The following is a 61,661-nucleotide window of genomic DNA, read 5'->3' as shown; positions in this document are numbered from 1 at the left end:
AGTCTGTAAATCCAATAAACTTCATTTCACTTCTCAGATATCACTGTGTGTGTCTCCTATATGATATATTTAACTGACATTTTTTATCGTAACAACCAACGATTTCTACAGGAAAATCATGACAATTAACAAGGTTGCCCAAACTTTCGCATCCCACTGTATATGTTACATGGGAGAAGAAGAGAAAGGGAGGACACGACGCAGACCTTTATATATGTTACATGAGAGAAGAAGAGAGAACAGTTTTTACCAAGGAAAATGAAGGAGAAGGACCTCAGTTAGGAAAGAAGACTAATGAATCTTTTGACGCATGTGTCTTTACAGAGGAAGAGGTTCTGAGTCAGCTGTCTAAAATCAATACAAATAAGTCACAGGGGCCTGATGGGATACACCCAAAGCTATTAACAGAGCTCAGCGGTGAACTAGCAAAACCATTAACAGATTTATTTAACCAATCACTGGCAACAGGAGTCGTCCCAGGAGATTGGAAATTAGCAAATGTTGTGCCCATTCACAAGAAAGGTAGTAGGGAGGAATCGGGCAACTATAGGCCAGTAAGCCTGACATCAATAGTGGGGAAATTAATGGAAACCATACTTAAGGAGAGGATTGTGGAACATCTAAAATCCCATGGATTGAAATATGAAAAACAGCCTGGGTTTACTTCAGGGAGATCATGTCAAACTAATCTTATAGATTTTTTTGATTGGGTGACTAAAATAATAGATGGCGGAGGTGCAGTAGACATCGCTTATCTGGATTTTAGTAAGGCTTTTGATACTGTCCCACATAGAAGGCTTATCAATAAATTGCAGTCTTTGGGCTTGGACTCCCATATTGTTGAATGGATTAGGCAGTGGCTGAGGGACAGACAGCAGAGGGTTGTAGTCCATGGAGTATATTCAGACCAAGGTCTTGTTACCAGTGGGGCACCTCAGGGATCTGTTCTGGGACCCATATTGTTTAATATCTTCATAAGTGATATTGCAGAAGGCCTCGCTGGTAAGGTTTGTCTTTTTGCTGATGACACAAAGATATGTAACAGGGTTGATGTTCCTGGAGGGATACACCAAATGGAAAAGGATTTAGGAAAACTAGAAGAATGGTCAGAACTCTGGCAACTAAAATGTAATGTGGATAAGTGCAAGATAATGCACCTGGGACGTAAAAACCCAAGAGCAGAATATACAATCAGTGATCCAGTCCTAACCTCAGGGATTTAGGGGTCATTATTTCAGAAGACTTAAAGGTAGGCAGACCATGTCATAGAGCAGCAGGAGATGCTAGCAGAATGCTGGGTGTATAGGGAGAGGCATTACCAGTAGACAGAGGGGGGCGCTCATGCTGCTCTACAGAGCACTAGTGAGACCTCATCTGGAGTATTGTGCGCAGTACTGGAGGCCATATCTCCAGAAGGATACTGATACTGTGGAGAGAGTTCAGAGAAGAGCTACTAAACTAGTACATGGATTGCAGGATAAAACTTACCAGGAAAGATTAAAGGACCTTAACATGTAGAGCTCGGAAGAAAGACGAGACAGAGGGGAGATGATAGAAACTGCTAAATACATAAAGGGAATCAACAAGGGAAAAGAGGAGAGAAGATTTACAAGAAGAAAAACTGCTACAAGAGGACATAGTGTTTTACTGAGAGAGTAGTGGATGCATGGAATAGCCTTCCTGCAGAAGTGGTAGCTGCAAATACAGTGAAGGAGGTTAAGCATGCATGGGATAGGCATAAGGCCATCCTCCATATAAGATAGGGCCGGGGGCTATCCATAGTACTCAGTATATTGGGCAGACTGGATGGGCCAAATGGTTCTTATCTGCCAACACATTCTAGGTTTCTATGTAAAGGGAGGACATGACAGAGACCTTTATATATGTTAGAAATAAAGTGGGAAATGTATCATTTTCTCCCCACTAGAAAACGGCCTCCACAGAGTCGTGAGGTTGGGCGCATGCTGTACTGGTGCAAAAAGTTTTGTGTGCTTTATACACTCGCTACTTTTAAAGTGTTGTGTTTGGGGCAGGCTTAGATGGGCCATCACATTTAGTACTACTGCAGGAAACGACTCCCTTGCTGGTGTACATTTCTGCTCAGAACATTGATTCTGGTGATTGTAATATCCGTGTGTAAAATGCTGGTCTTGATAAATCTCTCCCAAGGTTTTCTGCTTCCTCCATTTGTTGATATGGCCTTTGGATCTGTTTCATCAGTGTCTTTTGAGTTGTTCTCCAGAACTGCCCCCTGTATTCGAGTAGCCTGAATCTATACATTAGGGGCCACAGTCTTCCTCTTTTTGCTGAGAGAAGAATACTACTGTTCAGTTCCCATAATGTCTCTCCATCCACAGGCTTACACAATAGTGAAGAAGACCCTGTTGGTGACTCCCATCATCCATCTTCATGAGTCAGGGTGGAGCAGGACCCCTCACCCCATCACAGAGGCTCCCCTTCACCCAGTTATACACAAGGAGAAGATCCTAGAGCTCACCCATAAGATGTTGGAGCTGCTGACTGGAGAGGTGACACTGCTGGGAATGCTGGGAAATACTCCAGCACTGGAGGGGTCTGGGTGATGACGGTGTCATTGTGTTGTCAGGTTCCTGTAAGGTGTCAGGATGTCGCTGTCTATTTCTCCTCGGATGAGTGGGAGTATTTAGGGGAACATGAGGACCTGTACAAGGACGCCATGATTGAAGATCCCCAGCCTCTGACGTCACAAGGTAAGAAGAGACACCTGGTCAGTAAATGGCCACAGGCTGGTACTGGTGGACATGTTGAAGACTTAATACCTTTGTGTGGAGCAGATCATGTTTGCTGTTTATGTAAGTCTTCTCCATAGTGCTCCATTTATTTGACAGATTCCACTTTGGCATCCCTATGGCTGGGAGCGGCACCTTATACATTGTCTTCTACAGTCTGACTATTCGGTGGCATATGGCAGAGCCTTCTATCAGAGGTCTATGTTGGGAAACCCACGTGATATATACCTCCAATGGAAGGCTCATACACGATATACTATAGTGAGAGTGACCTTCCAGTAGTCCTTCTGCCTTTCACATCTGGGATCCTCTACTTGTCACTCCACAAGCAGAGAAGATACAATATGCTGGACTGGAGAAGGTCTGATCACCGGCCACTTCTAGCTCTTAGACATCATCCTCCAGGTGTTCATGTCTGTCAGAGCAGATCCGTTGCATCTAACAACGAGCATGCCTCACAGAGTCTTCTAGCTGCGGGGTTTCACATTAGTAATATGTCATGGGCTTCGATTTCCTCTTGATGCTGCAGAATCAGGTTGTGATAAGGGTGGGAACTGGGGCAGAAGCTCTTGGCTGATGCCTCTTGTGTGGACCAGCTTTGGATGTTATGCTCCCAACTGTTCCTCAGCAGGTGTGAAGAGGTTGTTGTGTGGTGCACCCCCCCAGATATAGTCCATAGAGCAGGAGAAAGACTCACAACCTCACAATGTTCCTTTACGTGAAATGAAGGCTGCAGTTAGGGGCTTTTCAGCCCTTGCCTTATGTGATTGTGCCTAGTAGGCTTCATTATCTAGGATTGTGGATATTCAGGCATGCCTAGATAGTTGGGGCAGAGGAAGAAGCGCACAATATGGTAGTACATTCTGCACAATGTGTTACATATACAGAGTGAAAAGTGGAGCCTCACCTGGGGGGGGGGGTTGTGCTAAAGACGGGCACAACCCTATTAAAGGCTTATCCATGCAAGATGTGTCGTCGTTGGGTGTGCTGCCGCAGGTGGTAGTTCCTTCAAATGAAGATGCCAAATCTCGCAAGGAGATGTTCAGGTTGGAGTCAAAATGCCTGCTTCGGTGCACAAGAACCCGGCATAGACTGGAAGTTTCAAAATTCTTCTTTGTTTTAATAAATTGTGCATGGAGAAGTAAGAACAACACGTTTCGGGGAAGTCCTCTTCATCAGGTTAGAAATATCTAGGTCCTCATCCAAGCTTCAAGACTGTGCATCAGTCTTCTACATCTAGACGCCACCCGTATGCATAAAGCGTCCAGCCCTTCAGTATACACACGTCAGGAATGGTCCTACCTAATGAATTCCGGGTGTTTATAAGGCTGCAGAAATGGACTTCAGCTATAGCAGTCACCTTTCCTCGATACTCGGATTCCTGCAGGACGTACTAGATGACGGGAACTGAATGATGATGGTGGATAAGAGAGACTGCAATCTGACAATGGAGCAAATGGGCGGTAGAGATGGTGCACAGGCTGGAATGGACCGAACAGGCAATTAGCAGAATGCACAGGAAGCCACAAACATCAATGCTGGCAGAAGAACTACAGATTCCAGGCTACAATGACAAACAACACAAATGGACAACAGGCTACCACCATGCAAGTAAGCTGGAATCAAATACACAAAGCTCACATTATACCCAACAGCATTAAGGATGCAGAAAACATCTAAATGAAGGCTTACCAATGAAAACGAAGGGGGTTGTCGGGGGTTTTTATATTAATGACCTATCCTCCGACTTCCAGCACCCCAGCTGATCAGTAGTTTGAAGGGGCCACGGAGCCGTACTGAGCACAGCCGCTGTGCAATGGATGCCACTGTGCTCGGTGAGCTTGAGGAGGCAGTGGCACGCCCCAAAGCGCTGCATCCTCCTCAAACTTAGTGAGGTGACGGACTTCCACCGATCAGATATAGATTACCTGTCCTATTACCAAAATCTAACCAGGATGAGCAAGGATATCATCTGACCCAGATTTTGGGGTAAGGTAACTGCCCCAACAATATTAGTAAACAGGAGAGGACGAGACAATAGGGAACCTCCTGCTGCACATAACACTCAGCCAATTATACAGACACATTCCGACACTTCCTATAAGACACATCATTGTCATAATGCACAAGGATGAGGAGCAACGTACCTTCTAACGAGCAGGCAGGGTAGTCCTGGCTGTCGGGCTCCAACAGTGTGAGGGAAGCCGGGAACTACGTCTGATAGGTAGGGTTACATGGAGGATGTAGCTTCTGGCCGTGCAAATGAATCGGGCGTCCTAAGGGTGTGACGGGCATCCCTGATCAGCCACCGATATCTGGGCTGTAAACGCATGCTCCACACTTTACTGTTCTGCACCTGGCAGGGCTGGCATTGAAGTGTCTTCATCTGAATCCATTATCTCTCTCTTTCCTTCTCTCCATGAGGCTTCGGTTGTCATCGGGTTTTCGCCTCAGGTTACACTGTGGTCACATAACCCGCACAACCACAGCAGCTCTTGGAGTCAGAGGAGATGTGAAGGTCTAGATGCGTCTTATCAGCTAAAGGAAACCTGGGGTTTATACACGTGGAGATTGGTAGTAATAGTTTATGCTTCACCTGGCTGATTATAAGATGACGATCTTCACTGCATGTTCCCACACTTCTAATTCAGAATTCGCTCACAAGGTATTTGGATCGAGGTTTTCTACACCAGAGAACCCATCTAAATCCATCAATGTGTGAGCCTCTTCCACCTGCTGACAATGGATTCCTCTGCGGAAGGAGTGAAAGCCGAGTCTCTGATTGGGAGAGCCACTCCTGAGGCTTCCATGTGGGTGACGGAAGGAGCTTGAGGTTTAGCTGGTGAAGAGCAGAAGATTCAGGATTGTAGAAAAAGTAAAAAAGGAATTGTCAGTGGTGCTGCAAGAAGATGAAGGAGCCCTTGTATGAAGGAGAAGTTGGCTTTATTGATGATAAACGACACGTTCGGAGTCGGACCAACCCCTTCCTCAGATGAGTACAACAGTTAATGGGGTTTTCCGGGTTGTTAATTATAATGACCTATCCTCTAGATCAGGAATCCTCAAACTGCGGCCCTCCAGCTGTTGTAAAACTACAACTCCCACAATGCCTTGCTGTAGGCTGATACCTGTAGGCTGTTCGGGCATGCTGGGAGTTGTAGTTTTGCAACAGCTGGAGGGCCACAGTTTGAGGATGCCTGCTCTAGATAGGTCATCAGTATCTGATCAGTGGAGTCCGGGTCCCCTGCTGATTATCTGTTTGAGAAGGCAGAGGTGCTTGCAGTAGCTTTCTCGCAGCTTTCCCTAGGCCAACTGACCTCACGTTTATCGGTCACGTTGTCTAGGAGCAGCTCAGCTGCATAGAGATGAATGGGGCTGAGCGCGATACCAAGCACGGCCACTATACAATGTATGGCGCTGGTGAGCAGGGAGAAGGCCATGGTGCTCACAGGAGCCCTGGTGCCTTCTCAAACAGCTGACCGGTCCTGGGTGTCAGACCCCCACCCATCAGGTACTGAGGACCTGTCCTGAGCGCGATACCAAGCACGGCCACTATACAATGTATGGCGCTGGTGAGCAGGGAGAAGGCCATGTGCTCACAGGAGCCCTCTCAAACAGCTGACCGGTCCTGGGTGTCAGACCCCCACCCATCAGGTACTGAGGACCTGTCCTGAGGAGAAGTTATCTGTAGTAAAATGTCAGAACACAAATGCAAACATACAGGTTACAATCTATATATCTATACACACAGACAAAAGTTAAATGTTAGTTTGACCAAAAAAAATAAATAAATAACAGTTTAATCAGAAAGATGACTCGTACTGTACAACGAGAATCAAACCGTAATTAGACGTATGACCCTACTGTAGATGAGAAGCTGCACCAGAATACCTACCAGAGATAGAAGCCAGGACAGTACAAAGGACTGAAAAGCAATAGAAGAGTGAGATGAATGGTTAAGAGGAACAATATCCCAAATGTTAGGAGGTTATAAAAGCACTTGAGTCACCTCATTAAGGTACGGGCCTCGAATCTGTGCTATCTACCTATGGGTGTCAGGGAAACCCTCTTCTGGAACTTGGGAGAGACTTGACAGGACCTCCAAGTCTGTCAGCGAGGTTCAGATGGAGTCCTTAACGATGCATCGGAGAGAAAGAAAGACACAGATACAATGTCTCCAGGTGTCTTTTATATGTCCATACAGAGGTTCTCCTGCCTCCAGTACTATACCAGTATGAACTGGTCTTCTCCAGTATGAACCATCCTATGGACACAGATACAATGTCTCCAGGTGTCTTTTATATGTCCATACAGGGGTTCTCCTGCCTCCAGTACTATCCCAGTATGAACTGGTCTTCTCCAGTATGAACCATCCTATGGACACAGATACAATGTCTCCAGGTGTCTTTTATATGTCCATACGGAGGGGCTCCTGCCTCCAGTACTATACCAGTATGAACTGGTCTTGTCCAGTATGGACCATCCTATGGACACAGATACAATGTCTCCAGGTGTCTTTTATATGTCCATGCAGAGGTTCTCCTGCCTCCAGTACTATCCCAGTATGAACTGGTCTTGTCCAGTATGAACCATCCTATGGACACAGATACAATGTTTCCAGGTGTCTTTTATATGTCCATGGTGTGTGACAGAATCTCCACCAGATATACGCCATAAAAGTGGCTTATATCTGTTTGTACATGACCCTCATTTTACATATATGTACATATGGAGGTTCTCCTGCCCCAGTACTATACCAGTATAAACTGGTTTTGTCCAGTATGGGCATATGGGAAATGCAGAACTTATCTTTATCATAGTCAATAGGCATGACCCAAGGCCCTGACAGTTCCCATCATGTTGGAGAACATGGTGTTTTGAAAGTCCTTGTTTCAGGTACTTCTTCTTGATATTGTAGCTATGCCGATTTAACTTTTCATGTAGGGCTTGTGTGGTGCGTCCTATGTATTGTAGGCCGCAGGCAGACTCTACAAGATAGATCAGGTTAAATTGTCTATCTGCTTAGAGGGAACCTTTTTCTTTGAATCTTTTTTTCAATATCTGGGCCGGTCTACAAAAAGCGGAATCCTCTGTGCAGTGCTTATCCTCTGGAGTTGACTATAGGGGATATTCAATGACCTCGTCTTGTAGCGGTGGCTATCAACAGCTCAGAAGTATGATGAGGTGATGAACTGATCCCCTTTGTGGGTAACTCTCACCTTGTAAGGTCCCTTAATGTCCCACCCATCACTCTTCATTTCATCGGGAAAGGCTTCATACGCTTTTTTTAACCTTGTGGGCGATGCCCGTCTTCCTCTTTTGCCACCAAAACAAGCTTTTTAACAACCACTTTTGCGTCTCTTAACTGTTAATGTACTTACCTGAGGAAGGGGTCGGCCCGATCCCGAAACGTGTTGTTATTCTTCATACAAGGGTCCTTCATACTCCTTCTTGCAGCATCGCTGACCACTCCTTTTTTACTACTTGATTACCTCAACCCCGAGTGCCGGCAGGAGGGCGTTCAGCGGCAAGTATTTGACAGGATACGAGCGATCGCACCAGCACAACACCAGCAGGGGAGAGGCTTTCTTTCTCCCTGTTACCCCTGCCCCCCGATACCCCAGTCCTACTCACCCCGCTCTCCACCATTTTGTCTAGGAGGACACGGCATTGTTATTTAGGCCCCGATCACTAAACCTAGAAGTGAAGGGTCTGAGAGAAGTGTCTGAGCTATAGATCTACGGGAGGCCATGTATTCAGTCACCGTGTGCTTGTGTCTCCATAGATGGACCCAGGAGGAGAAGTCCCCTCGAGAGATGTCCCCGTCCTCTGTATTTCCAGGACTGTCCAGAGGAGAAGCCCCCAGAGAACCATCAGGTAGAAGGAGCTGAGCCCTGTAGACCTCTATATAGAGGGGTCATAGATGGTGGGGGTCTCTTACTTGGACCTGTTTCCCACCTGTCTGCTGTATTGTCCTGAATTGTTACAGATGACAAATCAGGAGGAAGATGTGACTGATATTAAAGTGGAGGATGAAGAAGAGCGGATGATGGGCGATCCCCCGTGTAAGAGTGAGGTGGAGGAGGACCTTCCAGTCCATGTCACCACAGGTATGGGATATTGGATTCCTACGTTTCTTCAGGTGAGGCTCCACCTTAGAGCTGCAGTAAAAGAGCACTCCGGGCAGTGACCCCTGTGTTATGTGCAGGAGCGGAGGGAGATGTCTTTCCAGGGTCCAGTCAGCACAAGGCTGATTACCAGCTGCAGTAATGGCCGGGATCAGTGCTGAGAGTGGTCTGTCTTTATGATGTGCTCTTCAGGGGGACCCACTGACTCTTCCCCGACAGCAGATTCTGGCTGAATTAAACCTAAAACAAACACAACTTTTTAACCTCATTCAGACAAGTTGGGTCTTTAGAGGTGGCGCCTGCTCAGGAGCAGAGTGAGCACCGTAACCACCTGATGTCTTACACAGCAGACATTTGGTGGCCCAGTACACAATCGGCAATAATGCAGATCATGGACATTTAACCCCTCAGATGCCGTGTGCAGCAAGCCTCTGGGAGCCAGTGTAGAGGACGGGAGTGGTAGTGGCCCTGATGTAGTGTCATTGTCCTACTTACCTCCCTGGGGTCCCTGTAGCACTTGTAACGTAGGCTTTAGTGCAATTCTTCACTGGCATCAGCACGGATACGGAGGTTGGTTGGTGGCGGTCCAGCCCTTGGGTGATACTGGTGGCTGGTTAGTAAAGGGTGGCCTTGCCGTATTCTCACGTCACAGCAGGGTCTCCTCTTTGCTGCAGGGCTTTTTATTTTTTAGAGAAAGCCTCCATACCTTGGTTACACTTGGAAAATAGAACACGGGATCCAGCTCCATCCTGCAGCAGAGGAGGAATCCTTCCAGTACAGGACGGTCTCGTCTACGCGTTTCAGACCTTATACATTCAGGACTCATGACAAAGGAGACCCTCAACTGACTGCACTTTACAGGCTCAAACACCTGAGTCAGGGCTTCCCGTCATCAGAAACATGTTCAACACGTAAAAAAGCTACTACAGCGATAGACGAATCAGAAAGCGGAGAAAAGCGTGTATACATAGATATAAGAAAGCGGAGATAAGCGTGTATACATAGATCTAAGAAAGCGGAGATAAGCGTGTATACATAGATATAAGAAAGCAGAGATAAGCGTGTATACATAGATATAAGAAAGCGGAGATAAGCGTGTATACATAGATATAAGAGAGCAGAGATAAGCGTGTATACATAGATATAAGAGAGCAGAGATAAGCGTGTATACGTAGATATAAGAAAGCAGAGATAAGCGTGTATACGTAGATATAAGAAAGCAGAGATAAGCGTGTATACGTAGATATAAGAAAGCAGAGATAAGCGTGTATACGTAGATATAAGAAAGCAGAGATAAGCGTGTATACATAGATATAAGAAAGCAGAGATAAGCGTGTATACATAGATATAAGAAAGCAGAGATAAGCGTGTATACATAGATATAAAGCAGAGATAAGCGTGTATACATAGATATAAAGCAGAGATAAGCGTGTATACATAGATATAAAGCAGAGATAAGCATGTATACATAGATATAAGAAAGCGGAGATAAGCGTGTATACATAGATATAAAGCAGAGATAAGCGTGTATACGTAGATATAAAGCGGAGATAAGCGTGTATAGATAGATATAAAGCAGAGATAAGCGTGTATACATAGATATAAGAAAGCAGAGATAAGCGTGTATACATAGATATAAGAAAGTGGAGATAAGCGTGTATAGATAGATATAAGAAAGCCAACGCTGATCTATAACAGAGTTACACCATATACAGAGGAGACCCCGGTCCTAATATTCGGCCTCTTGTGAAGACCCCTCGGACGGCGAGTATTGAGCTGAACATCCAGGAGCTTCTCTAGTACGCGATTCCTCCTTACAGGAGCTGTGACCGTCTTGATTCCCTGCCCCCGAGGTTCTGATGTGTCTCCGCCATGTAGGACCGCAGTGTGCGCCAGCAGCAGACGTAGTGCGGCACATCAGAACTCTGCTCGCCGATCCTGGTAGTGCATCCACCATGCTGTAACTCTCCGCCTCACACGTGATTACACCGCACATTTGGGATTACAGTTTAAATAGGCTTTGACTATAGATTCTCTCTGGTTAGCGGTGGATTCATAGCTCTGCTTGCTTTGGTGTGGTCACAGCATTTACCGCGTGCACAGCGATGGCTGCCTTTAACAATCCACGTGGGATAATGCGCTGGGACTTAGACGGCCGCCCGAGGAGGGTGCTCTCGTCCGGGCAGTGAGGCCGGTGCCTCGTCCGGGCAGTGAGGCCGGTGCAGTTCTGCCTCGCACGGATCATTTCACCTTTAGGAATATTCCTAATAACGTGGCGGATGAGGAGGCAGAGTCGTGTGTGCGGCTAATTCTTCTCTGAAAGTGGATGTAAACATTCTGGACATCCCCCCCCCCCCCTACAGGCACAAATCCAAAAAGGTAACCATGATAGCATCATAGTGAACACTAGAAGAAGTAGAGCTCAAACATGACGGAAGATAATGGCCAGACAGCGGTATGGCCGCCACATCACCAGACCTCACAGACAGCAGTATGGCCGCCACATCACCAGACCGCACAGACAGCGGTATGGCCGCCACATCACCAGACCTCACAGACAGCGGTATGGCCGCCACATCACCAGACCGCACAGACAGCGGTATGGCCGCCACATCACCAGACCTCACAGACAGCGGTATGGCCGCCACATCACCAGACCTCACAGACAGCGGTATGGCCGCCACATCACCAGACCGCACAGACAGCAGTATGGCCGCCACATCACCAGACCTCACAGACAGCAGTATGGCCGCCACATCACCAGACCGCACAGACAGCGGTATGGCCGCCACATCACCAGACCGCACAGACAGCGGTATGGCCGCCACATCACCAGACCGCACAGACAGCAGTATGGCCGCCACATCACCAGACCTCACAGACAGCGGTATGGCCGCCACATCACCAGACCTCACAGACAGCGGTATGGCCGCCACATCACCAGACCGCACAGACAGCGGTATGGTCGCCACATCACCAGACCTCACAGACAGCGGTATGGTCGCCACATCACCAGACCGCACAGACAGCGGTATGGCCGCCACATCACCAGACCGCACAGACAGCGGTATGGCCGCCACATCACCAGACCGCACAGACAGCAGTATGGCCGCCACATCACCAGACCGCACAGACAGCAGTATGGCCGCCACATCACCAGACCTCACAGACAGCGGTATGGCCGCCACATCACCAGACAGCACAGACAGCGGTATGGCCGCCACATCACCAGACCGCACAGACAGCGGTATGGCCGCCACATCACCAGACCTCACAGACAGCGGTATGGCCGCCACATCACCAGACAGCACAGACAGCAGTATGGCCGCCACATCACCAGACCTCACAGACAGCAGTATGGCCGCCACATCACCAGACCGCACAGACAGCAGTATGGCCGCCACATCACCAGACCGCACAGACAGCGGTATGGCCGCCACATCACCAGACCGCACAGACAGCGGTATGGCCGCCACATCACCAGACCGCACAGACAGCGGTATGGCCGCCACATCACCAGACCTCACAGACAGCGGTATGGCCGCCACATCACCAGACCTCACAGACAGCGGTATGGCCGCCACATCACCAGACCGCACAGACAGCGGTATGGCCGCCACATCACCAGACCTCACAGACAGCGGTATGGCCGCCACATCACCAGACCTCACAGACAGCGGTATGGCCGCCACATCACCAGACCTCACAGACAGCGGTATGGCCGCCACATCACCAGACCTCACAGACAGCGGTATGGCCGCCACATCACCAGACCCCACAGACAGCAGTATGGCCGCCACATCACCAGACCGCACAGACAGCAGTATGGCCGCCACATCACCAGACCTCACAGACAGCGGTATGGCCGCCACATCACCAGACAGCACAGACAGCAGTATGGCCGCCACATCACCAGACCTCACAGACAGCAGTATGGCCGCCACATCACCAGACCTCACAGACAGCAGTATGGCCGCCACATCACCAGACAGCACAGACAGCGGTATGGCCGCCACATCACCAGACCTCACAGACAGCGGTATGGCCGCCACATCACCAGACCTCACAGACAGCAGTATGGCCGCCACATCACCAGACCTCACAGACAGCAGTATGGCCGCCACATCACCAGACCTCACAGACAGCGGTATGGCCGCCACATCACCAGACCTCACAGACAGCAGTATGGCCGCCACATCACCAGACCTCACAGACAGCGGTATGGCCGCTACATCACCAGACCGCACAGACAGCGGTATGGCCGCCACATCACCAGACCGCACAGACAGCAGTATGGCCGCCACATCACCAGACCTCACAGACAGCGGTATGGCCGCCACATCACCAGACCGCACAGACAGCGGTATGGCCGCCACATCACCAGACCTCACAGACAGCAGTATGGCCGCCACATCACCAGACCTCACAGACAGCAGTATGGCCGCCACATCACCAGACCTCACAGACAGCGGTATGGCCGCCACATCACCAGACCTCACAGACAGCGGTATGGCCGCCACATCACCAGACCTCACAGACAGCAGTATGGCCGCCACATCACCAGACCGCACAGACAGCAGTATGGCCGCCACATCACCAGACCTCACAGACAGCGGTATGGCCGCCACATCACCAGACCTCACAGACAGCAGTATGGCCGCCACATCACCAGACCGCACAGACAGCAGTATGGCCGCCACATCACCAGACAGCACAGACAGCAGTATGGCCGCCACATCACCAGACCTCACAGACAGCAGTATGGCCGCCACATCACCAGACAGCAGTATGGCCGCCACATCACCAGACCGCACAGACAGCGGTATGGCCGCCACATCACCAGACCTCACAGACAGCAGTATGGCCGCCACATCACCAGACCGCACAGACAGCGGTATGGCCGCCACATCACCAGACCTCACAGACAGCGGTATGGCCGCCACATCACCAGACCTCACAGACAGCGGTATGGCCGCCACATCACCAGACCGCACAGACAGCGGTATGGCCGCCACATCACCAGACCTCACAGACAGCGGTATGGCCGCCACATCACCAGACCGCACAGACAGCGGTATGGTCGCCACATCACCAGACCGCACAGACAGCGGTATGGTCGCCACATCACCAGACCGCACAGACAGCGGTATGGCCGCCACATCACCAGACCGCACAGACAGCGGTATGGCCGCCACATCACCAGACCTCACAGACAGCGGTATGGCCGCCACATCACCAGACCGCACAGACAGCGGTATGGCCGCCACATCACCAGACCTCACAGACAGCGGTATGGCCGCCACATCACCAGACCGCACAGACAGCGGTATGGTCGCCACATCACCAGACCGCACAGACAGCGGTATGGCCGCCACATCACCAGACAGCACAGACAGCGGTATGGCCGCCACATCACCAGACCTCACAGACAGCGGTATGGCCGCCACATCACCAGACCTCACAGACAGCGGTATGGCCGCCACATCACCAGACAGCACAGACAGCGGTATGGCCGCCACATCACCAGACCTCACAGACAGCAGTATGGCCGCCACATCACCAGACAGCACAGACAGCAGTATGGCCGCCACATCACCAGACCTCACAGACAGCGGTATGGCCGCCACATCACCAGACAGCACAGACAGCAGTATGGCCGCCACATCACCAGACCTCACAGACAGCAGTATGGCCACCACATCACCAGACCGCACAGACAGCAGTATGGCCGCCACATCACCAGACCTCACAGACAGCGGTATGGCCGCCACATCACCAGACCTCACAGACAGCGGTATGGCCGCCACATCACCAGACAGCACAGACAGCGGTATGGCCGCCACATCACCAGACCTCACAGACAGCAGTATGGCCGCCACATCACCAGACAGCACAGACAGCAGTATGGCCGCCACATCACCAGACCTCACAGACAGCGGTATGGCCGCCACATCACCAGACCTCACAGACAGCGGTATGGCCGCCACATCACCAGACCTCACAGACAGCGGTATGGCCGCCACATCACCAGACAGCACAGACAGCAGTATGGCCGCCACATCACCAGACCGCACAGACAGCAGTATGGCCGCCACATCACCAGACCTCACAGACAGCGGTATGGCCGCCACATCACCAGACCGCACAGACAGCGGTATGGTCGCCACATCACCAGACCGCACAGACAGCGGTATGGCCGCCACATCACCAGACCGCACAGACAGCAGTATGGCCGCCACATCACCAGACCTCACAGACAGCGGTATGGCCGCCACATCACCAGACCTCACAGACAGCGGTATGGCCGCCACATCACCAGACAGCACAGACAGCAGTATGGCCGCCACATCACCAGACCGCACAGACAGCAGTATGGCCGCCACATCACCAGACCTCACAGACAGCGGTATGGCCGCCACATCACCAGACCGCACAGACAGCGGTATGGTCGCCACATCACCAGACCGCACAGACAGCGGTATGGCCGCCACATCACCAGACCGCACAGACAGCAGTATGGCCGCCACATCACCAGACAGCACAGACAGCAGTATGGCCGCCACATCACCAGACCTCACAGACAGCGGTATGGCCGCCACATCACCAGACCTCACAGACAGCGGTATGGCCGCCACATCACCAGACAGCACAGACAGCGGTATGGCCGCCACATCACCAGACCTCACAGACAGCAGTATGGCCGCCACATCACCAGACCTCACAGACAGCAGTATGGCCGCCACATCACCAGACAGCACAGACAGCGGTATGGCCGCCACATCACCAGACCTCACAGACAGCAGTATGGCCGCCACATCACCAGACAGCACAGACAGCGGTATGGCCGCCACATCACCAGACCTCACAGACAGCGGTATGGCCGCCACATCACCAGACCTCACAGACAGCAGTATGGCCGCCACATCACCAGACCTCACAGACAGCAGTATGGCCGCCACATCACCAGACCGCACAGACAGCAGTATGGCCGCCACATCACCAGACCTCACAGACAGCGGTATGGCCGCCACATCACCAGACAGCACAGACAGCGGTATGGCCGCCACATCACCAGACCTCACAGACAGCGGTATGGCCGCCACATCACCAGACCTCACAGACAGCAGTATGGCCGCCACATCACCAGACAGCACAGACAGCAGTATGGCCGCCACATCACCAGACCGCACAGACAGCGGTATGGCCGCCACATCACCAGACCCCACAGACAGCAGGTCATCGATGTAGCGCCATACCACTGAATGCGATCATGTATCGATGAGGAGAAAGTGTTCTCCCACCAAGCCATAAAGATATTGGCTATGGAGGGACAGAACCCGCCCCATCGACACCCGCCACCTGTAGATAACAATCATGGTCAAACATGAAGAAGTTCTGCCTGAGGAGGAAATCGACCACCAGACCAATGTGATGGGAGAACACCTACATGGCGGAGACACATCAGAACCTCGGGGGCAGGGAATCGAGACGGTCACGGCTCCTATAAGGAGGAATCACGGACTAGAGAAGCGTCTGGATGTTCAGCTCGATACTCGCCGTCCGAGGGGTCTTCACAAGAGGCCGGGTCTTATTCTGCAAATAGACCGGGGTCTCCTCTGTTTATGGTGTAACTCTGTTATAGATCAGCGTCCGCTATATCTATGTATACACGCTTATCTCCGCTTTCTTATATCTATGTATACACGCTTATCTCTGCTTTCTTATATCTACGTATACACGCTTTTCTCCGCTTTCTTATATCTACGTATACATGCTTATCTCCGCTTTCTGATTCGTCTATCGCTGTAGTAGCTTTTTTACGTGTTGAACATGTGTTTCTGATGACGGGAAGCCCTGACTCAGGTGTTTGAGCCTGTAAAGTGCAGTCAGTTGACTGTTATGAGTAAGGACCTGAATGTATAAGGTCTGAAACGCGTAGATTGCGCTGGATCCCGTGTTCTATTTTTCAGGTCTACCAGTCGGCCGCGTCCAGGAGCTGTTCCGTGCTCATGGCAGAGGAGCAGGTGAGAGCTGCCTATTCTCTTTCTATGTGAATACCTTGGTTACACTCTATCTGACCACGGTTTTCAGATGGACCCAGAGAAGTGGTCTGAAGTTCTGGGCTGACCTCATCCTACAGCTCTAAGAGTCATCCAGCAGTTCTTAGGTTTTTCCAAATTATTGGCAATTTATTCAATCACTTACCTCCCCCAGCAGAAGGTGTGAATGCTAAGGAATGGACACCCGAGGGCAAGTCTGCATCTTAGTATTTTCAAGCAGGCCTTCTGTTATGGTTTGCCCCTACACACGGTGTCTGACTGGGGAGTGCAGAACACTTCTATAACCGTTTCTCCTTATTTGCCACCTTGAAAAAATGGCGGTCTAGACTACTGAGAGTCCTAAACACTTATTTAAGCCACGTTCTTATCAGTAAGATACGGACTGAGCGATAATGAGTGTTTATAACATCAGAGAGATAAGGAGCCGTGGGCTCCATGACTGGCGGAGCAGAGATAAAGAGCCGTGGGCTCCCTGACTGGCGGAGCAGAGATAAGGAGCCGTGGGCTCCATGACTGGCGGAGCAGAGATAAAGAGCCGTGGGCTCCCTGACTGGCGGAGCAGAGATAAAGAGCCGTGGGCTCCCTGACTGGCGGAGCAGAGATAAAGAGCCGTGGGCTCCCTGACTGGCGGAGCAGAGATAAGGAGCCGTGGGCTCCCTGACTGGCGGAGCAGAGATAAGGAGCCGTGGGCTCCCTGACTGGCGGAGCAGAGATAAGGAGCCGTGGGCTCCCTGACTGGCGGAGTAGAGATAAGGAGCCGCGGGCTCCCTGACTGGCGGAGCAGAGATAAGGAGCCGTGGGCTCCCTGACTGGCGGAGCAGAGATAAGGAGCCGTGGGCTCCCTGACTGGCGGAGCAGAGATAAGGAGCCGTGGGCTCCCTGACTGGCGGAGCAGAGATAAGGAGCCGTGGGCTCCCTGACTGGCGGAGCAGAGATAAGGAGCCGTGGGCTCCCTGACTGGCGGAGTAGAGATAAGGAGCCGTGGGCTCCCTGACTGGCGGAGTAGAGATAAGGAGCCGTGGGCTCCCTGACTGGCGGAGCAGAGATAAGGAGCCGTGGGCTCCCTGACTGGCGGAGCAGAGATAAGGAGCCGTGGGCTCCCTGACTGGCGGAGCAGAGATAAGGAGCCGTGGGCTCCCTGACTGGCGGAGCAGAGATAAGGAGCCGTGGGCTCCCTGACTGGCGGAGTAGAGATAAGGAGCCGTGGGCTCCCTGACTGGCGGAGCAGAGATAAGGAGCCGTGGGCTTCCTGACTGGCGGAGCAGATATAAGGAGCCGCGGGCTCCCTGACTGGCGGAGCAGAGATAAGGAGCCGTGGGCTCCATGACTGGCGAAGCAGAGATAAGGAGCCGTGGGCTCCCTGACTGGCGAAGCAGAGATAAGGAGCCGTGGGCTCCCTGACTGGCGAAGCAGAGATAAGGAGCCGTGGGCTCCCTGACTGGCGGAGCAGAGATAAGGAGCCGTGGGCTCCCTGACTGGCGGAGCAGAGATAAGGAGCCGTGGGCTCCCTGACTGGCGGAGCAGAGATAAGGAGCCGTGGGCTCCCTGACTGGCGGAGCAGAGATAAGGAGCCGCGGGCTCCCTGACTGGCGGAGCAGAGATAAGGAGCCGTGGGCTCCCTGACTGGCGGAGCAGAGAGAAAATTCAGATTCTGCTACTGGAGCCTCTCAGCCCTGTGCAGAGATAATGGCTCCATGCTTTTAATAAAGACCAATTGAAAAAATTATTTTAACTCAAAATGAGTACAATGCAATGATAAAAAATAAAAATAAAATTGCCCCCAAAGGTGTACATAGCCTTTAATAATACTGGGGGCCACTAAATGGACATATTTGGGGTCACCAAGGGGACATTGTTTATACTCGGGGGCACTATGAGGGTCATTTGATGTCCAGGGGGCGTTATGGGGGGTGTTATGTATAATGTGAGGGCACTAAAGTAGTTGGGATTTAAAAAAAACTATCAAATTCACCCATTTTAATGACCATTACAAATTGATGCAAAACGACCATTAAAAACCAACAGATGGCCAGAAAATGGATGAAAATGTCCATAAATAACTGACCGTGTGTCTGTGACCGGCAAGACCCCTTTTCTTGTGTATGGTCACCAGTAGGGGGTGCCGCTTCTGCTTCCTGTCTCCTCAGGAGTGCTGTCAATGATTATTTCCAGATCTGGCGAGAAACTAAAACTGGACCGCTGCGGGCTCCTGCTCGCATAGTTACATAGTTAATATGGTTGAAAAAAGACATAAGTCCATCAAGTTCCACCAAGGCATGGGGGGTGGGGACGCGAATCCCTGAAGGAAGTGAGACTCAGATTTACACACGTTTTCAGAAGCATTAATGTTTACTTTTAAGAATTCATCTAAAAACCTGCCCCCTGTTCCTTCTGTGACCACGTCCTGAGGTGTCTACTCCACAGATTCACAGCTCTTACAGTAAAGAACCCTTGTATAAACCGTCCCCTGTTCCTGGAGTGCCCACGTCCGGAGGTGTCTATTCCACAGATTCACAGCTCTTACACTAAAGAAGCTTTGTATAAACCGTCCCCTGTTCCTGGAGTGCCCACGTCCTGAGGTCTCTATTCCACAGCTTCACAGCTCTTACAGTAAAGAACCCTTGTATAAACCGTCCCCTGTTCCTGCTGTGACCACGTCCTGAGGTGTCTATCCTACAGATTCACAGCTCTTACAGTAAAGAAGCCTTGTATAAACCTGTCCCCTGTTCCTGCTGTGACCACGTCCTGAGGTGTCTACTCCACAGATACTCAGCTCTTACAGTAAAGAATCCTTGTATAAACCGTCCCCTGTTCCAGGAGTGCCCACGTCCGGAGGTGTCTATTCCACAGAGTCACAGCTCTTACAGTAAAGAAGCCTTGTATAAACCCGTCCCCTGTTTTTGGAGTGCCCACGTCCTGAGGTGTCTATTCCACAGATTCACAGCTCTTACACTAAAGAAGCCTTGTATAAACCGTCCCCTGTTCCTGGAGTGCCCACGTCCTGAGGTGTCTACTCCACAGATTCACAGCTCTTACAGTAAAGAAGCCTTGTATAAACCCGTCCCCTGTTCCTGATGTGACCACGTCCTGAGGTCTGTATTCCACAGATTCACAGCTCTTACAGTAAAGAACCCTTGTATAAACCTGTCCCCTCTTCCTGCTGTGACCACGTCCTGAGGAGTCTATTCCACAGATTCACAGCTCTTACAGTAAAGAATCCTTGTATAAACCCGTCCCCTGTTCCTGCTGTGACCACGTCCTGAGGTGTCTACTCCACAGATTCACAGCTCTTACAGTAAAGAAGCCTTGTATAAACCCGTCCCCTGTTCCTTCTGTGACCACGTCCTGAGGTGTCTACTCCACAGAATCACAGCTCTTACAGTAAAGAACCCTTGTATAAACCGTCCCCTGTTCCTGGAGTGCCCACGTCCGGAGGTGTCTATTCCACAGATTCACAGCTCTTACAGTAAAGAAGCCTTGTATAAACCTGTCCCCTGTTCCTGCTGTGACCACGTCCTGAGGTCTCTATTCCACAGATTCACAGCTCTTACAGTAAAGAAGCCTTGTATAAACCCGTCCCCTGTTCCTGCTGTGACCACGTCCTGAGGTGTCTATTCCACAGATTCACAGCTCTTACAGTAAAGAATCCTTGTATAAACCCGTCCCCTGTTCCTGGAGTGTCCACGTCCTGAGGTGTCTACTCCACAGATTCACAGCTCTTACAGTAAAGAACCCTTGTATAAACCGTCCCCTGTTCCTGGAGTGCCCACGTCCGGAGGTGTCTATTCCACAGATTCACAGCTCTTACACTAAAGAAGCCTTGTATAAACCTGTCCTCTGCTCCTTCTGTGACCACGTCCTGAGGTGTCTACTCCACAGATTCACAGCTCTTACAGTAAAGAACCTTTGTATAAACCGTCCCCTGTTCCTGGAGTGCCCACGTCCGGAGGTGTCTATTCCACAGATTCACAGTTCTTACAGTAAAGAAGCCTTGTATAAACCCGTCCCCTGTTACTGGAGTGCCCACGTCCTGAGGTGTCTATTCCACAGATTCACAGCTCTTACAGTAAAGAACCCTTGTATAAACCGTCCCCTGTTCCTGGAGTGCCCACGTCCTGAGGTGTCTACTCCACAGTTTCACAGTTCTTACAGTAAAGAACCCTTGTATAAACCTGTCCCCTGTTCCTGCTGTGACCACGTCCTGAGGAGTCTATTCCACAGATTCACAGCTCTTACAGTAAAGAAGCCTTGTATAAACCTGTCCCCTGTTCCTGCTGTGACCACGTCCTGAGGTCTCTATTCCACAGATTCACAGCTCTTACAGTAAAGAAGCCTTGTATAAACCCGTCCCCTGTTCCTTCTGTGACCACGTCCTGAGGTGTCTATTCCACAGATTCACAGCTCTTACACTAAAGAAACCTTGTATAAACCTGTCCTCTGTTCCTGGAGTGCCCACGTCCGGAGGTGTCTATTCCACAGATTCACAGTTCTTACAGTAAAGAAGCCTTGTATAAACCCGTCCCCTGTTCCTGGAGTGCCCACGTCCGGAGGTGTCTATTCCACAGAGTCACAGCTCTTACAGTAAAGAAGCCTTGTATAAACCAGTCCCCTGTTCCTGGAGTGCCCACGTCCTGAGGTGTCTATTCCACAGATTCACAGCTCTTACACTAAAGAAGCCTTGCATAAACCGTCCCCTGTTCCTGGAGTGCCCACGTCCTGAGGTGTCTACTCCACAGATTCACAGCTCTTACAGTAAAGAAGCCTTGTATAAACCTGTCCCCTGTTCCTGCTGTGACCACGTCCTGAGGTCTCTATTCCACAGATTCACAGCTCTTACAGTAAAGAAGCCTTGTATAAACCCGTCCCCTGTTCCTGCTGTGACCACGTCCTGAGGTGTCTGCTCCACAGATTCACAGCTCTTACAGTAAAGAAGCCTTGTATAAACCCGTTCCCTGTTCCTGGAGTGTCCACGTCCTGAGGTGTCTACTCCACAGATTCACAGCTCTTACAGTAAAGAAGCCTTGTATAAACCCGTCCCCTGTTCCTGCTGTGACCACGTCCTGAGGTGTCTGCTCCACAGATTCACAGCTCTTACAGTAAAGAAGCCTTGTATAAACCCGTCCCCTGTTCCTGCTGTGACCACGTCCTGAGGTCTCTATTCCACAGATTCACAGCTCTTACAGTAAAGAACCCTTGTATAAACCCGTCCCCTGTTCCTGCTGTGACCACGTCCTGAGGTGTCTACTCCACAGATTCACAGCCCTTACAGTAAAGAACCCTTGTATAAACCCGTCCCCTGTTCCTGCTGTGACCACGTCCTGAGGTCTCTATTCCACAGATTCACAGCTCTTACAGTAAAGAACCCTTGTATAAACCCGTCCCCTGTTCCTGCTGTGACCACGTCCTGAGGTGTCTACTCCACAGATTCACAGCCCTTACAGTAAAGAACCCTTGTATAAACCCGTCCCCTGTTCCTGCTGTGACCACGTCCTGAGGTGTCTATTCCACAGATTCACAGCCCTTACAGTAAAGAATCCTTGTATAAACCCGTCCCCTGTTCCTGCTGTGACCACGTCCTGAGGTGTCTACTCCACAGAGTCACAGCTCTTACAGTAAAGAACCCTTGTATAAACCCGTCCCCTGTTCCTGCTGTGACCACGTCCTGAGGTGTCTACTCCACAGATTCACAGCCCTTACAGTAAAGAACCCTTGTATAAACCCGTCCCCTGTTCCTGCTGTGACCACGTCCTGAGGTGTCTATTCCACAGATTCACAGCCCTTACAGTAAAGAATCCTTGTATAAACCCGTCCCCTGTTCCTGATGTGACCACGTCCTGAGGTGTCTGCTCCACATATTCACAGCTCTTACAGTAAAGAAGCCTTGTATAAACCTGTCCCCTGTTCCTGCTGTGACCACGTCCCGAGGTTTCTATTCCACAGATTCACAGCTCTTACAGTAAAGAAGCCTTGTATAAACCCGTCCCCTGTTCCTGCTGTGACCACGTCCTGAGGTCTCTATTCCACAGATTCACAGCTCTTACAGTAAAGAACCCTTGTATAAACCCGTCCCCTGTTCCTGCTGTGACCATGTCCTGAGGTGTCTACTCCACAGATTCACAGCCCTTACAGTAAAGAACCCTTGTATAAACCCGTCCCCTGTTCCTGCTGTGACCACGTCCTGAGGTGTCTATTCCACAGATTCACAGCCCTTACAGTAAAGAATCCTTGTATAAACCCGTCCCCTGTTCCTGCTGTGACCACGTCCAGAGGTGTCTACTCAACAGATTCACAGCTCTTACAGTAAAGAAGCTTTGAAACTTCCAGAGACTAAACTTTTTTCTTCTCCAGTCGGAGGCAGCGCCCCCTTCTCTTTTGAAGGTATTTTACGTGGAACAGTTTTTCACCGTATTTTTTGCATGGCTCATTTATATATTTGTACAGGTAATCATGTCCCCCCTTAGACGTCTCTTCTCAAGACTGAATACATTTTATTCTTTAATCTTCCCCCATAACTCGGACCCTCCAGGCCCCTCATCAGTTTAGTCGCTCTCCTCTGTACTCTCTCCAGCTCCAGGGCGTCCTTTCTATGGACTGGTGCCCAGAACTGAACTGCATATTCCAGATGAGGCCGCACCAGCGCTTTGTATAGTGGTAATATTACATCCCTGCCCCGCGAGTCCATGCATCGTTTAATGCATGACAATATCCTGGTGGCCTTAGAAGCAGCTGATTGACATTGTGCTGTAATTTAATCTACCATCTACAAGGAGACCCAAATCCTTCTCTATAAGTGACTCTTCAGTGTTACTCCTCCTAGGACATATGATGTATGTAGATTATTAGTACTTGATCCATCTCTACAAGTGACTCTCCAGTGTTACTCCTCCTAGGACATATGATGTATGTAGATTATTAGTACCCAATCCTTCTCTACAAGTGACTCTCCAGTGTTACTACTCCTAGGACATATGATGTATGTAGATTATTAGTACCCGATACTTCTCTACAAGTGACTCTTCAGTGTTACTACTCCTAGGACATATGATGTATGTAGATTATTAGTACCCGATACTTCTCTACAAGTGACTCTTCAGTGTTACTCCTCCTAGGACATATGATGTATCTAGATTATTAGTACTTGATCCATCTCTACAAGTGACTCTCCGGTGTTACTCCTCCTAGGACGTATGATGTATGTAGATTATTAGTACCTGATCCTTCTCTACAAGTGACTCTCCAGTGTTACTCGTCCTAGGACATATGATGTTTGTAGATTATTAGTACCTGATCCTTCTCTACAAGTGACTCTCCAGTGTTACTCCTCCTAGGACATATGATGTGTGTAGATTATTAGTACCTGATCCTTCTCTACAAGTGACTCTCCAGTGTTACTCCTCCTAGGACATATGATGTATGTAGATTATTAGTACCCGATCCTCCTCTACAAGTGACTCTCCAGTGTTACTCGTCCTAGGACATATGATGTATGTAGATTATTCGTACCTGATCCTTCTCTACAAGTGACTCTCCAGTGTTACTCGTCCTAGGACATATGATGTTTGTAGATTATTAGTACCTGATCCTTCTCTACAAGTGACTCTCCAGTGTTACTCTTCCTAGGACATATGATGTATGTACATTATTAGTATCCCTTCCTTCCCTACAAGTGACTCTCCAGTGTTACTCCTCCTAGGACATTTGATGTATGTAGATTATTAGTACCTGATCCTTCTCTACAAGTGACTCTCCAGTGTTACTCCTCCTAGGACATATGATGTATGTAGATTATTAGTACCCGATCCTCCTCTACAAGTGACTCTCCAGTGTTACTCGTCCTAGGACATATGATGTGTGTAGATTATTAGTACCTGATCCTTCTCTACAAGTGACTCTCCAGTGTTACTCGTCCTAGGACATATGATGTATGTAGATTATTAGTACCTGATCCTTCTCTACAAGTGACTCTCCAGTGTTACTCCCCCTAGGACATATGATGTATGTAGATTATTAGTACCTGATTCTTCTCTACAAGTGACTCTCCAGTGTTACTCGTCCTAGGACATATGATGTTTGTAGATTATTAGTACCTGATCCTTCTCTACAAGTGACTCTCCAGTGTTACTCCTCCTAGGACATATGATGTATGTAGATTATTAGTACCCGATCCTCCTCTACAAGTGACTCTCCAGTGTTACTCGTCCTAGGACATATGATGTATGTAGATTATTAGTACCTGATCCTTCTCTACAAGTGACTCTCCAGTGTTACTCCTCCTAGGACATATGATGTATGTAGATTATTAGTACCTGATCCTTATCTACAAGTGACTCTCCAGTGTTACTCCTCCTAGGACATATGATGTATGTAGATTATTAGTACCTGATCTTCCTCTACAAGTGACTCTCCAGTGTTACTCCTTCTAGGACATATGATGTTTGTAGATTATTAGTACCTGATCCTTCTCGATGCCCTTCTGTAGGATGATAGCTGTAGGCTGTCAGGGAATGATGGGAGTTGTGGTTTTGCAACAGCTGGAGGGTGGCAGGTTAAGCATGCCTGGGACATATAAAGCACAGAGATTCTTACTACCAAGATGCAGAACTTTACATTTGTCCACATTGAACCTCATTTGCCAAGTTGATGCCCAATCACTCAGAGCGTCCCAGTCAGCTTGTAGTGTATGGACATCTTCCATAGACCGTACAGTACTACACAGCTCAGTGTCATCTGCAGAAATAGAGATGGTACTACTACTCCCATCCTCAATATCATTAATAAATAATAGAGGACCCAGCACTGCACCTTGGGGTCACCACTTATAACCTGGGACCATTCTGAATAGGAATCATTGAGCACAACTCTCTGGACACGGTCCTTCAGCCAGTTCTCAATCCAATTACAGACTATACTTTCCAATCCTAAAGACCTTATTTACTTATTACACGTCTATGAGGGACAGGATCAAAAGCCTCTGAAAAATCCAGAAACGCTACATCCACAGCCGCCCCTCTGTCCAGGCTTCTACTCACCTCACTACATCCACAGCCGCCCCTCTGTCCAGGCTTCTACTCACCTCACTACATCCACAGCCGCCCCTCTGTCCAGGCTTCTACTTACCTCACTACATCTACAGCCGCCCAGCTGTCCAGGCTTCTACTCACCTCACTATATCCACAGCCGCCCCTCTGTCCAGGCTACTACTTACCTCACTACATCCACAGCCGCCCCTCTGTCCAGGCTACTACTTACCTCACTACATCCACAGCTGCCCAGCTGTCCAGCCTACTACTTACCTCACTACATCCACAGCCGCCCCTCTGTCCAGGCTTCTACTCACCTCACTACATCCACAGCCGCCCCTCTGTCCAGGCTACTACTTACCTCACTACATCCACAGCCGCCCCTCTGTCCAGGCTACTACTTACCTCACTACATCCACAGCTGCCCAGCTGTCCAGCCAACTACTTACCTCACTACATCCACAGCCGCCCCTCTGTCCAGGCTTCTACTCACCTCACTACATCCACAGCCGCCCCTCTGTCCAGCCTACTACTCACCTCACTACATCCACAGCCGCCCCTCTGTCCAGACTACTACTCTCCTCGCTACATCCACAGCCGCCCCTCTGTCCAGGCTACTACTCACCTCACTACATCCACAGCCGCCCCTCTGTCCAGGCTACTACTTACCTCACTACATCCACAGCCGCCCCTCTGTCCAGGCTTCTACTTACCTCACTACATCCACAGCCGCCCCTCTGTCCAGGCTTCTACTCACCTCACTACATCCACAGCCGCCCCTCTGTCCAGACTACTACTTACCTCACTACATCCACAGCCGCCCCTCTGTCCAGGCTTCTACTTACCTCACTATATCCACAGCTGCCCCTCTTTCCAGACTACTACTTACCTCACTACATCCACAGCCGCCCATCTGTCCAGACTACTACTTACCTCACTACATCCACAGCCGCCCCTCTGTCCAGGATTCTACTTACCTCACTACATCCACAGCCGCCCCTCTGTCCAGGCTTCTACTCACCTCACTATATCCACAGCCGCCCCTCTGTCCAGACTACTACTCACCTCACTACATCCACAGCCGCCCCTCTGTCCAGACTACTACTCTCCTCACTACATCCACAGCCGCCCCTCTGTCCAGGCTACTACTCACCTCACTACATCCACAGCCGCCCCTCTGTCCAGGCTACTACTTACCTCACTACATCCACAGCCGCCCCTCTGTCCAGGCTTCTACTTACCTCACTACATCCACAGCCGCCCCTCTGTCCAGGCTTCTACTCACCTCACTACATCCACAGCCGCCCCTCTGTCCAGACTACTACTTACCTCACTACATCCACAGCCGCCCCTCTGTCCAGGCTTCTACTTACCTCACTATATCCACAGCTGCCCCTCTTTCCAGACTACTACTTACCTCACTACATCCACAGCCGCCCTTCTGTCGAGACTATTACTCACCTCACTACATCCACAGCCGCCCCTCTGTCCAGACTACTACTCACCTCACTACACCCACAGCCGCCCCTCTCTCCAGGCTTCTACTCACCTCACTACACCCACAGCCGCCCCTCTGTCCAGGCTTCTACTTACCTCACTACATCCACAGCCGCCCCTCTGTCCAGACTACTACTTACCTCACTACATCCACAGCCGCCCCTCTGTCCAGGCTTCTACTTACCTCACTACATCCACAGCCGCCCCTCTGTCCAGGCTTCTACTCACCTCACTACACCCACAGCCGCCCCTCTGTCCAGGCTTCTACTCACCTCACTACATCCACAGCTGCCCCTCTGTCCAGGCTTCTACTCACCTCACTACATCCTCAGCCGCCCCTCTGTCCAGGCTACTACTCGCCTCACTACATACACAGCCGCCCCTCTGTCCAGGCTACTACTTACCTCACTACATCCACAGCCACCCCTCTGTCCAGGCTTCTACTCACCTCACTACACCCACAGCCGCCCCTCTGTCCAGGCTACTACTCACCTCACTACACCCACAGCCGCCCCTCTGTCCAGGCTACTACTTACCTCACTGCATCCACAGCCACCCCTCGGTCCAGGATTGTACTCGCCTCACTACATCCACAGCTGCCCCTCTGTCCAGGCTACTACTCACCTCACTACATCCACAGCCGCCCCTCTGTCCAGGCTTCTACTCACCTCACTACATCCACAGCCGCCCCTCTGTCCAGGCTTCTACTCACCTCACTACATCCACAGCTGCCCCTCTGTCCAGGCTTCTTCTTACCTCACTACATCCACATCCGCCCCTCTGTCCAGGCTACTACTCGCCTCACTACATACACAGCTGCCCCTCTGTCCAGGCTTCTTCTTACCTCACTACATCCACATCCGCCCCTCTGTCCAGGCTTCTACTCACCTCATAAATACAAATCAGGTTAGTCTGACAACTTCTGTCCTTTGTAAACCCATGTTGGTTATCACTTATGATATTATTTATAGTCACATACTCCTGTATATAGTCCCTTAAGAGTCCTTCAAACATTTCCCCACAACAGAAGTTTAACTGGTCTATAATTACCTGTGGAGGACCTAGATCCTTTTTTGAATATGGGCACCACATTTGCCTTGTGCCAATCAGTTGGCACTGTACCAGTCCCTAGAGAATCTTTTAAAATTATAAACGGGCACAGCAATGTCTGAGCTGAGCTCTTTAAGAACTCTTGGGTGTAATCCATCTGGACCCAGAGCGTTCCTCACATTTACCCTATTTAACTTCTCTCGGACCATATCTACAGTCAGCCAAGTGAGTATATTACTTGATGTACTAACAGCCCCAGCAGCACAGATATCAGCTCCTTGCTCTTCTTTTGTATATACAGAGCTAAAAAAATAACTATTTAGTAACTCTGCCTTTTCCTTATCTTCAGTGACTACCCCTCCTCTTTACCATTATTTAGGGGACCTACCTGCTCAGACCTTGGTTTTTTAGCATTTATATATTTAAAGAATTTTGGGGGATTTGTTTTGCTCTCTTTTGTTACCTGCTGTTCATTTTGTATTGTTGCTAATTTTATCTCTCTTTTTTTTTTGAGATTTTATAAAGCCCTTTGTAATCTTCAAACGCTCCAGTTGACCCCTCAGATTTGTATTTTTTAAATGCCCTTTTTTGTTTGTCTTTTATTGCCCTTTTTACAGTAGCTGTTAGCCATGGGGGGGTTTAATTTTAGCCGTTTATACTTGTTACCTAAAGGAATACATTTTTAGGGCAATTCCTCAATGTGGATTTGAAGCTCTCCCATTTGTCCTCAGTATTATTATGTGACAGTAGCTGCTCCCAGTCTATGCCCTGAAATGCTGCCCTCAACCCGGGGAAATTAGCCTTTTTAAAATCCAGTGTCTTTGCTCTGCCTGATGGAGTTAGCTTTTTATAGTTTAGGGGGAATATAATTATATTGTGGTCAATATTACCCAGTGTTTCTTGTACAGTAACATTTCCAATGAGCTCTGCTTCATTAGAACTTACCAGATCCAAACTGGCCCATAAAGTGGTCCTGCAGCAAGTTGAGGAATCTTCTCCCCTTTGCGGTTGAGGCAGAACCAGGACCCTGGTCAGCAGCAGCTCAGTATTTCATCGGTGTCTAGTTCTGCCCAGTCTCCTTACTTTCCTCACTAACCCCGGCCCCCACTAAACCCCCACTGTCCCCTTCTATATCCCACTCTCTATCTACACTATCTACCCCCTTATTAGTATGACCCCCCCACCCTCCCCCACATCCTAGTATAAAAGCTCCTCCAGCCGTCTAACCATTTTCCCCCAGGGCAGTTGCTCCCTCCCCATTGAGGTGCTGCCCGTCCCTACGGTAGAGCCTGTAACTGACAGAGAAGTCGGCCCAGTTCTCCATGAACCCAAACCCTTCCTTTCTGCACCAGCTTCTGAGCCACTTATTTAACCCCTAAGCTCCCGTTGTCTCTCTGGTGACGCTCGTGGCACTGGTAGTATTTCTGAAAACACTACCTTGGAGGTCCTGGACTTGGGCTTCTCTCCTAGTTCCCTAAAATAATTTTTAAGGACCTTCCATCTCCCCCCGTCATTGGTGCCGATGTGTACCATGACCGCCGGGTCTTCCCCAGCCCCACCCAGCAATCTGTCAATCCAATCCGCAATATGCCGAACCCGAGCACCCGGCAGACAACACACTGTTCGGCATTCACAGTCTCTGCGACAGATGACCTTGTCTGTCCGCCTAATAATAGAGTCCCCTACCACCAGCATCCGTCTGACCTTTGCTGCACTACTACTCCCATCCTTCCTGCAGCGGTCATGCTCCTGGGTGCTAGGAGAAACGCCCTGCTGCAGTGTTGCTGGCCCTGGGCTTTCATCCCTAATATCAGCCAAACAGGCATATTTACTAGGGCGTGCCAGCTCAGGACTAGCCTCCCGGGGACTTTTCCCTCTACCCCTTCTTCCTACATTAACCCAGCTGCTGACCTGATAGTCCTGATCTTGCCCTCCTCCCCACCTCCATTTCACTGACCCCAGTCAGCGCCTGCGCAGTGAGGTCTAAGCCTCTTTCCAGGTCTGCAATGGCCCAAAGTGTTTCAAGCTGCTTATTTAGATCCAAGATCTGGGCTTCCAAGTCTGCAGCGTGGTGGCGTCTAGTGCAAATGTATTCACCCTCGAACGGCACTTAAGGCACGGACACTGGAGAGGACACACACTTAGTGGCATTGTCCATGGAGCACATGTTTAATGGGGATGAACAGTAAAGAAGGAAAATCCTAAATATGAGTTAGAATTAGACCCCGTCTGCTGTAGTTGGAGGACGAGCTAGAATCAAGCCAACAACACACAAGGACATTCTATCCAACCTTAGTTTCCGGCTCCTAAACTCCGGTTCTTTAAAGGGTTTCTGTCATCAGAAAATGGTTCTGTATCTGGCTGAGATTAGCGATGTGCTGATGTCAGCAGAACATAACGGTCTGACTTATAACTCCCTGCCTGCCGCCGTTCCCTCAAAATAATGACTTTTATCATATGCTAATGAGCCTCTAGGTGCAAGTAGTGGAGCGTTGCTGCAGCACCTAGAGGCTCCGTCCTCTCACCCTTTGGCACGGCCTTGTCCAGTTGATTGACGTCCTAGTTCTCCTAAGTCATTATTTTGAGGGAACGGCGGCAGGCAGTGAGTTATAAGTCAGACATCAGCACATCGCTAATCTCAGCCAGATACAGAACCATTGTTCTGATGACAGAAACCCTTTAAACTCCACTCACAAGCCCAGTAGAGTATGAAGAGGTCCGTTGATTGCAGGCGTAGGACACCACCTGCTTTTTCCTCCAAAAACCTCAGAGTTTGAGGTGTTGAGACAGTTAAATCCCAGCAGATTCCAACCTCTTTACACATCCGTAGTTCTTTTCATGTCTCTCTTCTCAAGCCATTTGTGTTTTAAAGAGAGCCTGCCACCGGGATTCTGTGTATAGAGCTGAGGGCATGGGTTACTAGATGGCCGCTAGCACATCCGCAATATCCAGTCCCCATAGCTCTGTGTGCTTTTATTGTGTAAGAAAACCGATTTAATACATATGCAAATGAACCTGAGATGAGTCCTGTCCCTGACTCGTCTCGGGGACAGGACTCGTCTCGGGGACAGGACTCGTCTCAAGGACAGGACTCGTCTCACGTACAGTACTCGTCTCAGGGACAGGACTCGTTTTGGGGACAGGACTCGTCTCACGTACAGTACTCGTCTCGGGGACAGGACTCGTCTCGGGGACAGGACTCGTCTCACGTACAGTACTCGTCTCAGGGACAGGACTCGTCTCGGGGACAGGACTCGTCTCGGGGACAGGACTCGTCTAGGGGACAGTACTCTTCTCACGTACAGTACTCGTCTCAGGGACAGGACTCGTCTCGGGGGGACAGGACTCGTCTCGGGGGGACAGGACTCGTCTCGGGGACAGGACTCATCTCGGGGACAGGACTCGTCTCGGGGACAGGACTCGTCTCAGGTTAATTTGCATATCTATCAAATCGTTTTTTTTACACAATAAAAGCACACAGAGCTATGGGGACTGGGTATTGCGGATGTGCTGGCGGCCATCTAACAACTCATGTCCTCAGCTTTATACACAACATCCCGGTGACAGGTTCCCTTTAACGGCTATTCCATCTTTTCCATCTCTGCTCCAACTCCAGTTGACACAGGGAATGTGGTTAAGAATATTTTGGACATGAAGTAAATTTGATGTAAAACTGGTGGACTGGCAGGGTCCTGAGAAGAGACCCTGGGAGCCTGTGGAGAACATTCATGCACCAGCTTTTCTAAGAAAATGTCTGCACTAGTCGAGGTGTGTGTAAGGGTGGCAGTAGTGTTCTGTCGGTGGTTCATGCCCACTGCCATTCTTCTGCTTGGTCCTATTGGTGTCTCACGCCTCCTTACTGCCAGGCCCAGCCAATATCGTAGTGCTGCCAGCTTCTGTCTCCTTTCAGGCTGCCCCCGGATAGCCAATACGGCGGTCAAGCTTCCTTGTGTTCTTAAAGGTCCAGTACCCTAATGTTCACCAGTCAATGGGTGGTGACCCGGGGTACTTGAAGGGAATGTGTCATCAGGAAAGGACCTATTGTTTAAATCACGTTTTTATGTTTAAAAAGAGCATCATCAAAATTCTTTAAAAATATGTTATTTTTCCATGTCCCTATCGTTATTTAAACAAAAAACATAAAGTCCTGCAGTTTTCCCACTGGGCACAAAACCTAATAAATAGGCGCCACTTGTTATCTGCCATTCTAATACTGCCTGTAAAGATAACACCTCTGTGTATAGATAAGACAGGATAAACCTTATCTACTCCACCTCCCTGCACAATGACCTCTGCACAGTCACAGAACATGCCTAGAAATCTGTCCCATACTGGTCAGTGAGGTCCCAGCCTGTCCATTGTGTCGTCTGTGGCCCATGTGGATGTGAAGTTCTTACTGCTTTCTAAATGTTGTTAAGAACACCTCAGGCAAGATGGCAGCCCCCATAATCCTGTACAGGGAAGAGAAGAAAGTAAAAACAGATTAGAGATAAATGTGTTGCCATCTGGTTTTAACTGTCTGCCTGATCCTGGTCCGACCATGAGCTGCTGAGCCTGACCTCGGACTGTTTACTGGATCGCACAAACTCTACCTGCCCTGACTACAGCTTTACCTGGTCCTTCGATGCTCTGCCTCGGAGATTCGAGACTCTTTTGGGTCAGCTGTCTCTTGAACAGAGAGACCTCTCTTAAAGGGAACCTGTCATGTGAATATTTGATTATAATCTAACTAATTATATACAATCATTAACTACTAAAAAGTGCCTTAGATGTATTCACTTACTGGTGTGACAGACGGTTACCTCATAATATACACACAAAGATGCCGCATGCTAATGAGCTGATTGGAGTCCAGCGTGATGTCAGTGAGTCCAGCGTGATGTCAGTGAGTCCAGCGTGATGTCAGTGAGTCCAGCGTATATTTAATTCAGAGCTATAGCCACTCCCCTGCCCACCTGCTGCTGATTCATATGGAAACAAACTGTCAATCAGCAGCAGGTGGGCGGGGAGAGTCGGGAGCTCATGAATATTCATGACTCATCATTATCAGCTGGAGCTTTTCAATACAAGATGTTGGCAGATTGACCGGGTGAATTACAGACAGTGACCCAGCATTGTGCTAAGAGAATCAGTCACTTATCTATGTCGCCCTTAGTTAGGACACCATAAAACTGGTGACAGGTTCCCTTTAAGTGGTAGCAGCCTGCCGGATTCCACGTCGGGGTTAGAGGGTGGGCTGGGGGAGTAACCCCAAGCCATATCTGTTCACAGGGTCCACATCTGCTTCAGAACAGCTTCTACAGGGTTTGATCCCAAAATGACATTTCCAACTGATCCTTATTCAGCTGAGCGCTGTCTCTGACTGGATTCCTCTCCGATTCCACAGCAATTTCTTCATCGGGTGCCAATATTTATGCAGTAGGGTGCTAATACTTCATCAAGAGGTCTGGCCGATTTAGAAACACATTTCATTGTTAACACTTTAATGAAAAAAGAGCAGCGTGGCAGTGAGTCCTTGATGATGCTCCGAACCGGGATTTCCATTGACTGGACTGACCCCTGTATCCATGTGAGGGTTATGGTTAAGGTGTTTGGCACCCGGGGCAGGTCCTTTCTGTGGCACCACTTCCATACATTATAATGTTGTGCCCCGTCACAGTGATAATGCCCACATTGTGCCCCATTACAGTAGTTATGCCTTCATTGTGCCCCGTCGCAGTAGTTATGCAGACCTTGTGCCCCCACACAGTAGTAATGCCCTCATTGAGCCCCGTCAAGTAGTAATGCCCTCATTGTGCCCCGTCGCAGTAGTTATGCAGACCTTGTGCCCCCACACAGTAGTAATGCCCTCATTAAGCCCCGTCACAGTAGTAATGCCCTCATTGTGCTCCGTCGCAGTAGTTATGCAGACCTTGTGCCCCCACACAGTAGTAATGCCCTCATTGAGCCCCGTCACAGTAGTAATGCCCTCATTGTGCCCCGTCGCAGTAGTTATGCAGACCTTGTGCCCCCACACAGTAGTAATGCCCTCATTAAGCCCCGTCACAGTAGTAATGCCCTCATTGTGCTCCGTCGCAGTAGTTATGCAGACCTTGTGCCACCACACAGTAGTAATGCCCTCATTGAGCCCCGTCACAGTAGTAATGCCCTCATTGTGCCCCGTCACAGTAGTAATGCCCTCATTGTGCCCCGTCGCAGTAGTTATGCAGACCTTGTGCCCCCACACAGTAGTAATGCCCTCATTGAGCCCCGTCACAGTAGTAATGCCCTCATTGTGCCCCGTCGCAGTAGTTATGCAGACCTTGTGCCCCCACACAGTAGTAATGCCCTCATTGAGCCCCGTCACAGTAGTAATGCCCTCATTGTGCCCCGTCGCAGTAGTTATGCAGACCTTGTGCCCCCGTCACAGTAGTAATGCCCTCATTAAGCCCCGTCACAGTAGTAATGCCCTCATTGTGCTCCGTCTCAGTAGTTATGCAGACCTTGTGCCCCCACACAGTAGTAATGCCCTCATTAAGCCCCGTCACAGTAGTAATGCCCTCATTGTGCTCCGTCGCAGTAGTTATGCAGACCTTGTGCCCCCACACAGTAGTAATGCCCTCATTGAGCCCCGTCACAGTAGTAATGCCCTCATTGTGCCCCGTCGCAGTAGTTATGCAGACCTTGTGCCCCCACACAGTAGTAATGCCCTCATTGAGCCCCGTCACAGTAGTAATGCCCTCATTGTGCCCCTTCGCAGTAGTTATGCAGACCTTGTGCCCCCACACAGTAGTAATGCCCTCATTAAGCCCCGTCACAGTAGTAATGCCCTCATTGTGCTCCGTCTCAGTAGTTATGCAGACCTTGTGCCCCCTCACAGTAGTTATGCCTTCATTTTTTCCCCTCACAGTAGTTATGCCCCCATTGTGCCTGTCACAGTAGTAATGCCCTCATTGTGCCCCCTTACAGTAGTAATGCTCTCATTGTGCCCCGTCACAGTAGTTATGCAGACCATGTGCCCCCTTACAGCAGTAATGCCCTCATTGTGCCCCGTCACAGTAGTTATGCAGACCTTGTGCCCCCACACAGTAGTAATGCCCTCATTGTGCCCCCTCACAGTAGTAATGCCCTCATTGTGCCCCACACATTAATAATGCCCCCATTGTGTCCCACACAGTAATAATGCCCTCATTGTACCCCCACACAGTAGTAATGCCCTCATTGTGCCCCCACACAGTAGTAATGCCCTCATTGTGCCCCATCGCAGTAGTTATGCAGACCATGTGCCCCCTCACAGTAGTAATGCCGTCATTGTGCCCCCTCACAGTAGTAATGCCCTCATTGTGCCCCCTCACAGTAGTAATGCCCTCATTGTGCCCCCACACAGTAGTAATGCCCTCATTGTGCCCCATCACAGTAGTTATGCAGACCATGTGCCCCCTTACAGTAGTAATGCCCTCATTGTGCCCCCTCACAGTAGTAATGCCCTCATTGTGCCCCCTCACAGTGGTAATGCCCTCATTGTGCCCCCTCACAGTAGTAATGCCCTCATTGTGCCCCCTCACAGTAGTAATGTCCTCATTGTGCTCCCTCACAGTAGTAATGCCCTCATTGTGCCCCCTCACAGTAGTTATGCAGACCTTGTGCCCTTCACAGTAGTTATGCAGACCTTGTGTCCCCTCACAGTATTAATGCCCCCATTGCGCCCCTTCACAGGCCGTCATTGTGAAAGGTAACAAGGGCTGGGTACAGAGGGTACACGATGCCACACAGACAACGGTTCTGTCACGGACGTACAGAGACATACGGACGGCTCCGCGACAGTGGGTGACAGAAGATCTGTGAGACTGGCAGCACGTGCTTTGATCTGACAGGTTTCCTTGTGGATCAATAGGCGTCTGTGGTGTTTCTGGTGTTTGCCGCACCCTTAACCTCCAGGTGTTGCTATTGTGGTCATTTAGCTTTCCTTATTTATAGTTGCTTCTCCCACAATGCAGTGCGGTTTATAGCTTCAGTGGTATCTGTGGTCTGCTGGTGTTTGGTTCTCGGCTGAGTTCCTGTTGCTGCCACTGGAAAGTTAAGTGTTTTCTTTCCCTTTTGGATTTAGTTTTGGTTTATTTGTGTGTTGTTTTCCCCTGCCCTTTGTTGTAGCCCTGAGGGAGACTCCTGGTCGTCCTTCCTTCCTGGAGGAACAGCTAGTCTCCGTCCTGTCACTATCGCCAGGGTCCTATAGGGGGAGTTAGGACTCTAGGTTCTCCTGCGTATGAACTCGCATACCTTTTGGGGTCTGTTCATACTGATAGCCAGTCAGGACTGTGACTAGGGATTTGACTAGGAGGTGTCCTTCTTTCAGGCCTTGTTCCTTATTCCCTCTCCTCCTTCGTTCGGTGTGGTGTCTCCTCCCACACACGGGTGTGACCGCTTCTGTCTCAGACATTGAATGTAGTGAAAACGGAGCTGAGAATATATAAAACAGATTGGTGAATAAACCAGCAGTAAAGGGAACACGGCCCGCCAGTCCGCACTTGTATGTGCCTGGACGAGTTCCTCTTTGGGGGCACCCTAAGAATTGCGCAATACTAACTGTTATCCACAGGGAAATGATGTCCTGTCCCTTTAAATCAGACTTCTCTGTTTGTAATCCACAGGTAAATGATGTTGTGTCCCTTTGATTGCAGCTGTAACCCTTACTCCAGCTCCCAGTATATAACACCCTATCTGCCGTCAGTGTAGGAGTCCCTTAGGGCTATGCTTTAGCTTGCGGCCTGTCCACCTCAATGTAACTCTACTTAGTGCGTTAACTATATGCCTACGTGCCACTTCAACCGGGCTTCACCTCGGTCCAGGGGCAGGAGATTTGTATTGAAATAATAGAAAAAAATCGGAATAGAAGTCAGGTATAAATGGCGTTACTGTAATTTTTCTGTGGTGCTTGGATAATATTCAGAATATAAAAGGCGGACTTATATTTAAATATAAAAAATATCCTGTAAATACGATGACCAGATGTAGTGTTCTTATTCATCTCAGGAATGTGACGTCTAATATACAGTCTCCCTGGTAATATGACCATTTCAAGGAGCAACATTATATCCAAAAAATGCTGACATGTCCAAAATAGTTACCATAAAGCTGGAAAGACAAAATCCCACTTACAGTCAGGTCCATAAATATTGGGACATGGACACAATTCTAACATGTTTGGCTCTATACTCCACCACAATGGATGTGAAATGAAACAAACAAGATGTACTTTACCTGCAGACTGTCAGCTGTAATCTGAGGTATTTACATCCAAATCAGGTGACCGGTGCAGGAATTACAGCAGTTACATATGTGCCTCCCACTTGTTAAGGGACCAGAAGTAATGGGACAGAATAATAATCATAAATCAAACTTTCACTTTTTAATACTTGGTTGCAAATCCTTTGCAGTCATCGGCTGGATGGCTCCTTGATGTTCTAAATGGCATCCACCCAGTGTGATTATACAGCACTGGAGTTTTGGCACTGCTGAATTGCCAGCCATCTACCCCCTAATTAAGGGGCCTGTGCACTCTGTGTGTCCATCACATACTGCTCAACTGATCGTATGTACTCTGCCATCCGGCATCTATTTACTTATTTATCTAAGTTACCTTCATTTTAAGGTTGGGTCTGACTCTAAAACTGTATAACGCATTGGTGCCCAACTGGGCCTGTTTGACTTTCATACTTGTTTTACCTTCAGGTATTTTTGAATATCATCATATATTCACCCCCTACCACCCCCTGATGATCCCACTTTGTGGGTGAAACGCGTCGGGGTTCTTTGTCTCCTATCACTCTATAATATACATCGAACAAATAGAGTGTTCTTGTTGTGCGTTTTTGTGTTTTGTATGTGCTTTTATCCGACTCGGTGCACCCTGTACCTCCTGGCATACCGTCACGAGGATCGCATACAGTGGGCACCTTTTTCCTATTTTGTATGTCATTGATAGCCATCCCATGGTAGGCCACTCCTACACCAGCTTTTCACCTTCTGTCAGGGCCAGACAGGAGTTGAGGCTAGGCTCGAGGACAGGGAGTCCCCACCACCAGGGGACGTCCCTGGGCTGAGGTCTTAGACTAGGGTAGCAGTATAGGGACACCTTCCCCACCCATTAGCTAGATCCACCTATCCTAGTGTGGTCCTACCTGGGTAACTATTTAGTTTAGTTTGTCATTTCTCTAATAAACATTAATTATCTACTACATAGGGGGTTTTTGTTGCTGGATTTACCTTTGCAGTCAATTACAGCCTGAAGTCTGGAACGCATAGACATCACCAGACGCTGGTCTCATCCCTGGTGATGCTCTGCCAGGCCTCTACTGCAACTGTCTCCAGTTCCTGCTTGTTCTTGGGGCATTTTCCCTTCAGTTTTGTCTTCAGCAAGTGAAATGCTCAATCGGATTCAGGTCCGGTGATTGACTCGGCCATTGCAGAACATTCCACTTCTTTCCCTTAGAAAACTCTTTGGTTGCTTTTGCAGTATGCTTTGGGTCATTGTCCATCTGCACTGTGAAGCGCTGTCCAATGAGTTCTGAAGCATTGGGCTGAATATGAGCAGATAATATTGCCCCAAACACTTCAGAATCCATCCTGCTGCTTTTGTCAGCAGTCACATCATCAATAACTACAAGAGAAGCAGTTCCATTGGCAGCCATACATGCCCACGCCATGACACTGCCACCACCATGCTTCACTGATGAGGTGGTATGCTTAGGACCATGAGCAGCTCCTTTCCTTCTCCATACTCTTCTCTTCCCATCACTCTGGTACAAGTTGGTCTTGGTCTCATCTGTCCATAGGATGTTATTCCAGAACTGTGAAGGCTTTTTTAGATGTCGTTTGGCAAACTCTAATCTGGCCTTACTGTTTTTGAGGCTCACCGATGGTTTACATCTTGTGGTGAACCCTCTGTATTCACTCTGGTGAAGTCTTCTCCTGATTGTTGACTTTGACACACATACACCTACCTCCTGGAGAGTGTTCTTGATCTGGCCAACTGTTGTGAAGGGCCTTTCTTCACCAGGGAAAGAATTCTTCGCTCATCCACCACAGTTGTTTTCCGTGGTCTTCCGGGTCTTTTGGTGTTGCTGAGCTCACCGTTGCGTTCCTTCTTTATAAGAATGTTCCAAACAGTTGTTTTGGCCAGGCCTAATGTTTTTGCTATCTCTCTGATGGGTTTGTTGTGTTTTTCAGCCTAATGATGGCTTCACTGATAGTGACAGCTCTTTGGATCTCATCTTGAGAGTTGACAGCAACAGATTCCAAATGCAAACAGCAGACTGGAAATGACCTCTGGACCTTTTATCTGCTCATTGTAATTGGGATAATGAGGGAATAACACACACCTGGCCATGGAACAGCTAAGAAGACAATTGTCCCATTACTTCTGGTCCCTTAACAAGTAGGAGGCACATATGTAACTGCTGTAATTCCTGCACCGTTCACCTGATCTGGATGTAAATACCTCAGATTACAGCTGACAGTCTGCAGGTAAAGCACATCTTGTTTGTTTCATTTCACATCCATTGTGGTGGTCTATAGAGCCAAAAATGTTAGAATTGTGTCCATGTCCTAATATTTATGGACCTGACTGTAACTTCAGCTGGAGAATATAGATGCGGCCATAGATTTGAGTTCATTATAAAATACCCAGACTTTCATCCAACTTGGATATATGCCAGTAATTGGTGAATCCATGAGCTTTATGGCTGTATTCATCAGCTTGCCGCTTCCTTACCAGTGTCTACAGTTATAGAAGCCTAGACTGTGTCGGCAGATAAGAACCATTTGGCCCATCCAGTCTGCCCAATATACTAAATACTATGGATAGCCCCCGGCCCTATCTTATATGAAGGATGGCCTTATGCCTATCCCATGCATGCTTAACCCCTTCACTGTATTTGCAGCTACCACTTCTGCAGGAAGGCTATTCCATTGCATTAAAGAAGATGTTTAAAGCCATAGCTCGCTGTTGACACTTTGTAACTACTGGTAAGTGGTACGTACAACTTTTAGGATGAGTTATAAAAAATTTGTGGGGCGGGGGAAAGGTGACTAAAAAATTTCCCATTACGGCGTTAACTGTTTTTACAAATATTTTGAGAGTTCAGGTGTTTTTGGACCTGGCGATACCTGATATATAAAATTGGGAAAGGGCAGTAATTTAAACTTTTAATATCTTAATTTTTTTTTTGTTTTTTTTTAAACTTTTTTTTATAATAATTTTTAACCCCTTTAGGGGACTAGACCCTTGGATCTTTTCATCTCTTGTCCTATTCACCCTAATAGAGATTCTGTTAGGACGGATGGCATTATACCACGCTCCCTGGTGAGCTGGGTCTCGTGCACCGCGCAGCAGGGAGGTTACCATGGCAGCCATGGGAGGCTTCAGAAGTGTCCAGGGTGCCATGGTAACCAATTGAAGCCGTGAAATTGAGCCGCAACCCTCTGCCTGTCCTCACAGACGCTGCAATTGCTGGTGATCTTGGCAGCTGAGGGTTTAAATGACTGGGTTCGGCACCTGGCCATGTTCCTGTTGTATTATACAGCCGGCACCCGCTGCATATGTTCACCGCAGCAGCCCGCTCCATACATTCCTTGTCCTACAGCAGCCACTTACCCTGCAGAGGTAAAAAAACGCTCTCCTCCTGTAAACAAGGAGACCTCCCCATTCCCCTGCCCCTCCTCTCTTCTCCTCCCGCTGGCCCCAAACAAAGCCTGGAGAGGAGGAAAGAAAAGCGGGCACTATTTTGGATAAATCAATATGGCGATTTAGTAAAAAACTGCCATCTCCAGAATGACAATGGGCGAATAACTCCCATTGATCTGAATATGGCCCAGTCCTAATAGGTATATATCCCAGTATAACCTCAAGTCACTCGCGCTTCCTGACTGGTCACATTAATATCCCTGAAGTTTAAGTGATTGGGAATCTATTTCACCTAATGCAAATGAGATGCCCTGGTGAGTTGACAGCAAGGGAATGGTTTTCAGGTGGTGGCCTTCCTGAACGATTCTTCTCTAGTGTATTTGTGGCTGTTGGAGGCCCAATCAGGTTGCACAGGTAGTCCTGCTCCTCCAGGATGTCACATCCATACATGGTGTCACTAGAAGGTTTGCGACCTCTCCCAGTCTCAAAAGCTTAAAGATGATACTGTTACAAGGATATCCAGACTTGGCCATAGAAGAGCATGAACCCAGCATCAAGGCCGTTATTTTCTCCTTTGTGCAAGGGTTTGGGTTGCTGCCAGAGCCCTATATGTTGACCTCCCACAGCTACTGGACTGCAAGTTTTTGACCAAACTGTCAGAAACAGACTCCATGAGGGCCTGATGTCTTGTAGTAGGACCTATGCTCACAGCCCAGCACTGTATAGCTTGATTGGCATTCCACCAGAGAGCACCACAAGTGGCAGGTATCCATGTTCTCTTCAAAGATGAGGGCTGGTTTACCCCAACCACATGTGACTTGTGTGAAAGAGTCTAGAAGTGTCGTGGTGAATGTTATGCTGCCTGCTACATCATCCAGCATGACTGGTTTGGAGATGGGTCGTTGATGGTCTGAGTCGGCATCTATTTGGAGAGTTGCACACACCTCCTTGTGATACCAAACAGTATTCTGGTTCTGAGAGTTTCCTCCCAGTAACTGACAGCAGCCATTGTCGGATCGTATGCTGGTGCAGAACACAGCGCAGCCTCATGTGGCCAGCGTGTGTAGATAGTATTAATGTCTTTGTCATCCAGGAACTAACGACTGGCCCTCATGTTCCACATGCATGAATCCAACCGAGAACCTCTGGGACATTCTGTATCGGTGCTGCCAAGTAGTACCATGGACTGTCCAGGAGCTCACTGATGACCTGATCCATGTGCGAGAGGAAATCTCCCAGGTCACTCTCCGCCATCTCATTAGGAGCATGCTAAGATGTCATGACTGTCATGACTGACATTATGAGTTGCCGTGATGAAATTCATGTAAATTGGATGCTGTTGTTTCACTTTGATTTCTGAGCTGATTTGGAATCCAGAACTCAAATGGTTTATTATTTTGGTCTCCATTGACTGCAGATACATCATCGTAAAGGATATGCCATCAATATCAGATAGGTGTGGGTCCCACCTCGGTGACCTGCTCCTATCACCAGTAAGGGACCCACATGCGCAGCATGCTCTCCATTATTCATTATGGGAGTTTCGAAAACAGCCGAGCGAGAATATCCAGCTACTTTTAAGAATAGCATAGCTGAACATGGAGGGTGCACTGTACAAGCGCGTCCCCCGAGCCATTCTCCACCATGGGACTGCTGGAACTTATAATGTTCACTTCAAGGACCTCGTTCTGGAGATGTGTGCGGGTCACATCTTTGGGATCTGCTACTGTCTGACATTGATGGAATATTCTAGTGATATGCCATCAATGTCTGAGATGAGACAACCCCTTGAAAGCTCTCCATAGGCATTTGTGTTCTGGGCTGGAGCTGGTCTTGGTGCTGTCATGGGCTCATGACAAAACCAATTACCTTTTTAACACTTTCGTTCCCAGCACCGTACATGTACGGCACTAGGAGGGTCTTTAAACGTGGCACCCACTTACGCACGCAATGGGCACCATAGGCCCGCAGCTAATGTCAGCTACCGGCAATAATTTGGATCGCAGGTATTTAACCCTTTAGATGTCGTGGTGAAGAAGCACAACCGCGGCATCTAAATGACAAAAAAACCAAAAGGTCATGCTTCTTGGTGAGGAACGGCTCCCCTGTGCAGCGATCGGGGAATCCGGTCCTTCGTTCTAATATGCTGGTTCTCTCTGAAGAAACCCAGCGTATTAGAGCTGCAGTTCCCATGTGATCTGCAGGTGGCAAACCAACATAGGATAACCGCAAAAGTGTAGCATAAGCTAAAAATATAATCTAATTACTGAATACTATAGCCTCCTAGAGGAGCTAAAAAAAAAGTAAAAAAATTCATCCCCCCTCTTTTCCTCAAAATCCGCTGCATTCAAAAACGCCCGTTCTAATAAAATATAAAATGAATTATCCCATATGGCGAATGGTGTAATGAAAAATGAAAAAAAAAAAAATCAAAATGGCCAATTCAAAAAGAAAAGTCATTTTTTTATTTTTATGAAAATGTGATAAAGTCACAAAACTCCAAAATGGTATAAAAAAAAAACTATAGATTGTCCAGCAAAAAATGAAGATGAATGAAGGAAGTCGGTCAGTTATATCTCATAAGGAACGTTCTAAAAAAAAAATTCTAATTCCACCCCATTTGGATTTTTTTTCCCTGCTTCCCACTACATTGTCTACTATATTAAATGATGACATTAGAAAGTTCAACTTGTCCCTCAAAAAAAATGCCCTATACGGCTATGTGAATAGAAAAGTAAAAAAACAGAAAAGTAAAAAAGTTATGGCTCCGCAAAGGCAGGGAAGAAAAATAAAAATGCAAAACCCTCCGTTACCCAAAGGTTTAAGCGTAATCTTATATTTTAGCAGTAATCCATAGGTAGTGTGAGTACTCCAAGAGTAAAACTAAGACCCTCTGTCATGAGACGTATTGGGAAGACACACGTCCTTGGCTTCTAGACTGCGGCCATGATGTAATAACAATATTAAGTGTTGGCAGGGGTGATTGACAAGGTGTTGCAGATTATGTAGATTTTTTTTTTTAACAAAAGCCAGGAACTGAATCAGAAGGAAGAGGAGATATACACGTCTCATTCCTGCTGGATTCACTTTTGACTCATAAAATTGCATCAAAATCTGCATTAAGAACGGCATGTGTCTCCAGGCTGATAGGGATGCTATAAGTCTGTCTACTTTGTGATTTGAAAAGAAAAATCATAAAATCCTTTTTTAATTCCAACAGAAAATTCCAGTAAGAAATCTGAGGGAGAAGATGAAGATATCGTGCAGCGCTCTTCAGGAGGAAACTTCATTACCTGTAATGTACATTCAGGACCTGACAGAAAAGAACTGTCATATAATCCCCCTAATCAGGAGGACTCTTCCCCTGACCAATCACAGGTTCTTACCACAAACACTGAACAGAAAGTGGGTAAATGGTATCACTGTGGTGAATGTGGAAAATGCTTTACAAAAAGTTCAAGTCTGTTTACACACAGACGAATTCACACAGGAGAAAAACCTTATTCATGTTTTCAGTGTGGAAAATCCTTTACGTGTAAGTCCAATCTTGTTAGACATGAGAGAATTCACACAGGAGAGAAGCAGTTCCCATGTTCAGAATGTGGGAAATGTTTTACACTGAAATCAGATCTTGCTAAACATCAGAGAATTCACACAGGACAGAAGCCATATTCATGTTCAGAATGTGGTAAATGTTTTACAGAGAAATCAACACTTGTTACACATGAGAGAATTCACACAGGAGAGAAGCCATTTTCATGTTCTGAATGTGGGAAATGTTTTACAGAAAAATCAACTCTCGTAACACATGAAAGAAGTCACACCGGAGAGAAACCATATCCATGTTCAGAATGTGGGAAATGTTTTACAAAAAGGTCAGATGTTGTTAAACATGAGAGAATTCACACAGGAGAGAAGCCGTATGCATGTTCATTATGTTGGAAATGTTTTACAGATAAATCCACTCTTGTTAAGCATGAAAGAATTCACACAGGGGAGAAGCCATATTCATGCTCTGAATGTGGTAAATGTTATACAGATAAATCAACGCTTGTTAAACATGAGAGAATCCACACAGGAGAGAAGCCATTTTCATGTTCACTTTGTGGGAAATGTTTTAATTATAAATTAAGTCTTGTTATACATGAGAGAAGTCACACAGGAGAGAAGCCGTATTCATGTTCAGAATGTGGGAAATGTTTCATAGATAGATCCCATCTTGCTATACATCAGAGAAGTCATACTGGGGTGAAACCATTTTCCTGTTCAGAATGTGGGAAAAGTTTTATTACTAAAGTCAAACTTAGAATTCACCAGAGAAGTCATTCTGGGGAAAAACCATTTTCATGTTCAGAATGTGGGAAATGTTTTACAGAAAAATCAAGTCTTGTTACACATATGAGGATTCACACAGGGGAGAAGCCGTATTCATGTTCCACATGTGGGAACTGTTTTATTACTAAAGGCAAACTTCGGGATCATCAGAGAAGTCACATAGGGGAACAGCTATGTTGATGTTCTTTGAAACTTGTTAAAGAATTCACAAAGAAAATAAATAATATTTCTGGATGCCATTAGCCTGGATATGCTAAACATTTATTTACCTGAGGTCCGCTGTGCTTGAGATCGATGGAGGAAACCTATTCTGCATATTTAGACAAAAGGTAAAGTCTTGTTTACGTCCAAAGCTTCAAACCTGAATTATCTCCATGAACCTTGCATCTTATTACTGTATTCACAACGTCCCCCAAGATGAACCCCAGTGAGGGTAAAAGTGAATCTCATGGAGGAGGTACTTGGGGTTACTTTCAAGTAATCTGAGACAAATCACCCCAGAATTAAGTAACGTTTTGTACCTCACTTTGGTGAACCCACTGTGCCTAATGCGGGGCACATGAGACACAATAAGGTTAGTAATGTAAGGCACAACGTTACTAAATAATCCCATGTACCTTACACAAGGGGGGTTGCTAATGTAAGGTACTAAAGAAGCTCACGTGCCTTACATTAGTCATTCCATGCTATTTATTTTATTTTAACTACGATACATTGGTGAATATCGGAGGATAATTTTTGGTGGGGTTCATCCACCATTGGATTTTATCATTTCTATTATTCAGTAAATCAGTTATTCACTTAGCTGTTGTTTGAGCCTATTTATTCCTGTATCCCAGAATCCACAGTGAAGCCACAGACCGCTAACATTGTGGCAGACAGTCCTTGCCTGCTATAGTAGTGATGCCTCTTAGTGAACTCTTCCATTAGTGATATTAGTCACTCATATACAGTAGTAGAGCAGGAACATCCTTTCCTGCTGAAGCAGCAGCATATTAGCATGCTTTGGAACCCAATGCATGCTTCTGTTATGCTGAAGCAGAGGAGGGATGCCCATTTTTCATGGGCTTTGATGGCTGTTCCAGTGTTAGGGTGAGAGGAAGCTGTACAGCTGAGAGTAGTGTTTCCCTTCTGGGGCAGACAGCCAGCGTCTATCAGTTCATTACTCCTGATTTGAAGCCTGTTCTGCAGAAGCATGCAAAAATGATGTATTAAAGGAGTTAGAATGCCTGCTTAAATTTCTACATGGGCAAGTGTTAATTGTCAGAAGAAACAGTGGCTTGTTCTGAACTAGCCTGGAAAAATTATTCTTTCAATTGGGAGCAGCACAATTGCAGTGTTGACGTGGAAAGTGTAGGTTAATAGTGGCTGCAATATTAGTGGCAAGAGGGTTAGGTAAGCAGCACAGCATGGAAGAGACAAGGCAGTAGATGTGTCTGCAGCTGTTTAGGGGTAGTAGTATTAGAAATGGCAGCTGTGTAGCGGTAATGGCAGTGCCTGTAGGGGTGAATAGCATCAGGGAGTAGAAGTGGAGGCACAGCAGCCCTACATTATGGAACATGAGGAAAACAGCAGCAACCATATGATATGGAACATGATTGTAGACAGGCCGGCAGTGGCATAATGGCAGCAGCAGCCATACAATAGAGCATATGACGGTAGGCAGGCCGACAGTGAAAGTGGCAGGAGCCATAAGGTATGGAACATGTTGATAGGCAGGCAGGCAGTAGCAGGTCCATTCATTGCCCTCAACCAAAGAATTGTAAAAATCCTCATGGATCCATGCCTCTATCAATTTGACAAAATGAATGCTTTGTACACTGGCTGAGGACAAGTTTGTCTATTTGGGCTTCACAATTCCCCCTGTCGCCACCCCTAGGTGTCATCCAGATTGCAGCCTAAATTCTTCAAACCAAACAATATTATGAATGTGCAGCTATTCTTATTATTTAGACACAAGATCGCTTCTAGGTTTATACAAAAACGAGCATTATTACAAATAGGATCTTCTTAATTGTATATGAAACTCCCGGTCATGTGATCGCAAGAACGAGCGGTCACATGACTCGGGAAACCGGAAGCAGGAGCATCCTCTAGTGATCGCCGTCCTCATATGAAAAAAGACAGGGGGAGAGGCCAGGCACCACGGTACTTAACTTGTAGAAGGGCGCATACTCCAACGTCTATCCTGGGTCGGCGGCTGCAGTAAGTGACGTAGGAGATCACGTGATCGCATCTGTGCGGTCACATGACCCATTGTCCTGGCAGCAAAGATGCTAATAATTGGGAGGCACAGCCCATAGGGTTAGGTTCAAAATTAATCTATGATTTGTCCAAGCGATCGCTAATGGATATATATATATATATATATATATATATATATATATATATATATATATATATATAAAAATGTGTTTTACCAGTATAAAATAACATAATAGATAAAGTAAGAATCAGAGTTATAAAAAATAATAAAATATGTATAAAACATAGGCAATTCATATAGAAATGGATAATTCATATAAAATGGAAGTTATATATATATAAATAAATAAATAGATATATATAAGAGCTCATATATATAAATATATAGCATACTCTCCAGGACATCTATACAGAGTAGGCGTGGAACATATCATTATAAAACGCATTTCAAACTCTATGTACTCAACAGAAATAACTATCGTCTGGACAATGGATGGCACTACGGTAGAGGAAAGGGGGTATAAGAATTAGATTAAATATTTGGTGATGGGTCTAAAATTATGAAGGGGGGGAGGGGGGGAACGGAAAGGGGTTGTCCCATGACTAATAAGTGTTTGTCTTTTTGTCTCCCATAAGAAACATAATCTCAAACCATTTGAGAGAGTAGCCCTCGAAAACCTACAATCAAATACAAGTATAATAATAAGAAATGCGGACAAAGGAGGTGGGATCGTAATTCAAAATAGAGAGGAGTATATAATGAAGCTCTGAATATGCTTTCAGATACAAATTACTATAAACCGCTTTATAACGACCCGTCAACTCAAGATAAAGACGAGTTTGAGAGACTAATAAAATCAGCAGAAACAAAAAGGAGAAAGAATACATTCTAGTGAAAGAAAAAACTCTCGCTACCTTTTATCATCTTCCTAAAATTCACAAGGATTTAAAGAATCCCCCTGGTAGACCCATTATCTCTGGCGTGTCCTCCCTCACCAGGAATCTTTCTCATTATGTTGACGTACACCTCCAAAAATATGTCCTCAATTTAAAATCACACTTAAAAGACTCCACATCCCTAATAACATCTATAAAAGATATAAAATGGAAATAAAGCTACTATTGCCTTACTTTAGATGTATCAGCCCTATACAATGTGTATCCACTTTCCTAAACAATGACCTGGAAATGCCTATAGAACAGAAAGCCTGTATCACTAAAGGCATGGAATTCATCCTTACTCACAACGTATTTACGTTCCAAGACCAGATCTATAAACAGATACGGGGGACTGCGATGAGGATGCGTTTTGCACCGAGCTTTGCGAATCTATTTATGGGAGTGTTTGAAGAATCCTTTATATATCAAACTAAGTTCTGGCTCAAAAACATCATCTATTTTAAACGATATCTTGATGATCTTATCTTCATTTGGGATGGTGAGCAGTCAACAATAGAGGAATTTATTTCTCATCTTAACACTAACAACTGGGGCATTTCAAATATAGGAACATATGACAAGAAAGAGATCTTCATCCAGAATAATGAAATAAAAACCCGAACCTTTTTTAAAAAGGTGGATAGCAACAGCTATCCTGACTTCGGCAGCACACACTACAGAAAATCGAAGTCAAACGTTCCGTTTAGCCAGTTTAAACGCATCCGGCGAAATTGTACACTGGATACAGACTTCACTTCACAATGTGATATCCTTATATCTAGGTTCAATCAGAAGGGGTACCCAAGTAACATCATTATGGGCGCCAGAGAAAAAGCAAACAAACGAACACAATTAGAATGTCTAGTCCCAGTACAGAAAATAGGGGGGACACCGATATCAGCTCCTATTGCTACAATTTCTTAACAACATACAACCAGAACCATAATGCTATAAAAGCGACACTGGGGAAATATTGGCATATCCTGGCATATCCTGAAAAGAGATCCTATACTTAGCCAAATTATTCCAGAGATCCCCCGTTTCACTTATAGAAGAGCGAAAACTCTGAAAAATATTCTAAGATCAGCTACACATCCTATTAATGATCAGGACAAGGACACTAGGGCCCCCAAAGGCAGTTTTAAATGCGGTCACCAAAGATGTCTGTGTTGCACCAGTATTCACCAAAGATCATCTTTCCACAGCCGAATTACTGGAGATTCCTTTTTAATCCAACATCACTTAACCTGTAATTCTAATCATGTAATTTATTTGCTCGAGTGCCCATGTCATCTACAATACGTAGGCCGTACCATTCAGACCCTACGCAACCGATTCAACAAACATTGTTCAAATATTAAGAAGAAATACATAAAGCACATCGTGTCCAGACACGCGGCCGAACACCATAAAGGCAATATTGTCTGGTTTTCTGTAACACCCATTGAATATATTCCAATACATCTCCAAAAAGACGTCCAATACATCAGACGTCGTGAGATGTATTGGATCTTTAAACTCAATAGCCTTAATCCTTATGGGCTAAATGAGGCCTTTGAAATCAATCTGTAAAGCGGACAGATGGAAAAAGACATAAACACCTATTAGTCATGGGACAACCCCTTTCCGTTCCCCTCCTCCCCCCCCCTTCTTCCCCTTCATAATTTTAGACCCATCACCAAATATTTAATCTAATTCTTATACCCCCTTTCCTCTACCGTAGTGCCATCCATTGTCCAGACGATAGTTATTTCTGTTGAGTACATAGAAAGCGTTTGAAATACGTTTTATAATGATATGTTCCACGCCTACTCTGTATAGATGTCCTGCAGAGTATGCTATATATTTATATATGAGCTCTTATATATATATCTATTTATTTATTTATATATATAACTGATATAGCTGTTGCTATCCACCTTTTTAAAAAGACGGAGCGCACTAATCAGAATCTGGAGACTTACTTGAGATGTTTTGTTTCAGAGAATCAGGAGTAGTGGTCTTAATTTTTGTCGTTTGTGGAGTTTGATATAAATAACCGTAGACAGGAATCCATTGATAAGTCGCTTTTTTGGGGGGCATATGGGTTCCATCCACAGTTTGGTACATTTTCTGGTGCTCAAAATTCCGGCATTCTTGAGGAGGAACGATTTTCCTCTTCTTTGTCTTCTATTTGGCGGAAAATCCAAAATAACCTGAAAAAGATGGGCAACAGGTATAAGCGTGTTGCTGACAGGAGACGTATGAGTGGTCGGACCTGAGAGTGGGTGATTCTGTGTGGTTGTCTACAAGAAACATTAAACTTAAGGTTCCTTCTTGGAAGTTGGGCCCAAGATTTATTTGTCCATAGGATCACTGCTATTGTTAACCCTGTAGCCTTCCGTCTTGAACTTCCTCAGGCATTGAAAATCCATAACGTATTTCGAACCTGTTGAGTCGTCCTCCTTGCCTCCCGCTCCTGTCATGGTGGACGGCAATTTAGAATTTCAGATCAGCAGGATTGTGGACTCCCGAGTTCTCCGGAGATCCCTCCAGTATCTCGTTCATTGGAGAGGGTACGGATCAGAGGAGAGGATGTGGGTTCCAGCGACCAATGTTAATGCTAGTCGTCTGGTGAGAGCATTCCACAGAGCTCATCCTGATAAGGTCGGTCCTGGGTGCCTGGGGGGTACTGTCACATCTGTGACAGGTCTCAGAAGGTCTGAAAGATTATCTACGTATTAGTGATCTGACAGCCTCTTTTGGTTTCACTTTGTCTGTGTGTTGCTGGTATGTCCACACCTCCTGGTCAGGTGTGGATCATGTGACCTTTACCTCACCCTATTTAGTCTGACTTTTCCCATCACTCCTTGCTTGGGATAGCTTAATTTGGTCTTGGAAGAGCTGGAGTGTGGTTCGTGTTGAAGTCCTGTTCATCCATCATCCTCTGAAGTTAAGTGTTCCGCTTGTTGTGTTTTATATCCCCCCCCCCCCCCCCGGTTGTTTACTAGGCCTCAGTGAGACGCTAGTTCCTTCACCAGGGAAGGAACGGGTGGTCTCTGCCCTGTCATTATCTTTAGGGCATCTGAGGGTCACCAGGGTTTTCTAGGTTCCCGTGTATGGGTATCTCTACCCTCGAGAGGTGCCCATACGGATAGGAGTTAGGGCCAGGAGCAGGGTTTTATAGGTGGTGACCCTTTTCCTTCCCTAGCGGTGAGGCCTAGTGTCTTTCCCCTTCCTTCTTGATTGTCTTTTGGTGTTCTCCCCTACTACATCCATGACAATGACGCTTTGCATGTGGAAGAGATGGAAATGGGGTAAGACTTTACACAGGGTGATAGCCAGACCACCCTCAGTTCATCTTCTCAGTGCGAATTGGACGATGAAGAGGAGGAGGAGCAGGAGACGGTTGCCTCCACTACAGAGGGTAGTACCCATGGAAGCTTAATTCCATCTGTTCAGCGTGGATGGGCAGAAGAGGAGGAAGAGGATGAGGAGATTGAGAGTGATCCTCCTGATGAAGACTGCAAAGTCTTGCCTGTTGGTACTCTGGCACACATGGCTGACTTCATGTTAGGCTGCCTTTCCCGCGACCCGCGCGTTATATGCATTTTAGACAACACGGATTACTGGTTGTTCACCCTTCTCGACCCCCGCTACAAAGAGAACTTCTCATCTCTCATTCATCAGGTGGAGAGGACAAGTAAAACTGTGCAATACCAGAAGGTCCTTGTTCAAAAATTGCTCCTAAAATTTCCATCTGACAACGCTGGCGGCAGAGTCCGTACTTCCTTGGGCAACCAAGGAGGGGAGACGAGGGGAACACACAGCAGTTCCAACAGAGGCAGGGCAACACTCTCCAAGGTCTGGGACAGTTTCATGACACCCTGCCAGTCCTCTCACCCTGATGCGCAGCCTAGTGTCACAAGGAGGGCAAAATTTTGGAAGATGGTGAAGGAGTACATAGCAGACCGTGTCAGCGTCCTCAATGATCCCTCAGTGCCTTACAACAACTGGGTGTCCAAGCTGGACATGTGGCACGAACTGGCGGTATACGCCTTGGAGGTGCTGGCCTGCCCTGCCGCCAGCGTTTTGTCTGAGCGGGTATTTAGTGCTGCTGGTGGCATTATAACAGATAAGCGTATCCGCCTGTCAACTGAAAATGCTGACAGGTTGACTCAGATAAAAATGAACAAGGCCTGGATTGCCCCTGACTTCTCAACTCCACCAGAGGGAAGCGGCTGAACATAAAGGTACTTTAAATGTGTTGTTTGTAATGTACTGAATAGACTGTATTCCCTGCACCCCTTCCACCACAAACAAGGGTATATACACTGAACAACAATATAAACACAACACTTTCGGTTTTGTTCCCATTTTTGCACGAGTTGAACTGAAATATCTGAAACATTTTCTACATACACAAAAGACCCATTACTCTCAAATATTCTTCACAAATCTGTCTAAATCTGTTAGTGAGCACTTCTCCTTTGCTGAGATAATCCATCCCACCTCACAGGTGTGGCATATCAAGGTGCTGATTAGACAGCATGAATATTGCACAGGTGTGCCTTAGACTGCCCAAAATAAAAGACCACTCTGAAATGTGCAGTGTGATCACAGCACAATGCCACAGATGTCGCAACGTTTGAGGAAGCGTGCAATTGGCATGCTGACTGCAGGAATGTCTACCAGAGCCGTTGCCCGTGCAATGAATGTTCATTTCTCTACAATAAGCCGTCTCCAAAGGCATTTCAGAGAATGTGTCAGTACATCCAACCGGCCTCACAACTGCAGACCACATGTAACCACATTAGCCCAGGACCTCCACATCCAGCATGTTCACCTCCATGGTCGTCTGAGACCAGCCACCCGGACAGCTACAGCAACAATCGGTTTACATAACCAAAGAATTTCTGCACAAACTGTCAGAAACCGTCTCAGGGAAGCTCATATGCATGCTCGTCGTCCTCATAGGGTTCTGGACCTGACTGCAGTTCGTCGTCGTAACCAACTTGAGTGGACAAATGCTCACATTCGATGGCGTCTGGAAAGTTGGAGAGGCGTTCTGTTCATGGATGAGTCCCGGTTTTCACTGTTCAGGACTGTGGGGTTGTGTGGGTGAGCGGTTTGCTGATGTCAACTGTAAAGGAACCCATATAATACAGATGAGCCCTTATGCAGCTTACTCCCGAACCCACAGCCAAAAATCCGAAATAAGGCGAATAGAAGATCCCAGTCCCCCAAACATGCGCCGAGACTCCATGAAGGAGTAAAATCAGTGTGTTTTATTAGCAGTTGAATTATCCCTTTTATGCCCTCCTCCCATGCAAGGGAGACACCCACAACAAATATGCATTAACCCATAACACAAGGTTACAACCCACATAGAATCCTCCCCTCTGCCCGAGATAATATCATGGTACACCATGGTTAACATAATCAACACAGGCAGGACAATACACACAGAGAGACAATGGAACAGACATCACTTACTCAACGTATACAATGCCCCACCTTTTACAATACACATAGACGTTTAACATCCCAACAGGGCACGAATTAGTAAAAGTAAGCAGAAACCTCCCTTTCTCCACATAGCTCCCCCTTAGTTCCATGGGACGGCATACCCGCCTAGACCCTAACGGGTTGGCTTGGGGATGTCCGGTGTTAAACATCGTTTTTCCAGTTCTGTTTGCCGAGATAGCCCATCTGCATTGGCATTCTGCTTCCCTGGCCGGTACTGCATTGTAAAATTATACACTGCGTGCAGAATTATTAGGCAAATGAGTATTTTGACCACATCATCCTCTTTATGCATGTTGTCTTACTCCAAGCTGTATAGGCTCGAAAGCCTACTACCAATTAAGCATATTAGGTGATGTGCATCTCTGTAATGAGAAGGGGTGTGGTCTAATGACATCAACACCCTATATTAGGTGTGCATAATTATTAGGCAACTTCCTTTCCTTTGGCAAAATGGGTCAAAAGAAGGACTTGACAGGCTCAGAAAAGTCAAAAATAGTGAGATATCTTGCAGAGGGATGCAGCACTCTTAAAATTGCAAAGCTTCTGAAGCGTGATCATCGAACAATCAAGCGTTTCATTCAAAATAGTCAACAGAGTCGCAAGAAGCGTGTGGAAAAACCAAGGCGCAAAATAACTGCCCATGAACTAAGAAAAGTCAAGCGTGCAGCTGCCAAGATGCCACTTGCCACCAGTTTGGCCATATTTCAGAGCTGCAACATCACTGGAGTGCCCAAAAGCACAAGGTGTGCAATACTCAGAGACATGGCCAAGGTAAGAAAGGCTGAAAGACGACAACCACTGAACAAGACACACAAGCTGAAACGTCAAGACTGGGCCAAGAAATATCTCAAGACTGATTTTTCTAAGGTTTTATGGACTGATGAAATGAGAGTGAGTCTTGATGGGCCAGATGGATGGGCCCGTGGCTGGATTGGTAAAGAGCAGAGAGCTCCAGTCCGACTCAGACGCCAGCAAGGTGGAGGTGGAGTACTGGTTTGGGCTGGTATCATCAAAGATGAGCTTGTGGGGCCTTTTCGGGTTGAGGATGGAGTCAAGCTCAACTCCCAGTCCTACTGCCAGTTTCTGGAAGACACCTTCTTCAAGCAGTGGTACAGGAAGAAGTCTGCATCCTTCAAGAAAAACATGATTTTCATGCAGGACAATGCTCCATCACACGCGTCCAAGTACTCCACAGCGTGGCTGGCAAGAAAGGGTATAAAAGAAGAAAATCTAATGACATGGCCTCCTTGTTCACCTGATCTGAACCCCATTGAGAACCTGTGGTCCATCAACAAATGTGAGATTTACAATGAGGGAAAACAGTACACCTCTCTGAACAGTGTCTGGGAGGCTGTGGTTGCTGCTGCACGCAATGTTGATGGTGAACAGATCAAAACACTGACAGAATCCATGGATGGCAGGCTTTTGAGTGTCCTTGCAAAGAAAGGTGGCTATATTGGTCACTGATTTGTTTTTGTTTTGTTTTTGAATGTCAGAAATGTATATTTGTGAATGTTGAGATGTTATATTGGTTTCACTGGTAAAAATAAATAATTGAAATGGGTATATATTTGTTTTTTGTTAAGTTGCCTAATAATTATGCACAGTAATAGTCACCTGCACACACAGATATCCCCCTAAAATAGCTAAAACTAAAAACAAACTAAAAACTACTTCCAAAAATATTCAGCTTTGATATTAATGAGTTTTTTGGGTTCATTGAGAACATGGTTGTTGTTCAATAATAAAATGAATCCTCAAAAATACAACTTGCCTAATAATTCTGCACTCCCTGTAGGGTTGCAGTGCCAAGCTCCACCTAAGCAGTCTGGGGTTATCTCCGGCCACCCTGTTGAGCCAGATGAGGGGGTTATGATCCGTCATAACGGTGAAAGATCGTCCGTATAAATAAGGCTGTAATTTCTTGAGGGTCCAGACCAATGCTAAACATTCCTTCTCAACGGTGGCATAACTGACCTCTCTGGGTATAAGTTTTCTGCTCAGATATGCCACCGGATGCTCCAGTCCATCATCCCCCACTTGGCTTAGCACGGCTCCCAGTCCAAACATTGAGGCATCTGTGTGAACGAGAAATCTTTTAGCGTGATCCGGTGCCGCCAATACAGGGGTTTTACTTAATGCAAGCTTGAGTTTCTGGAAAGCTTCCTTACACTCTGGAGACCATACTACCTGCCTAGGTAAGGACTTTTTGGTAAGGTCGGTCAGGGGTTTGGCTATGGTGCTATAATCTGACACAAATTTCCTATAATAGCCAGCGGTCCCTAAGAAAGCCATAACCTGAGTCTTGGTGCGGGGTTGAGGCCACTGAGTGATAGCCTCAATTTTAGCGGGTTCAGGCCTCTGCTTGCCTGACCCTACCCTATGGCCTAGGTATTGGACCTCCGCCATGCCCACATGACACTTTTCTGGTTTCAAGGTTAATCCGGCCTCTTGAATTCTCTTGAGTACTACCGAAATGTGCTCCAGGTGGGCCTCCCAAGTGCTGCTGTAGATGGCTATGTCATCTAAATAAGCACAGGCGAAGCCCTGAAATCCCTCTAGGAGCCGGTCTGCCATCCTTTGAAAAGTGGCGGGGGCATTCCTCATCCCAAATGGCATGACCTTAAATTGGTACAAGCCAAATGGGGTGACGAATGCCGACTTAGGAATAGCATCAGGTTCCAAGGGGATTTGCCAATAACCCTTGCACAAGTCAATAGTGGTCAAGTAATTCCCTCCTGCCATACGGTCTAATAGTTCATCTACCCTGGGCATGGGGTAGGCATCCGTAACTGTTTGGTCATTAAGCCTGCGGTAATCCACGCAAAACCGCGTGGTACCGTCTTTCTTTGGTACTAACACCACTGGGGAGGCCCAGGGGCTCTGAGAGGGTTCTATAACCCTTAGGTCTAGCATCTCCTGAATTTCCTTTAACATGCTATCTCTAACTGCCTCAGGAATTCTGTACGGTTGCTGTCTCAAAGGGACCTGACCTGGGGTCTCTACCCGGTGTACAGCCAGGGTGGTGTAGCCTGGAAGAGTAGAGAACATATCTCGAAATTCCTGCAATAGCTGGGTAGCCTGTGCCCTTTCCTCTGGCTTTAGCTCTGGCCCTAATCCAACCTGCTCCACCCCCGTGGGTTCTTTGTGGAGCAAATTGGGTAAGGGTATACCCTCACTATCCTCAAACGCCGGAGCGCTTACGGCAGAGACCTCCTCTGGTCTCTCTAAGTAGGGTTTTAACATATTGACATGAAATGACCTGCGAATCCTTTCATTGTTACAATCTGTTACTATGTACGTGGTATCGCTGACCCTGGCTAATACTTTGTAGGGCCCTTGCCAAGAGGCCTGCAACTTATCGGTTTTTGTCGGTTTGAGCACTAGCACCTTTTGATCTATCTCTAGGATACGATCTCTAGCTCCCCTATCGTACCAATGTTTTTGTCGCTGTTGAGCCGCCTGCAGGTTTTCTCTTACCGATTGAGTAAGGGCCTGCAGTCGGTCTCTCAACTCCAAAACAAATGGTACTATAGGCGTGCCTGATTCCCCCATATTCCCTTCCCAGTGTTCGCGGACCAGGTCCAGAAGTCCTCGGACTCTCCTTCCATATAATAGTTCGAAAGGAGAGAATCCGGTGGATGCCTGGGGTACTTCCCGGTAGGCGAACAGTAGGTGGGGAAGGAATTTTTCCCAGTTCCGACAGGTCTCTGCGAACGTGATTAGCATCTGTTTCAGAGTGCCATTAAAGCGTTCGCAGAGTCCGTTCGTTTGGGGATGATATGGAGAACTTAGTATGGGTTTTACTCCGCAGCTCTGCCAGAGCTGCTGAGTAACTACCGCCGTGAATTGGGTCCCTTGGTCAGATACTATTTCCCTAGGGAACCCCACTCTAGTGAATACCTGGATGAGAGCTTCAGCTACGGTTTCAGCAGTGATATTAGGTAGGGCTATAGCTTCCGGGTTGCGAGTAGCATAGTCCACCACTGTAAGAATATACTTCTTACCTGATGGACTAGGCTTACTAAGGGGTCCTACCAAATCTACTGCTACCCTGAAGAAAGGTTCCTCTATTATGGGTAGTGGGCGTAGTTTCGCTCTGGGGTGGTCACCCCTCTTTCCTACTTTCTGACATACGTCGCAGGTTCTACAATAATTTCGCAAATCTCGGGTAACACCTGGCCAAAAAAATGTCTGGGTCAACCTATCCCGGGTTTTCTTGATCCCTAAATGTCCTGCTAACGATATGTCATGGCTAATCCTTAAAAGCTCTGCCCTATATTTGCGGGGTACCACTTACTGCTTCTTTATTACCTGTCGGGCTCCTCCCCTGCCCCCTCTGTCAACCGATATAGTAAACCTTTCTCCCACTGGAACTTCTCATGTCCTATGTCTCCCTGGGGATTATCCGCCTCCCTCCTGTACCCACTTAACGTGCTATCCTCCCTCTGTGCTTGCCCAAAGTCTGTGGGAGTGCCCCAATACATGTTAGGACTAGAATTTACGGCAGCATTATCAGTGCCTACCTGGTCATCCGAGGAGTGTGAGGTACCCATAGCGCGTGCCTGTTGTCTGGTTGAGACTGGGAGTGCTCCTGCTGTAGTCGGCTGTACAAATTGAGACGTCAAGCACCCCAAGTCATTTCCCAGCAAAACCTCTGCTTGTAGCTCTGGCATGATGCCCACCTCCACAGCCTTAGCCCCAGTACCCCAGTCAATGTGTACCATGGCGGTGGGTAACTTGTGAATAGCCCCTCCCGCCACAGATCGCCCGGTATGTTGGGACGGCTTAACACGGTGAGGTTGGACTAGGGTGATCGTAGCTCCAGTGTCTCTCAGTCCTCTGGCTTCCTGCCCATTAAGGGTCACGGTCTGTCGATGGTGTGCCCGGTTGTCATCTGCTGCTTGCACTGGATTGACCTCATGTAGTATGGACCAATTCTCAGATGGATTGCGGCCCCCCCCCCCTTGTGTAGAATAGTTGTAATCCTCTTGAACACAATGAGTAGCTGCTCTCGTTGGAGGGGTTGGTGCTCGCCCCCATCGATCATTATTACGGTGGGGACAATTAGGTCTGATGTGTCCCACTTGCTTACACCCAAAACACATCGGTGCAGTTTTCTGAACCCCAGTGGCGGTAGGTTGACTCACCGGTGGTACTGGTTTCGGTTGCTGTGTTGGGGCAGGAGTGTGATACTGTGGTCGAAATCCTGAGGCTCCCCGGTTGTTATCTGCCTGTCTGTTTTCGTAAAATTCGTCTGCTAAACGTGCGGCTTCTTCTACTGACGGTGGTTTTCTGTCCTTTACCCAATCCCTGGTATCTGTAGGAGTGTGGTCAAAAAACTGCTCCAACAATATTAACTGTAATGCATCCTCCAGTGTAGTCGCCTGGCATCCCTGCATCCAATTACTGGCAGCGCGGTGCATGCGGAAAGCCCACTCCGTGTAAGAGTCTTTGCCCTGTTTCCGTAGAGACCGAAATTTTCTCCGGTGTGCCTCTGGGGTAACTGCATAACGGGCCAACAATATCTCCTTCACTTTCTCATAATTTTGCATGTCTGCATCCGCTACCGCTCTAAAGGCTTCTGCGGCTCTGCCTGAAAGCTTGCTGCTCAATATCGCAGCCCAATTAGTGTTCTCCACATCTTCTAACACACACTGTCTTTCACAGTCCTGCAGATAATTGTCAATATCCATTTCACTTTCTATGAAACTTTTAAAAGCAGCATAATTTATCTTACGTGACCGCCCCATAGAGGATCCTGGTAGTGACAATATATCCATTTGCAGTGATCTTTCTCTGGCCTCCCGTGCTTCCCGGCGGCTTTCTGCTTCCAAAGCTCTGTAATGCTGGTAACATGTCCGCCATTTCGTGTTTGTACCGGGGGTCTAAGTACGTTGCCACCCAGTACTGGGCAGTCACAAATCGGACGTCTGACGGGCAACTGGTGTCGCCGCTGACAAATGGGAGGAGAGAGGAGAAGATGTCCATGTGCTGAAACCTCTCAATTGGCTGTCCTGTCCCACTTGATGGATGTGTTTTGGGTCAAAGTTCGACCCAATGCAAAAGAATATGGCGCCGGCGGATATCGCCATATGTTTGCATGTTCGGCGAATCGCGAACAAGCAAAATATGCCTCGAAACGACCACCGGGAGAACCGCAAGGCCATCTCTAACCTGCAGGCCCTCACCTACAATCTTTTGCAGGGTCATCTCACCTGCAGGCCCTCGCATATAATGTATTACAGGGTCAGCTCACCTGCAGACCTCACATATAATGTATTACTGGGTCAGCTCACCTGCAGGCCCTCACATATAATGTATTACAGGGTCAGCTCACCTGCAGACCTCACATATAATGTATTACAGGTTCAGCTCACCTGCAGGCCTCACATATAATGTATTACAGGGTCAGCTCACCTGCAGGCCTCACATATAATGTATTACAGGGTCAGCTCACCTGCAGGACCTCACGTATAATGTATTACAGGGTCAGCTCACCTGCAGGCCTCACATATAATGTATTACAGGATCAGCTCACCTGCAGACCTCACATATAATGTATTACAGGGTCAGCTCACCTGCAGGCCTCACATATAATGTATTACAGGGTCAGCTCACCTGCAGGCCTCACATATAATGTATTACAGGGTCAGCTCACCTGCAGGCCCTCACATATAATGTATTACAGGGTCAGCTCACCTGCAGGCCTCACATATAATGTATTACAGGGTCAGCTCACCTGCAGGCCTCACATATAATGTATTACAGGGTCAGCTCACCTGCAGGCCCTCACATATAATGTATTACAGGGTCAGCTCACCTGCAGGCCTCACATATAATGTATTACAGGGTCAGCTCACCTGCAGGCCTCACATATAATGTATTACAGGGTCAGCTCACCTGCAGGCCCTCACCTACAATCTTTTACAGGGTCAGCTCACCTGCAGGCCCTCACATATAATGTATTACAGGGTCAGCTCACCTGCAGGCCCTCACATATAATGTATTACAGGGTCAGCTCACCTGCAGACCTCACATATAATGTATTACAGGGTCAGCTCACCTGCAGGCCTCACATATAATGTATTACAGGGTCAGCTCACCTGCACGCCTCACATATAATGTATTACAGGTCAGCTCACCTGCAGGTCTCACATATAATGTATTACAGGGTCAGCTCACCTGCAGGCCTCACATATAATGTATTACAGGGTCAGCTCACCTGCAGGCCCTCACATATAATGTATTACAGGGTCAGCTCACCTGCAGGCCCTCACATATAATGTATTACAGGGTCAGCTCACCTGCAGACCTCACATATAATGTATTACAGGGTCAGCTCACCTGCAGGCCTCACATATAATGTATTACAGGGTCAGCTCACCTGCACGCCTCACATATAATGTATTACAGGTCAGCTCACCTGCAGGTCTCACATATAATGTATTACAGGGTCAGCTCACCTGCAGGCCTCACATACAATCTTT

At 47.6% G+C, this 61,661-nt stretch overlaps 1 protein-coding gene across 1 annotated transcript; it reads left to right on the top strand.

Moving 5' to 3' along the window:
* The first annotated feature begins 2,473 nt into the window (after positions 1–2,473).
* Positions 2,474–45,725, top strand: LOC120982834 (gastrula zinc finger protein XlCGF26.1-like). The gene is made up of 3 exons (XM_040413016.1): positions 2,474–2,528; positions 2,606–2,729; positions 44,405–45,725. Exons 1-3 carry the CDS (start codon positions 2,505–2,507, stop codon positions 45,697–45,699), a joined length of 1,443 nt encoding a protein of 480 aa, XP_040268950.1. The 5' UTR covers positions 2,474–2,504; the 3' UTR covers positions 45,700–45,725.
* The last annotated feature ends 15,936 nt before the right edge of the window (positions 45,726–61,661 follow it).

The sequence above is a fragment of the Bufo bufo genome (genome assembly GCF_905171765.1).
Source record: "Bufo bufo chromosome 3 unlocalized genomic scaffold, aBufBuf1.1 SUPER_3_unloc_3, whole genome shotgun sequence".
NCBI lineage: Eukaryota > Metazoa > Chordata > Amphibia > Anura > Bufonidae > Bufo > Bufo bufo.
This window is presented reverse-complemented; position numbering and strand designations above follow the sequence as displayed.

Bases quoted from the DNA above. Each gene is read 5' to 3' on its own strand.
- LOC120982834 (XM_040413016.1), top strand. From the start codon at position 2,505: ATGTTGGAGCTGCTGACTGGAGAG. The intron at 2,529-2,605 runs GTGACACTGCTG...TTGTGTTGTCAG, and splicing joins TGGAGCTGCTGACTGGAGAG to GTTCCTGTAAGGTGTCAGGA. The intron at 2,730-44,404 runs GTAAGAAGAGAC...TAATTCCAACAG, and splicing joins CCAGCCTCTGACGTCACAAG to AAAATTCCAGTAAGAAATCT.